Genomic DNA, 67833 nt, shown 5'->3' with positions numbered 1-67833 from the left:
TGGGGGGAAACAAAGGTGGGGGGAAAACAATTTAAGGGTGGGGAAAAAAGCAATTTAAGAGTGGGGGAAAAGCATTTTCTCACTCCTGGAGGCTCAGGGTGCCCAGGTTGCTGTGGCAGTGGGAAGGAGGAAGGACGGGCAGGGAGGGGGGCACTCACATCCAGGTGGTTGGTTATGGGCTCCCTCACCACGGAGCCCTGGCTGGGCTGGTATTTCTTCACTGGATCGTATTTAATGTGCTTCAGGAAATCGTCCAGCACCCCGGCTGCCCTCATCTTCTCCCGGATGGACAGGCCTTTCTTCAGACTGAGCCTGCACACACAGAGGCAAAACACAGCAGAGCACAGCAGGGAAGAAGAAGGTTTCAGTGTTTTTGAAGGCTCGGTTCTCTGGGCTCCTTTGAGACATGACAGGAGCTCTCCATGTCCCAGGAGCTCTGCAGATCCCCAGGAACTGCTCTCCACATCCCATGAGTTCTGCAGTTCCCCAGGAACTGCTCTCCACCTCCCAGGAGCTCTCCATGCCCCAGGAACTGATCTCCATGTCCCAGGAACTGCTCTCCATGTCCCAGGAGCTGCTCCCCAGGTTCCAGGAGCTCTCCATGCCCCGGATCTTCTCTCCACATCCCAGGATCTCTCCATGCCCCAGGATCTCTCCATGCCCTCTCAGGCTCTCTCCATGCCCTCCCAGGCTCTCTCCATGCCCAGGCTCTCTCCATGCCCAGGATCTGCTCTCCATGCCCAGGCTCTCTCCATGCCCTCCAGGCTCTCTCCATGCCCAGGCTCTCTCCATGCCCTCCAGGCTCTCTCCATGCCCAGCAGCTGCCCCGGGCCGTGCCCCCCGTGCAGACCCCGCATCCCCGGCACCTCCGCATCCCCGCTCTCCCTCCTCCTCCTCCCTCTCACCCACCTGACCGCCCCCTCCGCCAGCTGCAGACACGCCAGGACCACCGGGAGCCACTTCATGGTGCCTCGCAGCCCTGGGGAGGCGGCAGCAGCCGGGCACGGCTCCCGCTTTTATCCCGGGAGCAGCGCCCGCTCTGATCCGCCGGCCTCCGCTGGCCAGCGGCCGCTGCGGGCGGCTCAAGGGCCGCTTTGTGCCCCGGGCCGCGGGGACCCTGCGGCATCGGCGCCCCCGGGGGCCACATCAAAGGGCAGCAGGGCGATAAGGAGCGGCGCTTATCGCCAAAGGGGCACCCGACGTCACCGCGCCGGGCCCGGGCTGCGCTCGCCAAAATCCCGGGAGGTGCTCGCCAAACCTGGCCCCAGGACAAAGGGACTGGCGGCTCCGGGCAGGGGAGGGAAAGGCTTTTGTCTGCCCTCCTTCCGCCGCTGCACAGAGCGGCGTGCGGGCGGAGAGGGCACGGGCAAGGAGATGCAGCCCAGCAGGCTCCTCCTGAGGTTTCCTCCAGGATGGTCCCGGGTTCCTCCTCTGCGTTTTTCCAGGATGGTCCCGGGTTCCTCCTCTCATTCCCTCCAGGATGGTCCCCAGTTCCTTCTCTCATTCCCTCCAGGATGGTCCCCAGTTCCTTCTCTCATTCCCTCCAGGATGGTCCCCAGATTCCTTCTCTCATTCCCTCCAGGATGGTCCCCAGGTTCCTCCTCTCAATTTTTCCAGGATGGTCCCCAGTTCCTCCTCTCCATTTTTCCAGGATGGTCTCCAGATTCCTTCTCTTGTTCCCTCCAGGATGGTCCCCAGGTTCCTCCTCTCGTTTCCTCCTGGGTGATTCCCAGGTTCCTTCTTTCATTTCCTCCAAACTGGTCCTCAGGTTCCTTCTCTTGCTTTTTCCAGGATGGTCCCCAGGTTCTTTCTCTTGTTTCCTCCAGGATGGCCCCCAGGTTCCTTCTTTCATTTTCCTCCAAGGTGGTCTCCAGGTTCCTCCTCTCATTTTTCCAGGATGGTCACCAGGTTCCTTGTTTTATTCCCTCCAGGATGGTCCCCAGGTTCCTCCTCTCGTTTCCTCCTGGGTGATCCCCAGGTTCCCTCTTTCATTCCCTCCAGGATGGTCCCCAGGTTCCTCCTCTCAATTTTTCCAGGATGGTCCCCAGTTCCTCCTCTCCATTTTTCCAGGATGGTCACTAGCTTCCTTCTTTCATTCCCTCCAAGGTGGTCCCCAGATTCCTCCTCTCATTTCCTCCAGGGCGATCCTCAGGTTCCTTGTCTCATTTCCTCCAGGATGGTCCCCAGTTCCTTCTCTCATTTCCTCCAAGGTGGTCCTCAGGTTCCTCCTCTCTCCAGGTTCCTTCTCTCATTTTTCCAGGGTGATCCCCAGGTTCCTGCTCTCATTTCCTCCAAGGTGGTCTCCAGGTTTCTTCTCTTGCTTTTTCCAGGACGGTTCCTAGGTTCCTTCTCTCCATTTTTCCAGGATGGTCCCCAGGTTCCTTCTCTCATTCCCTCCAGGATGTTCCCCAGTTCCTCCTCTCCATTTTTCCAGGATGGTCCCAGTTCCTTCTTTCATTTCCTCCAGGGTGTTCCCCAGGTTCCTCCTCTCGTTTCCTCCAGGGTGTTCCCAGGTTCCTTCTCTGCTTTGCTCTGAGGTGGTCCCCAGAGCAGCCCTGCCTTCATCACCATCACCTTCACTCCAGGACATGAGCTCGTTTCCATGTCCTGCCTGCTCCTGCTTTCACTGTTTGGACAGAAATCACCCAATTTTCCCAGTCATTGGTTTATTCTGTGGAGCACACGGTTCCCTCCCCATCCCACACCCAAAGGCAGGTGCTGTAACCCCCAGGAAGGTGCCACCCACCCTCAGGGTTTAACCCACACTCCACATCCTCCCAGAAACTCAGAAAATTCTTTGTTTGCTTTTTTTTTTCCCCCGTGAAAACAAAAAGCCACAAGCGCACACTTCCCAAATTGCCAAACCAACCAAAACATTCTGAGTTAAAACCCAAATATTCTTTAGAAAATGGACCAAAATGGGTTAGGTCACCACCTAAATATTTTCTAGCAAACAAACCAAAGCTTTTTTGAAATAACCAAAATATTTTCTGGCAAAGGCGCTGTTACCCAGATACTTTCCAGACTGCTTGCACCCCAAATCCAAGCAGGAGACCTCTTGGGAAAGGCACCTGAGGGAGGTGCTCCAGCAGGAATTATGGATTTAGGGTTTCCAGCAGCAGAGATGGGGTGATCCCTCACGGAGCAGGGATGACACCTCCAGGATCTCCCTCGGGGCCAGGCTCTGGCCATTCCCTCTGCTTTGCTTTCGGTTTCTCTTCTGTGTTGGCTTGGTGGCCCAGCTCCAGCTCAGGGAATTCCACCTCTCCATGCCTTTCCCGGGATTCTGTGGCCCAGCACTCAAGGGGAGCCCCTGGAAGCTGGAGCAGGGCAGGTTCTGTGGAGACCTCACGGCCCCTTCCAGGACCTGGAGGGGCTGCACGGGGCTGGAGAGGGGCTGCTCACCAGGAACTGGAGTGAGGGACAAGGGGGAGTGGGTTCAGGCTGAAAGAGAGGAAATTTAGGCTGGATATTAGGAAGGAATTTTCCCTGTGAGGGTGGGGAGGGGCTGGTGGAATTCCCAGGGAAGCTGTGGCTGCCCCTGGATGCCTGGAATTGTCCCAGGCCAGGTTGGATGGGGCTTGGAGCAACCTGGGATAGTGGGAGGTGCCCCTGCCCATGGCAGGGGTGGAATGAGATGATTTTTAAGTCTCTTCCAACCCAAACCAGGCTGGGATTCTCTGCCCCCGGAGCAGCTGTGTTTATGAACCCACACAGGCACTCGGATCCTTCACGAGCTGCTTTTAGTGTTTTGTTTCCAAAACAGAGGTCACAGTACACAGGGACAGCTTCCTGCACATCAAAATAACGATTCCTCTTTTTCCTGTGAGCAAAAGATGGGTAAACAAACTGTAAATACATGGTTGGGCTCCAGGTTAGGCATTTAAATTCCCAAACCTGGTGAGGATCAGCCACTTCTTGATGATCAAAACCTAAAGGGGCCCTAAGGGAGCTGGAGAGGGATTTTGGACAAGGGGATGGAGAGACAGGATGAGGGAAATGGCTTCAAACTGACAGAGGGGAAGCAGCACCAGGAACTGTCTTGAAAAGGTCTCCCCATGGGTCACCAGCAGGGACAACCACCTCATTCCATTTATTCTGTTCAGTTCCACACTTCAGGGCAAACCAGGATCTCTCCTCAGCTCCAGAGCTGTCCTTCAGAGAGGCACTGCCTGAATTTCCCTGGGAATTACCCGCAGGAACAACTGCACAGCAGCCCCTGGCTCAGAGCAGCTCAGCCCCCAGAGCACCTTTGCTTCTCTGCCCCACCAGAAATGTTCCCTGGCCAAGGCACCAGCACAGGTGACAATGACAGGAGGAGCTTGAGGTGACACTGAAGCATCTGGGCCTTTCAGCTGGAAAAATCCCATTCACTCAGGGAAGGAAAACAAATTAGATCCCATCTTTAGAAGGAGCCTTTTCCATCCCCTGGCCTGTAATTGCCAACTTCAAAGCTGCCAGGGCTCTCACTAATGAATTCACCTCCAGCAACAGGAACCCAAACCTGTTCTGCTGCCTGTGAGCAGCATTTCCAGACCAGCCAAGTTTGGGGAAAGGACAGAATTCCCAGAAAATCTGAGGGCAGCCTTCCCAGGGCCTGGAATTAGGAAATGGGTTCATTAACAATCATTCATTAATGATCCTTCATTTGAGAGGGCTGAGCAGAGTCACACAGGGAGACAATGAGAAAACAGGGAGCTGGAAATGCCACACCTGGTTTGGGTTTTCTGTCAGTAAACAGCACAGCTGAGGCAAGAAAAACAAGAATTCCTCAGAAATAGCAAACAGATTAGCAGAAATAATGATCCTTTAACCTTCAGCACCTCCCCTTCCCCTCCCTGTAAGGCAGGCAGAGCTCACAGGGATTCCATTCTCCTTCCCTGAGGGAAAAGCAGGCACCTGAAATGGGTTAGAAGAGAAAAAACCCTCCCAGATGAGACAGTGGAGCTCTGGGAGAAGCTCTGTTCCTGTCAGTGGGAGGCTCTGCTCCTGTCCTGTCCCTTCCTGGGAGGGGGAAGATCTGTCTGTGCCCTCAGCAGGGAGGAAACACCAGGGGGAGAAATCGGATGGATTAACTCAGACTCAAACAAGAACCACTTTAAAAGGCCAAGGCAGTGACATTCCCTCTGCTCAGCCATGGCTGCTCACGAGACATCCCAAAATTACAATTCCAGGTGGAGGAAGGAGCCCAGCAAGGCCAGGTCTGTCCCCAGTGGGTCACACAGAGCCAGTCCCCAGCCAAGCACTGGAACCTCCAGCCCAGCTCCCACCCCCAGGGCTCAGCACCACCCAAATTCCCCTCATTTTGCTGCCTAAACCCTTTCTGAGAGCCAAAGTCTCAGCAAAACATTTCACTGGAGCAGCTCCTTCCTCAATTTTCCAGTTGCCAAAAGCTGAACCATCTGAGCTTGGGACAGGGAGGAGGAGAGCTCAGGGCGTCCCCTCAGCTCCAGGGACAGCCCCCAGAGCAGGTTTGGGAGGGTTTTTCCCACCCAGCTGTTCCAGCCGGATGCACAGAGCCCAGGATGGATCCCTGAAAGCCAAAGGCAGATTTGTGGGTGCGTCCAAGGTGAGGATTCTGCTGAGGAGTGGGAGGATATTCCATGGCTGGAGGGATCACAGGAGGGATCACAGTTTCCCATCCAAGCCAGCAGCACCTGCTGCTGTGCATCCGTGGGGAAAGCCCAGCAGAAGGTGTCAGACCCAAAGGAAAATCCATAAAATCCACCTTTACAGGGTTCCATAAGCACACAACAGATTGGGGAAACATTCCCAACCCGAATAAAACAGCCACAGGGAAAAACCGACCCCAAATCACAGAACAGAAGGGATGAGAGCACACGGATTTGATGTCTCCTTGAAGGAAGGAAGAAGAATTCCTTGAAGGAACTGGAGGAATTCCTTCCTCACTTCCCAATCCCAGCCCGGATCCTCCTCTGGAAGCGTTTCCCCACGGCCACTAGAGGAAGCTGCGACACTGCGCTGGGACAATCCCAAATGTGTCACCCGAGCTGCGGGGACCGCGGGGCAGCCCCAAACCCTCCCCTGGAAAAAAACCCCACTGGAAAAACGAACATTGCGGATTTCTCAAAGGGTCTGGTGCTCAGTGCGGGCACAGCTCTGGGGAAGTTTCCCAAAAAAGAGGGAAAATCACCGGGATGAGAACCCTGAAATCCCGCAGCTCCATCCTGGCACCACAATTCCCATTTAATGGCTCCAGCACGGAACAACTCACAACAAACCATGGGATGGGAGCGGCTCTGAATCCCCAAAGCTTCCCGGGGGTTGGGATGGAGCTGGAGCTCAGCCTGCTGAGCCAGCAGGGCCACGGGGAGGGGACACGAGGGGACACGAGGGCACACGGAGCAGGGGATGCCCCACGCTGGGATGCGCAGCTGCCTTCAGCTCCATCCTTCCTCATCCTCAAAGCCCATGGAATTCTTCTTCTTCCTGGAAGAGGGACAGCACCCTCCAGGATAAGCAGGTGAGCACATTGTCACTTGTCACCGCTCCTGTGGCAGCCCTGGGTCAGCCAGGGAGGGGACACACAGGTGGGACAGCCCTGAGCACCTGGAGCAGGTGAAAAGCAGCAGCTGGAGAGATCCCAGGCGGATTTCCCAACACAAAGCTCTCCTGGAGCCACCAAAATGGGATTTTTTTGCCAGATTTTTTAAGGAGCTCCAGGGTTGGAGTTCTGGATGCTGAGAATTTTGGATTTTCTGTGCTGACAGACCCTGACTCCCAGGGGAGCACTGCATCTGACCTGAACACAAACCATCATCTCAAGCGCCTTCAATCCCAACCTCGACGAGAGGGAGAAAAAAGAAGCCCAAAAACGGCACTGCAGGGGAATTCCCTGATTCCAGGAGCTCACAGACCCTTCCGTGCCACCCTCAGGGACACGTGGCCACGCTGGTGGCTCTGAGCAGCAGCCAAGGACAGCCCCAGCCCCGAGCTGCTGCCACCCAAGGCACAAAGAGCCCACCCCAGCACTTCCCTGGATTTAACCCCCCTGGAAAGGGCCCTCGCTGCCTCCTCCGTGGGAATGGAAAACATTTCATCCTCTTTTCTGGGAAAAAAGGGAAAGGATTTTGTATTTCCAGCAGGTAATACAAAATATTATATTAATTATTAATAATTATATTAATATTATTAATTAATACAGAGGCTCCAGAGGGAATTGTGCTGTCCCACAGGGTGACACTGACAGCTTAGAAACTTTATTTAAATACTTTATTTAAAGCTTAATGCAGTTGACTTTTATATATATATATATATAGATAGATAGATATAAACAATTTCTTCTCTCACTTCCCTAAATGAAAGCTGGATTTAGGGGGATACATTACTTGGGGTGGGGGTTGTTGTTTTGTTTTTTTTTTCCTTCAAATAAAGTCATTTGTTATACATATAAAAATAGATTACTTGGGTCTCCTTTCAGTTACAGGGGGACACAAGGGACGGACAAAAGAATGGAAGACGAGCACAAGGACTTCCAAAAAGAAAAGAAAAACCAGTGGATTGAAGCATGTGGCACACTTGGAATTTATAGTGCAACAGCAAGCCAAGAACTCCACGCTCTGCGACACAAACATGGCACCACTCAGACTTGGGACACGTGGCCTTGCTCCCAACAGGGTCACGGCTCAACAGGACACGACAGCACCAAAAACCAAAAAAAAGGCTGAACTTCCAAAACCTGGAACCCCTGGAGCTGGGGGATGGGGATCTTTCCTCTTCCACGGATGGCAACAGCGGGAAACATCGAAGGACGAGGGGGACACGAGGCCTGGCACTGCAGCCAGCTCCTGTCCCAGCAGGAACACGGACACAGCCAGCAGGGAGGTGGGCATCCAGGGCATGCCAGAGCATCCCAGAGCAACCCAGAGAATTCCAGAGCATCCCAGAGCATCCCAGAGAATTCCAGAGCATCCCAGAGAAACCCAGAGGATACCAGAGGATCCAAGAGCACCCCAGAGGATCCCAGAGAATCCCAGAGCACCCCAGAGGATCCCAGAGCACCCCAGAGGATCCCAGAGGATCCCAGAGCACCCCAGAGGATCCCAGAGCACTGCTCTCCATCGGAACAGGCACAGAGAAATCCAGGGAAAGGCTGAGCCACCGCGTGTCCCGCGGGGAGGGACGAGGGGACGTCCCGGGGCGGCTCAGCGCCACCCCGGCATCGAGACAAAAATCCACAGCAAAAGGCCACGAATGCACCCGGAATTTGAGCCCTTCCAGGTCCGTAGTTGAGAGAACAAACTGCACATTCACTCCTGACACGGAGCTGAGGCACGTGGGTGTAGCAGCGGCTTTGATGCCGCTCCAGGCTCGGCTGCCCGGCGGCTCTGCTCCCACTCCCACGTCTCCCATTCCATTTCCCACCCACCCCGTGACAGTCAGCCCCCGGTTCATACATTCTTCATTCCCAGCTGCTCTCCTCCACAGTGTTTTTCCCCCAGCTGGTGGCTCAGCAAAGCCACCGAGCTCTTTTTGGGAGCTGTCCCCCCAGGCAGGAGCGAGCCCCGGCGAGCGCGCGCTGCAGACTGGCACCAGTTTGGCAAGGAACTGGGATGCAAAGGAGCAGCTCATAAATAAATAAGTAAACAAATAAATAAACCCACAGCACTTCTCAGCGGCTGCCAAATAGAACCCTCGTTAAAAAACAAAGCAGGGTATGGCACAAGTGAAGTTTTCTAGACCAAACTTCCAATCTCCCTCATGGTTGTGGCCTTTCCCTCCTCTTCTAAAGCAGGGGAGGGAATTTAAGGGTTTAGGCAATCAGGTTTCTGTGATCACAGTGTGTGCCCATGGCTCTGTGTCCTCCTGGTTTCATTGCAGCTGCCCAATTGAAATTGGATCTGAGACAGGGACAGAAGGATAAAAAGCTTCAGGAACAAACAGTGAGCTGAGGGGGGAAAGGCCACGGCGTGAGCTCCCTCATCTCCAGGCACCACTGGAACCACAAGGCAAACCCCAGCTCTGGAGCGGCCTCAGCGCAGAGCTCTCCCGGAGATGTGAAATCCACGGGGAACGGGCTCCATTTGCACAGAGCTCCTGAAGCAGCTCGGTTTTGGGAGCACTCCCCGAGGCACTGCCCGGCTGGCTCTGCCCTGCCCACCCCAGGCTGTGCCACCTCCCTCCCGCCCAGAATTCAACCCTCAGAGTCACCGAACATCCCACAAGGCTTGAAAAACGAGCAACACAGAGAGGGGAGGACGGACAGACGGACGAGCCTCAACAGCAGCAGCTGCAGGAGCCACGCTGGGCCCCGGCAGTGACAAACAGGGAAGGGCAATGGGAGCCACACTCAGGGGGGGCAGGACACAGCGAGGGGCAGGGACCAAAGCCACGACACGGGGCTGGCACTTGGGGCCCTCACAGGGGCAGGTCAGTGCTGTTGTGCCGAGTTTTCCTCGAGGTGCCATCGTCCCTGGGCAGGGCCCGCTGCAGGCTGGACATGGCCGCCGTCTTTTTGAGGTCGATGACGGCGTAGGAGTCGGTGCGGCGGGCACCGGGGCTGGCAGGAGGTGCCACCCGCGGCTCCTGCTGTCCCTTGCAGGGCTCGGGCTCCAGCTCCACCTGGATGTAGTTGAGCTGCCGTGGAGGCTCCGGGCAGGGCCGGGGGAAGTCGAAGCTGAAGACGTTGGGCAGGCGGCTGCGCCGCGGCCTGGGCAGGAAAGCGCGGCGCGGCTCCGAGCCCGCGGAATTCTGCAGGGGCTCCTCCTCGCCGGCCTCGGAGAAGCCATTTGGGGACGGCGTGGGTGCCGTGCCAGCGTCCTCGTCCCTGTGCCGGGCCGGCTGCAGCTCCCAGAGCGGCGGCAGCGCCGGCAGGTTCTCGTAGTGCAGCAGCGCCGAGCGGCGCTGGGAGCAGCTCCCGTCCTCCCGGGACACCTTGGAGCGGCCAGCCCGGCACAGGGACGAGGTGCTGGGGGCCACCAGCCCGTTGAGGTTCTCGTAGACGCACTGTGGGGACGGACAGCCCTGCTGGCACTCGTTGTTGTTGTTGTTGGGGGGGCAGAGGTGAGGCTGGCATTCCCGGGGGTGCCGGCACAGCCGGCGGTAGCCGGAGCTGGGAGCCAGCACGAATTTCACCTCCCCTGGCTGCAGGAAGACCTGGGGGTTGCGGTCTTCCAGGGAGCAGCTGTGGTTCCTAGGGGGGAAAGGAGGGTGGGCTTCAGGCAAGGAGTGCATACAGTGCCGGCCCCTCGGCTCCGGCTCCCCGGTGTTGACGTAGGTGTGGGACTGCAAGGAGAGAAGCAGAGGGACAGTGAAAGGAGGAGACAGCACAGACCAGAGCAAAGCAGCTGAGAAACCACCAGGAGAGGGGAGTCGGACAGTGGATGATGAGGGAAAAGGATTTTGGAAGTTGGGAAGGTTTTTGGAGGTTTTGTGTAGAAGTTTGGGAGGTTTGGAGGTTTGGGAGGGAGACAACGAGAGTGCAGCTGCAGATACACCCTGTGTGTCCTCATGGATGGACTTCTGCAGGAATTTCCTCATGGAAAGGGTGGTCAGGCTTTGGAAGGGGCTGCCCAGGCAGGTTTGGAGTGCCCATCCCTGGAGGTGTCACCTGGACGTGGCACTCAGTGCTCAGGGGGGGATCGGGCATGGTTGGATTTAATCTTTTCCAGCCTCAGTGATTCAGGGGTTCTGTGTCATGCTCGATGCACGTCTCACAAGCTGTGTCCTCGAGTGGCTCACAGCTGATCCCACCATCCTCACACCTGCCCAGGCCTCCCTGGGGGTGGCTCAGACCAGCTGGGTTTCGTAGGAAAAATGCTAAAAATGCTACAACTGCAAGCAAAGAGCTGAACCTCAAAACCAGAAATAAAAAGGGTCTGAATTTAGGGGTTGTGTGACAGCTGACAGGTCACTGCCACCCAAATACCAGTGGGGTGAGGACAGAACTCAGATTTTTTTGACAGAACACCAGTTCTAGTGAAGCATCAAAGAGCAGGAGCCTCCAGGAGTAACATGAATAAAGAGAATAAAAGGAGTGACAAGGTGTGAGGATCCCCTGAGCTTTGAGTGAGGGAAACCCAGAAGTGCACCCAGCAGAGTTTAGGATGGGTTTACCTGCTCCTCAGGCCCCAGGAGGGGGTGGGTAGAGTCTTCCCCCACAGAGGAATGTCTCAGGCTGCTCACTGAGGGGTGCTGGGCTGCAGAGTAGGACAGGGATTCTCCAGGGAAGCTGTGAAATCCATTGGGAAGTCCAGTATAGCCCAGACCTGTGAGGGAATCAAGGCAGAGGAGCATTAAATTGGTATAAAATAGAATTATTAGACTTTCAGAGCGAGCTGGGCTCTTGTGGACACCCTGGAAGGTAAAACCAGCCCATCCAGTGCTGGAGCACACACACAAGGGCCAGGCCCTCCTTTAAATCTAAGGAATTCTTCATGGAGACAGGAATTGAGGCATTCCAATGCTCCAGCAGAAGCACAGCTGGCACTGCAGGAGGGATGAGCCACCGTGGGATGGCACTGCTGCCACCACCCTGACCCACAGGGCTCAGCTCCTGCTCTGACTCTGCCAGGGTTGATTTGTATTACTGCATTTTTATTTTATTTTTTCCCTAATAAAGAGCTGTTATTCCTACTCCCACATCTTCCCCTGAGAGCCCCTTAATTTCAAAATTACAATAATTAGGAGGGAGGGGGTTTACATTCTCCATTTCAAGGGAGGTTCCTGCCTTCCTTAACAGACTTTTCAAAGCAAGACCCAGCCCAGCCCATGTCCCCTGTGCTGTCCCCTTACTGCTGGGGCCCTGGGGGCTGTGGGCCAGCTCCCTCTCCGAGGGGTGGCTGTTCCTGGTGATCACCACGGGCTCCTCCACCACGTTGATGCTGTTGCACTGCATCAGGTCCTGCAGCAGGTTGAAGATTTCCTCTGCTCGGGAGCACTTGAAGGCAAAAATCCCTGCCAGGGACAGAGAGGAGGGTTGGAACAGCAAGGAAGGGATCCTGATTCAAAAATAGGTATTGCTCCCGTTTCTATATCAATTCTGATTTATTCTGCTGTTGTTTAACACCATCAAGCCACAGGAAAACAACCAAGAACCCTGGGGGTTGATGTCACCCTGATTTTTTAAGATTTTCTAAACCTTCTGATGTTTACATTCTTGTAGCAAACTTTCTCACACACTTTCTGTAAGTAACTTACTGTTTTGCATTCTTTTATAGAAGAAGAGAAATTTGATGGACTGTTGGTTTTTCCAGTGCCATTGGAGTGGAGGCACTGTCACCCTCCAATCCACTGTCACCTTTAGAAATCTATAAATGTTGGAGTCAGAAAATGAACTTCCCTTTTTACCTTGAAAACAACGTGTTCACGTTATGTTTTTTCATGTCCTGTTGTGACAGATTATTCAGGAAATAACAGCACAAAATGATGGAATAGAACGGGTTGGAAGAGACCTCCAAGATCATCCAGTTCCACTGCCACAAGCCCAGGCTGCCCTGAGCTCCACCCAGCCTGGCTTTAAACCCCCTCAGTGCTGTTCCAGCCCACCCCACGCAGGTGTGGGGGGCCAGGTGAACTGCTCACCTCTCCCATCTGACCCCCCCTGGCACCCCCTCCATCCCTTTCCAGGGGAAAATCCAGGCAGTGACTCCTCAAAGCTCCCTGTGCACGGATGGGAATGATTTTTAAAAATGTCTGGGATTGAAGAGTCTGTCCCCAAAGGAGCAGCCCAGCCCAGGAGCCAATCCCAGGCTGGCACACGCACACACCACAGCCATGGCAACAGGAACAGCCTGGCAACAAGGGCTGCTCCCAAAGATCCTCATTTTCCACCTTCTGGCCAAAAAAATAAAAACCCAGCTGGATCTGCCTTGCATCAGGTGGGGAGCAGCATCAGCAAGGAGGGCTCCTTGATATGCAGGATAAAATCCTACAAGGAAGGGAGAAAACTCAACAAAACACATCATCCCTCTCATTTCTGCCTGATAAAAACTCTGCAGGATGTGAGAGCTCTGCTCCATCCCCTCTGCCTGGACCTGAACAGAACCAAACCACGCAGAGGGCAGAACTTTTACCCCTGGATTAAATTTTCACCACTGATCCTCACCCTGCAAAAGGCAAAGCAGAAACCCAAGGACAAACTCCCTGATGGGAGAGGAAAACCCCACTGAAATAAACATTAAAGAGCAGCAGATGCCAGTGCAGATTCACACAGACCCTGAGCACTCACGGGAGTCCTTCTGGAGTTTACAAACACATTAACAGAATGAGGAAACAACTTATTCTTTTCTCCCAGGGAGATGCAGATGCCAAGGAAATGTTCAGCTCTTTTAAAAAGCAACAGTGCCAGACTGGTGAAGGAACCAAGAGGCACCACTGTAAAACTGTAATTCCTCTATTCCCAGCCTATTCCCAGTGCTGCTGTGACTTGGCAGCAGCTCCTGGGTGAGTCACTTCCCTCTCCATGCTCACAGCACCAGGGAAATGTGGGATTCCTTTTCCTCTGCCACAAAGTTCCCAAATCAGAGCTCTGAGCAGAACCAAACTGGGAGGATGGGACTGCAGAACCCAATATGGAAATGCACCAAAACTTATAAAAGTGTGAAAACTCGTGACTCTGAATCCATCTTGGGTGGAGCCATGGCCAGGCTCTTGTACTGCCCAAGGTGCATCCTTGAAGGGGTTCCTTGGGCAGGTAGGACAGGGGACAAGGTGACAGGGACAAGGGACAGGGACAGCCCTTCCCCAGCAGCTCTGGGGTCACTGTCACTACATTTTAACAAATCCCTACTTTATTCCTCTAACTCTGTCCATGCTCTGTTCTAGGCAGCCTCTCAAGGCATCAGGGGGAGAGAAATCTCAGCGCTGCTGCCCCCAGGGAGCCCACCAGGGACTGACCCTGGCTGAGCACCGTCCCTGTCCCTGCCCCTTCCCTGGGCCCTGCCCCTGTCCCTGTCCCTGTCCCTGCCCCTGCCCCAAGCGCTGTCCCTGGCACTGACCCTGCCCCTGTCCCGGTCCCTTCCCTGGGCCCTGTCCCTGCTGCCCCTGTCCCTGTCCCTGCCCCAGGGAGCCCTTCAGGCACTGTCCCTGTCCCTGCCCCTGTCCCTGCTGCCCCTGACACTGCCCCTGGCCAGGCACTGTCTCTGTCCCTACTGCCCTCGGCATTGCCCCTGTCCCTGCTGTCCCCGCACTGACCCTGGCCAGGCACTGTCCCTGTCCCTGTCCCTGTCCCTGCTGCCCCTGTCCCTGTCCCTGCTGTCCCCGCACTGTCCCTGTTCCTGTTCCTGTCCCTGTCCCTGCTGCCCCCTGTCCCTGTCCCTGCTGCCCTGTCCCTGTCCCCGCTGCCCCCTCACTGTCCCTGTCCCTGCCCCTGTCCCCGCTGTCCCCGCACTGACCCTGTCCCTGTCCCCGCTGTCCCTGTCCCTGTCCCTGTCCCCGCTGTCCCCGCACTGACCCTGGCCGGTGTGGCAGCGGCGGCCGCTCTCGAAGGAGAAGAGGTTGGAGTCGAAGCCGTAGCGCCGCAGGCACAGGTACGGCCACCGCACGGCATCGCGCTTGTGCGTGTGCAGGATCAGCTCCCGCGGCGTCAGCTCCATCACCCCCGAGCCCAGCTCGTGCCCCTCGTCGTCCACGTTGGTCACCTGCAGGGGACACGGGCAAAGCACAGCCAAGAGTTGGAAAAAGCTGAGAGATCGGCTTTTTTGAAAAATGCGCGTTACGCGAGTGGCTTTTCGCAAATATTAAAATGAATGTCGGATGTGTTGTGTTAGAAATGCTGTATTCATTTTCTTAAGGAGGGTGTTAAATATAGGTTTTAGGTTATGACATAATGTTAAAATAGAAACTATGCTATGGAAGGTACAGGCACCGAGATGGCAGCCACAGGACACCTAAATCTTTCAGAGAAAAAGAATTTATTGCTCTCTTATCCAGTTCTTCCCGCCTCGCAGACACCACCAGGATGCAGAGGAAGAAGCTGACACTGACCAGACAGAATCCTTTGTTTGAATAGAATTTAGGCATCATGTGTGATGTGTATGAATATGCAACAGGCTGTTGGTTTTAAGGGTTAATCCTCTGTTAATGAGGGGCCTTTTTCAGGCTTATTTTGCCCACAAAGAGGTACCTGGACTGTCCCTAACTCTTTGTTTTTATTGTCTCGTATTGTCCTAAATCCTAATTGTCCAAATTTTTATCACTCTAATTATATTACTATTTTTATAACCATTTTATTACTATTAAACTTTTAAAATTTTAACAACAAGTGATTGGCGTTTTTCACAAGGTCAAATCTCCACCAACACTGAGGGATCAGACCTGGGGAATAACTGATGGAGACTCCACCCATTTACAGGAGGTTGATCCTTTTCTTTATTAAGAAACTCATACTTTTCTTTATAAAGAAACTCATACTTTTGTAGACAGTTGTTGGAACCCTGGATGTTGAGAATTTTGGGATTTCTGAGAATTTTGGGCTTTCTGTGCTGAGGGGCACAGACCCACATGAGAACACTGAATTTGACCTGGGGCTGTAGAGATTTCCAAAACTGATTGATAGCACTGGGATTAAAGGTATGGAGTTGGTCAGAAGTGAGGTGGAAAATTTAGAGTTTGGGGTTTTAGAATACAGAAATAAATATGAAGCAAGATGGAGGTTTCAGGGTGCAGGCAGGTTGTTCTTCTTTACCTTCTTCTTCCTTCTTCTCCATGGGTTAGGTTTGTATTTTGTAATTGGACAGAAAAATCCACATTGTGGACTTTGAGGGATCAGTTTTTGGGTTAAAAGGGAAAATGATCTAGGTGTCATTTCTTAATTGGATAGTTTAGCCTTAAAAGACCTTGTAACAAGAGAGAGTTGGCCATTTTGTGCCTTGCTAACGAGAGACTGCAGAACTCAGGGCTGTGAGGCTGTAACTGATAAAAAACAATAAACACCAGAGTCTGAACATGAATTATCTCGAGTGCCTTCCATCCTGACCTGACAGAGGCAGAAAAAGCAAGAACAGAACCCACAGACAGTTATGGTACAGCTGGACTTAATTGGTCCTCCAATCCAAACACCATCACCACTGGTTAATTAAGAAATCACCCGGTGGTAAACAAATCTCCGTAACACACTCCACAGCTCACAGTAACAAGTGTATAAATTAAGATCAGAATTGTTTTTAATTCTTTTTTCTGATCTTCTCACAGCCTTTCCCAGAACAATGCTTGGGAAAGTTGTGTGTTTCTCTCTGTGGCCAGAGAGCTGCTGCCACACTGAGGAACTCCCTGGGCCTGACCACCCAATTTTCCATGAGGAAATTCCTGCTGATTTCCAGCCTAAACCTCCCCTTTTTGGGACACACAAGACTTTGGATCTGGTTGGCATAAGAGATTTGATAATCAGGATGCCTTGGCAAGAACAAACAGCTTTGAAGACTGCAAGAAGATGAAACCAGGCTGATTTACTGGATAAGAAAATCACATCAAGACTTCTGCAAGCGAGAGATGTTGTAAAATGCTGAAGTTTGTTTATGTGATGATTAACTCAATCATTGTAGTAAAACATTACTAGCCTTCCTAAAATAGTATATTAGCATAGGTAGTCCACAATAAATTTGGACTTTTAGTCCACAATAAATTTGGATTCTTCTGACCATCTCTCAGAGTCCCCCTGTCTGTCTCATCATCACTGATATCCCCTGGCCCAGCCTGAGGCTGTTCCCTCTCCTCCTGTCCTTGTTCTCTGGGATAAGATCCCAAATCCCCCCTGGCTGTCCCCTCCTGTCAAGGCCAGAAATTCCCCCTGAGCCTCCTTTTCTCCAGGCTCAGCCCCTTTCCCAGCTCCCTCAGGATTCTCCAGCCCTTCCTCCAGGTGCTCCAGCTGCACTCCCTTCCCTGCAGCCCCTCCATGTCTCCCTTGCAGTGAGCACCCCGAGCTGCAGGTGTCCCTGAGCAGCCCCAAGCACTGCAATTCCATGGATTCCCCCCATTTCCTGCTGCCTTTTTCCCAGCTGACAGCAGGGATCCGTGGCTGGCACGAGCTCAGCTGCTGTGGCTGAGCCCAGGCTCTGGAACACAGCCCTGAGCAATAAAAGGTTTTTCTCTCCAGTCCCCCATTTCCTTGCATTTCCCAAGCAGAGGCAATTTAGCAGCAAATACAAACACATTTTCAGCAGGAGTTTCTTAAGGAAAGGGGAGAAATAAAAACCCCAAACCAGAAGTGATGAATTTGCAAATCCTCTGGAGGGATGTTTGTGAGCAGGGGCAGGAGTCTGCTCTCCCCTCGTGCAGTCAGAGCTGTCCCAGACCCTCTGATGGGGTTGGAAAGGCAAAAATTTACCTTGAATTTGGTGGGATGGTTGTCTGGGATGCTGTCTGTGCACAGACAGCTGCAGCAGCTCCCCATGACGCCAGGCAGAGAGGCAATCCCTGGGGACAGGACACAAATGGTGGCACAATCAGATCCCAAATCCAGCTCTCCCACCCTCTCCCAGCATCTCCAGCTGTGCCCTCCCCATCCCAGTGGGCCTGGAGCTCCAACTCTTTAATTAATGTTATAAATGTTAATTAAAACCAATTCTTACCATTAGGCAGTTGTTGGATTTGTTGTGGAGGAGTGAGAAGGAATTCCCACTGCAGTCCCTCTGTCTCCCTCAGGATTTCATGGCAAGCAGTTTCACCTAAAACATGAGGGGAACACTCCCATCTTCCACCTGGCAAGGAGAACACAATTAAACAATGATAAAAGCAGAGAACATTAAAAAGCAGGGGGTGGGAAAGTGACTGAACTTCCCTTCAGACAACCCAAGGAAAGCAGGTGCATTTTGTGTTTAATTAATTACATTTATATCAACACAGAAAACTCTGCACAACAATGACAAATAAACAGCTAAAAATAAATTTTAAAAAATTAAATAAGAGATATTTTATTTCCTGGCTTTGGGATTCTACAGAGGAATGGGGTTTACCAGGGTGAAGGAAATAAAACTGAGCAGCCAGGGTGGTGAGGCAGCTGCTGCTGCTGAGGAATGTGAAGGTGCCTTCACTGCAGGGAAGGTCCTTCAGGGTCAGAGAACCAGCAGCTGCTCTGCTTTGGAGTAGGAGAAGCAAAACAAAAAAAAAAAAGGCTAGAAAACATAAAAATTCTGATATCTGACCCAGAAAACACAAAAATTCTGGTATCTGACCCAGTCAGGGTGAGGATCAGGCAGGGAGGAGGCAGTGAGGAACGCTCCTGTGGTTTGCACTCACGGTGAGAAATACTCCTGGGGTTTTGTTTAAATTGTAGTGAGAAAAGAGAAATTCTGCTATCCCTGATGGGAACGTGGGCAGGTGACAGGGGATGATGCCAGGTGTGCCCTGAGAGCAGCTCAGGGTCTCCACCTGATCCACCAGGATCCCCAGCCTGGCACCAGGGCAGGAAATGGCAATTTGGGACCCTCCTTCCACTGGAAACCTCTATCTGGGACCCTCTTTCTATTTGGGACCTCCTTCCATTGGAAACCTCTTTCCTTTGCTATTTTTTTTTCCATTGGAAACCTCTTTCTACTGGAAACCTCATTCCATTGGGACCCTGTTTCCACTGGAAATCTCTTTATTTGGGACCCTCTTTCCATTTGGAACCTCTTCCCACTGGAAACTTTTTTCCACTGGAAACCTCTATCTGGGACCCTCTTTCTATTTGGGACCTCCTTCCATTGGGAAACCTCTTTCCTTTGGAAATTTTTTTCCATTGGAAACCTCCTTCCATTGGAGGTTTTTCTGTTTCCACTGGAAATATCTTTATTTGGGACCCTCTTTCCATTTGGAACCTCTTTCCACTGGAAACTTTTTTCCACTGGAAACCTTTTTCCATTGGGACCCTCTTTCCATTTGGAACCTCCTTCCATTGGGACTCTCTTTCCATTGGAAACCTTTCCATTGGAAATCTCTTTCCCTTGGGACTCTCTTTCCCTTGGGACTCTCCATTTCCTCTCTCCCTCTGCCAGACTCTGCCTCCCCCTCCTCCCAGTGAAAGCCCAGATCACAGAGTGGCAGAGCTGCCCTGGGTCCCTTCCAGTGTGGAGGGAGGGGGAAGAGCCCCACTGGAGCTGCCCAAGGGTCCCATTCCACTCTCACATCAAAACAGCTCCATAAATCACCTCCCACTGCACCTCTGTGCCTTCCCTTTGGCCCTTGGAGAATTCCCCACCGTGCCCCAGCCCTGCCAAGTGCCCAGGAGAGGAAAGTTTCTTTCTGTGCAAGCTGAGAACAAACAAAGCCGGTGCCAGCTGCCCTCCTGCACACAGCTGCCAGCCCTAGAGCAGCACCACACCTTCCCCGTGCCACCCCACACCCTGCCCCAGCCAGCCCAGCCTGCTGCTGCCCCTGGGCTCTGCAGGGATTGATTCCCCTCTCAGGCTTTGGGCAGCCAGAGCACAGCTCTGATCTGGGCACTGGGGGCTGGCTCCTCTCCGGCTGGGCTCTCCCACTCCCACCCCAGCAATTCCCTCAGGAATAACAGCTGGGAGAAAACATTCTGCCTTTTCTTCTTTCTTCATTCCTCTCCCTCCACCCCCATCTGTGAGGGGTCAGCCTGAAGTGCTCTGGCTTACCAAGGACAGTTTTTACACTGAAAACTGAACAAATGAACTAAAAAACCACCAGGAGCTCCCTGAGCTCTCCCTCAGCAGCATTCCTTCCACACAGCCACTGAGATTCCCGACTCTCCAGGCTCCTGCTGCGCACTTCCAGCTCACCTGTCTGCCAGTCCAGAGCCCAGCCAGTCCCTAAAACCACCCCAAGAGCCCAGCACGGTCCCCACAGCAGGACTGGGTCCCTCCTAAGGCCACCAGCCCCATCCAGACTCCCAGGATCCCAACCCAAATCCTCCTCAGCCCCGCCTGGACCAGGCTCTCCCAAATTCCCAGGTAGTTCCCATCCTCCCAAACCCCCAACCTGCAGAAGCCCCTCGTGCCTTCACCCCCCTTAAACGCAGAGCTGGAGAAGTTCCCGTAATCCCAAAGGGTCAGGGGGGCACCCTGACACCCCCTGCACAGGGACAGACGGACACCTCGTGTGGAAAAGCAGCTGGTCCCACATCAACCCCTCCAGGACACAGGGGGACAGAGCCAACATGTCCTCCCGGGAGAAGGAGGGAGCAGGGGGACAGCTCTGGGGGCAGGAGGGGCGAGGAGAAGGGGATGGAGGAAAGAGGAGAGGGATGGGGGACTGAGGAGGGGCTGCAGGGAGGAAGAAGGGGATGGAGGGATGAGGAAGGGGATGGAGGGAGCAGGACGGGGATGGAGGGAGGAGGATGGGGATGGAGGGATGAGGACGGGGATGGAGGGATGAGGACAGGGATGGAGGGATGAGGACGGGGATGGAGAGATGAGGACGGGGATGGAGGGATGAGGACAGGGATGGAGGGATGAGGACGGGGATGGAGAGATGAGGACGGGGATGGAGGGATGAGGACAGGGATGGAGGGATGAGGACGGGGATGGAGAGATGAGGACGGGGATGGAGGGATGAGGACAGGGATGGAGGGATGAGGACGGGGATGGAGAGATGAGGACGGGGATGGAGGGATGAGGACAGGGATGGAGGGATGAGGACGGGGATGGAGAGATGAGGACGGGGATGGAGGGATGAGGACAGGGATGGAGGGATGAGGACGGGGATGGAGAGATGAGGACGGGGATGGAGGGATGAGGACAGGGATGGAGGGATGAGGACGGGGATGGAGAGATGAGGACGGGGATGGAGGGATGAGGACAGGGATGGAGGGATGAGGACGGGGATGGAGAGATGAGGACGGGGATGGAGGGATGAGGACAGGGATGGAGGGATGAGGACGGGGATGGAGAGATGAGGACGGGGATGGAGGGATGAGGACAGGGATGGAGGGATGAGGACGGGGATGGAGGGAGCAGGACGGGGATGGAGGGAGGAGGATGGGGATGGAGGGATGAGGACGGGCCTGCAGAGCCCGTGGGGACGAGGGCCCTGAGGAAGGGGCGAGTCCCGGGGGGTTCCGGGGAATTGGCTGCGAGGGGCAGCCGGGGCACCCGGGGAGGGCACGAGGGGAGGGGGCGGGGGCGATGCCCGGCCCCGCTCCAGGCGCTGCTCGGTACCTGAGGCGCTCCCGGCTCCGCCGTCCGGGACCTGCGGCCCGGAGCCCCCGGCCCGGCCCTTCCCGGAGCACGGAGCACGTCGGGGCCCCCGGCCCGGCCCTTCCCGGGGCCCGGAGCGTGTCGGGGCCCCCGGCCCGGCCCTTGGGGGGTCAGTGAAAGGGTTTTGGGGGTCTGGGGAGGGTTTGGAGGGTCAGTGGAGGGGTTTGGGGGGTCAGGGAAAGGGTTTTGGGGGGCTGGGGAGGGAGAGGGGCTGGGGGGGATCAGTGGAAGGGAACTTGGGGCTCTGGGTTTGGGGGTTGCTCAAGGAAGGGTCACTGGAGGGGGATTTTCAGGGTCTGGGATGGAAGGATCCTCTCAGGGGTCGGTGGAGGGGGATTTGGGGATCAGAGCCAGGGGGTTGCTCTTGGAAGGGTCACTGGAGGGGGATTTGGGGGGTCTGGAGTAGACAGAGACTCTAGAGGGGCATCGGGGGAGCTGCCAGCTCCTCATCCCAGCGCTCCCACACGGACCCACCTGGCCGTGTCCTCCCTCCGAGGGGACACCGCGGCCACACGGACCCACCTGGCCGTGTCCTGCCCTTTCTGGGGACACCGCGGCCACACGGAGCCACCTCGCTGTGTCCTGCCCTTTCTGGGGACACCGCGGCCACACGGAGCCACCGAGCCGTGTCCTGCCTCCGAGGGGACACCGCGGCCGCACGCCGGTGCCGCCGCGCCGCCCCGGGCTGTCGCCATGTCGCAGTGGCCGGTGCCACCTCGGGAGAGCCGCGGTGACCTGTCTGTCCCCTCCGTGCCCAGAGGACTTTGCCCAGGGATCCATCCGGCCTGGGGAGGGATGGGGGAGCGCGGGGGGAGCAGGGGATGAGGGGGGGCCCTGTCACCACCCGCGGGGACAAAGTCCAAACAGCTCCGAGCCAAGGTAAAGCTGCAGGGTCAGGGCTCGCAGCGAAAAACAGCAGAAAAACAGCGTGGGGACATCAAAGGGACCCTGGGCAGTGACAGCCACGGTGGCTCTCCCCTCCTCCTCCTCCTGCTGATTCTCCCCCAGCTCAGGGGATTGTGCAGAGGATCCTCAAATGGTTTGGGCTGGAAGATACTTTAAAAATCCCTTTTCTGCCATGGACAGGGACCATTTCCACTATCCCAGGCTGCTCCAAGTGGGAGGTACTCAGGTACCTGGATATACCTGGATATTTAGGTATCCAGGCTACCTAAAAACAGAGACCAAGTAAAATTAAGAAAATAAAGAGCAGTTTTATTTATTGAAGGGCCTTCAGGTGCATCTAGGATAGATGGAGCCCACCCAAAAATGGAGCACACTTTTCACACTTTTATAAGTTTGGGTCATTTGCCTATTGGGGGTTAATTTTCCAATTACAGCTTCAGGTAATGAAGTCACTGAGCCCAAGTTTGCTCCCCCCAAATAAATCACTTTTGTTTACATCTCTCTGGGCCTGAGGCAGTGAGGTGTCCTTGATTCCTTGGAGAGGAATGGTTTTGTAAAAATGGGAAATCAGCAGCTCACTCTGACTCTGGAGTTCAGAGTTTTACACTAAAGAACTGCAGAATTATAAATGTATGGAAATGATAAAAGCTAAAATCCTAAGAAGGCATAACAAACCCCATCCAACCTGGCCTCAGACGCTTCCAGGGATGGGGCAACCACTTCCATAAAGCAGCAGCACCATAACCTGTGCCCCAGCACCGCCCTGCCTGGCCTCACCCAGCAGTGCCACGGGCTTGTCACGGAGCCTGGCACCTCCAAATCACCACCCCTGTGCTCTTGGGTGCAGCCCCAGCCCTGATCCCAGCACCAACACCAGCCATCTGCACCCCTCAGGGCTCCCAAAACGAGCCACAGCTCCCGGGACCACGCAGGTGGCAGAGATCCAGCCTGGTCCCTGCAGATTTTGGGGGTTTTGGGGATGCTGTGACAATTCTCATCCCCAAAGTCACATCAGCGGGCAGGAAAATCTTACAGCATGGTAAGAAACACAAGCAGGACGCTGTGCCTCGCGTCTGGCTCTGAGAAATTTTCCCCTGAGTCCTGCCCGGGTGGAATTGCTGCAGCCGGAGCCGGTCTGGAATGGCTCGAGGAGCCTCGTCAGGTGTGCAGGGCTTGTGGAAACTGGGACATCCTGACTTGCCGCTGGCTAACTCCTTTGTGAGAGCCCAGCCAGAGTTTCTCCACCTCTAAATTGGGGTGTAATGACACTTCCCCCTCTTTCATGAAGCTTCAACTCTTTCTGATCTCGGCAGGGAAATAAATCACCGCGCGGGATCATAAAAGTCATCAAACGGCAACCTGGGGTGAACCGAGCCGCAGATGGAGGGCAGGGCGCGGGCGCTCGGAAAATGAGAGGTAGGAGCGAGCCAGATGTCATCGGCAGCTCTTTCCCCTGTAGGGTTAATGTCCTCCCCCCTCTTCCCCTCCCTGCCTGCCCTGGAATTCCAGCCATTGGCTGGCTCCCGAGGTTTAGGCTAAAAAGCCTCTAATTAGGACCCCGGCTGCCGCGGAGCCAGTGCCTGGGCAGGCAGGGGAAAAAAAAAAAAAAAAAAAAGTGTTTCCCTGCCTGAGCTTGGATGTTTTCCTTTCGCTTTGCAAAGTTTTCCCAGCCCAGGCTCCATTCCCTGGCGTCCTCCGGAGCAGGGCGGGACGGCGGCGGCCGGCGCGGGGCTGGAGCGGGCGGCCAAGCCCGGAGCGGCGGAGAGCGGGGCCCGGAGCGCCGGGAAAGGGCAGGTACGGCAAAAAGTGCGGCTGGAAGGGACTGAAGGGACTGCCGGGCTCGGCTCTCCCAGCTCCGAGGGGAGATGGAGGTGGGGGAGAGGGAGATGCAGAGGAGGGGGCAGCGGGAGGGTCCTGCTGAGAGGGGAAGGGGAAGGGAATGAGGCAGATCAGGGGGATTTTGGCTGTTTGGAGATAATATCGCTGTCCCCGCGGTCTTTGTTTTCGGGAAATGTCCCCTGAGAGCAGGAGGTGACGCCCGTTCCATCGTGGCAGGCTCTGCCAGCCCGGAGCGGGCAGGTGCTGCTTCCACCATCCCCGCTCCAGCTGGGATTGGCCGGGAACGGGATAAATCGAGAAAGGGGATGGAGCTGGGACCCCTTGGACCTGCCGGGATGAAGTCTGGTGGCCACAGGGAGGGGTGGAGGGCTTCGTTCTGGTGGTCACCAGAGAGGAGGGGTCGCGAATCTTCATCCCTGTGGTCGCGGGGAGGGGTGGAATGAGGGGTCTTCACTCCAGTGGCCGCGGGGAGAGGAGGGGTCGCGAATCTCCATCCCGGTGGCCGCAGGGAGAGGAGGGGCGGGGGTCTCGGTCCGCACCTGCGGGGGCAGGAATGGGCGAGCCAGGGTGGGTTAATGGGTTACAGCTCCCTGCCGTGCCTGCGGGACGGAGGGAAAACACAGCAGGAAAAGGCTTTGGCAGCCCTGGCGCATCCCCTGGTGAGCCAGCAGGCCACGGTCCCCTCTGGTGCCACGGTGCACCGTGGATCAGAGCAAGATGCTGAGACCCTCCCCCATCATTTGAGGGGCTGCAAAGGCGTTTTTAAAGCCACGACTCTGCTGTGCCCAGCGGTGGCACCAAGGGCTGCTCCACCTGGTGCCACCCCAGGTCCAAAAAGGCACCGTGGGCTCCTCGGTGAGACCGGCTCCAGGTCGGGCAGGACTTGCTGCTCCGGCTCTCCTTGCCAGACCTCAGCTTATCTCGCCCCAAAAGATGCATCTTTATTGCTCTGCATCTTTATTGTTCTGCATCTTTATTGCTGCACGGCTTTATTGCTGCTCCTGCAGCGCAGCTGTGTTGACGGCAGCTCAAGCACAAACAGGTTATCCCGTGGGTGAGGCCAGCGTGGAGCTGCGCCCCTGGGAGCTGCCAGTGCTGCTTTGAGGGGCTTTTTGGAGACGTTGTGTTTCCCTGGGGACTCCGCAAAAGGAAATTCGAGGCAGGGATGCGGCTCCCTGGGCGGGCTGGGAGCAGGGAGCCTGTGCTGAATTCTGAGCAGGCTGAGCTGCGAGTTAATGTGTGACCTTGGCAGCAGAGAGCTGGGAGCCCACACGGGCTCCCACAGCCAGCTGGAGACGGGGGCTGCTCCCGGCGAGCCAAATCAGATTAGTATTCCCAGGAATTTCAGCCTCTTTGTACCCAGGGAGCCGCGACGGCTTCCGATCCTTTGGAGAGCCAGAGGAGCGCGGGCAAACGCATCCGGAGGAGCTCCCACAGGCAGGACAGAGGATTTGCAGCCAAGGCAAATGCCAGCCAGTGCCACCCAGCCTGCCCGACTGGTCTGTCACACGTCCCTTCTCGGGGACTTGCTGGCAGGGAGAGGCAGCTCCCCCAAAGTGCCACCACGGTGCCACCTCCCCCCAGGCTGGGAGCATCCCTGTATCCCTTGGCAGGGAAGGGAGGCACCGGGAGTGCCCGGAGGCAGCGAGGCAGGGCAGGAAGGAAGAGGGGACAGGCCCGGGGAGCAGAGGAGCCAGACCTGTCGGGGCTGCCTGGCTCTTTAGCATGGGAGGCGCGTACCTCTGTCACCGTCTGGGGCTAATTACAGGGACTTGTTTACAGCCCAGACGGCTGCCAGCCGGCGTAATCGCATCAAACCGGGCTGGGCTGGGCTCTCCGGCACATCCCCGTGCGTTCACGGCAGCCGGGAGCCCTGCCCGAGCCGCCCTCCCCCGGTGTCACCCCACCGTGCTGGTGGCCCTGGGATGGGGTCCCTGTGCCCCTCGGGGCTGGGGCCAGGCTGGCACCGCCAGCCCCCCCGAGTCCCCAGAGCATCGCAGGGGTTTAATTAACAGCATGGTTCCAAGAGATTACACAAATGCAGCTTGGAGGATTAATGAGCAAGCACAGCCCGAGAAGAGGAGCACCTCCCACGGGAGGCAGAAACGGGGGCACCTTTCCCAAAGCAGGGCAGCAGCGGAGCTGGGGCTGAACACCAGGGTCCCCACTCGGCATGCCAGGGTCTCCCCCAACCCTGCTTCTCCTGTAGAGCCAAGGCTGCTCCCTGGCCCAGCTGTGGTCCCTCAGCAAGGCCAGGGCTCTTTTTGGGCAGCAAACACCCAGTCAAGCCAGATTATTTCATCCCTATCCCAAAGCACAGCTTTGAACAGCACCCTACAACCAGCCCTGCGCCCCCCCGGGCTGCCCCAGGGTTCCAGACCCCAAACGGCAGGAAAAAGCCAGGAGGCCTTTTGTTTTATCTCTCTGATTAGCCGATCTGCAGCGTTAATCATTGACCCGGCAGCAGGGCAGGGAAACCTGAGCTGCCCCGGCTGATCCCACCTGCTCCAGAGCTGCCCCTGGCACAGCCCAGCACCCTCGGGAAGGGCTGGAGGTGTTTGCTGGGAGCAGTGGGGACACTGGGATGTCCCTGGCAGGGGGGACACACCAGCACATCCCAGTGTGGAGCAGGGAACGGGTCCTCGTGGTGGCAGAGGTGTAGGAGGACCAAAATTTCGTGCTCTGGGGGTTCTCACCCCTCATCCCTGAGACTGTTTTATGCATGGAACGTTTTCCACAGGCGTTGATCCATCGGTGGTGGGCGGTGCAGGGGTGAATCCCTGGGCGTGTTTGATCACAGCCCCGTGATTTCCCCCTCCATCCCACCCTGGCTCCCCGTGGCAGGGCAGGAAGCGCGGGCTGAGGGCGTCAGGCTCTGGGCTGGCATCCAGGGAACCCCAGGAGCCACCACATCAGCATCTCGCCTTTGTTTTGGGAAGCCGGAGCAGGAAGGAAGCGCGGCGGTGGAAAGAGCCCGCCTGGGGAGGAGGGGACGGCTCCGGATGGGTTTCCAGTGCCTAACCCCGAGCCAGGCGTGTGCTGTGGGCTGGGACAGCCGGGCAGGAACAGCCCTGGGCAGAACAATGGCAGCCTGAGGGAAAGGAATTATTTTCCACTGAATTGGGCTCAACCTCAGACTGTTCCCACTCAGGGATGGGCCACTGGACCTGGGATTAGCCATGGCAGGGGGGGAAAGCTCCTGCTGTGGGTGTTGCTGTTTTCCAAAACCTGTTCCAGTTTGAGCTTCTTCCCTGCCTGGCTTCATCCCCATCCTATCCCATCCCCATCCCATGGATCCCATCCCACCCCATGGATCCCATCCCATCCCCTGGATCCCATCCCATCCCCTCCCATCCCATGGATCCCATCCCCTCTCATCCCATGGATCTCATCCCATCCCATCCCCTCCTATCCCATGGATCTCATCCCATCCCATTCCGCTCAAAGCCCCAGCCCTGCCAGCTGCCCTTATCCTCGGTGTGGATTTGCTGTAACCTCCAAAGGGGAGCCCCCCAAAAATCCCTTGGATTCCTGCAGTGTTCAGCCAAAAATCTCGAGGTCCTGGTGCCTTGGAGCATCATCCCAGCTGGACGTGCCCCAGTGTCCCTGCAAGGGACGAGGAGCTGCTTGTCCTGCTGCCACCGGGACACAGGATCCGTGTCCAGGGCTGGATCCCTGCTCCCTTCCCCCGTGTCTGACCCCTGTGGCTCTCTGTCCCCAGCTGATGTCCCTGCCGAGCCCTGCATGGCCCCAGCGGGACGAGCCCTCCCCCTGCGGCACCACCGGGGGTCTCCCCCCGGCCTCGTCCGACAGCGACTCCGGCTGTGCCCTGGAAGAGTACCTGGAGCCCCCCGAGGTGGGCAGCACCCTGCTCTCCCCCAGCCCCGCGTGCTTCCCACACCGCAGCGCCCCGTTTCTGGGGCTAAATGCACATTTTTAGCGCCGCAAACACGGTTTAATCCCCCGCTGAAATGGCTGTTTGTCCCCAGGTCCCGCCGTGCTTCGGGCCCCGCTCGCCCCCGCCGGGCTCTCCCTCAGAGCGGAGCCGGCTCCGCGCCAGAGCGCTCCTGCAGCAGCTGCCGCCTCAGGACTGCGATGTGAGACCCCCTCCTCTGGTGCTGCTCCCCTCCCCAGGCTCTCCTCATGTGGAGACTGCCTAAAAACACAGGCCGGACCAAATTAAGGGGATAAAAAGCAGTTTTGTTTATTTATTGAAGGGCCGTCAGGTGCATTTAGGACAGATGGAGCCCACTCAAAAATGGACCACGGGTCATGGGTTTTCACACTTTTATAAGTTTGGGCCATTTGCATATTGGGGGTTAATTTTCCAATTACAGCTTCAGGTAATGAAGTCATTGACCCCCAGTTTGCTCCCCCAACTCCCTTTGGTTTCCATCTCCCAGGCCTGAGGCGGTGCTGTTGATTCCCAGGCCTGGAGAGGAATTGTGTCTGCCCAAAACTCAGCAGCTGACACTGCATATGGAGTTTAGAGTCAAACACTAAAGACTTACAGGATTATAAATGCATGGAAAAGATAAAAACCCAAAATCCTAAGGCCTCAGAGGCCAGCCGCTGACCCCCGTGCCCCACAGGAGCGGTACTGCCCCGGCCTGGCCGAGGAGGAGCGGCGCCAGCTCCGCGCCTTCAGCGCCCGCCGCAGACAGGAGGCTCTGGGACAGGGCCTGGCGTGTCCCGTGCCGGGTCCCTGCCACGGCTGTCCCTGCAGGAAGGTGAGCTGTCCCCTCCAGCACCCGTTCCCTGGCAGGGATCCGTCCCCAAAAGCCAGCCCTGCCCCAAACCTCGTGTCCCCCTGCCTTGCAGTGCGGCCGGAGGCTCAACAAAGGGGACCCGGGGATTTCAGCGTCTCGCCTGGGGGACCAGTTCTGGCACCCGTCCTGCTTCTCCTGCCACTTCTGCCACCAGCAGCTGGTGGATCTCATCTACTTCCAGCAGGATGGGAGGATCTACTGCGGCCGGCACCACGCCGAGCTCTTCCGACCCCGCTGTGCCTCCTGCGACCAGGTGGGTACCGGGCAGGGGGAGCCTTTGACCTCCCTTTGGCTGTTAAACACTCCCGAGCTCGGCTGGGGGCTCCAAATCCATCAAAACCACTGCTGGGCTGGAGGAATATTCCCTCCTGAGACCCCCTTTGCTGTGCTGGGGGCTCCTCCTCACCGCCCAGCACAGCAAAGCACCGCGGCGTTTCCAGCGGCATGCTGAGTCTGGCACTCGTTTTCCCCATTGCAGCTGATCTTCATGGAGGAGTGCATCGAGGCCGAGGGCCGGCGCTGGCACCTGGAGCACTTCTGCTGCCTGGAGTGCGACGAGCCCCTGCGCGGGCAGCGCTACGTGATGCGCAGCGGCCGGCCCTGCTGCCGGGGCTGCTTCGAGAGCCTCTTTGCCGAGCCCTGCCAGGCGTGCGGGGACCCCATCGGTATGGCCGCCAACCCGTGGGGCTCCCAGACCCTTCCAGCATGGATTTTGGCTTTTTTTTTAATTGGTTTTTGGTGGTTTTTATTGGTTTTTGGTGGTTTATTTGGGTTTTGGGTTTTTTTTGGGGTGGTTTTTTTGGCTTTTGTGGTTTTTTTTGGTTTTGAAGAACCTTTCCCTCACCTGTGGCTGCCCCGCAGGTGCTGACAGCGAGGAGGTCACGCACCAAGGGCTGCACTGGCACGCCCGAGCCGCCTGCTTCTGCTGCAGCCTGTGCCGGGCACCGCTGCGGGGACAGCCCCTCACCTGCCGCCGCGGCCGCCTCTTCTGCTCCGACACCTGCAGCCGCGGCCAGGACGCCTCTTCCACCGCCTCCGACTCCTCCGACTCGGCTTTCGCCTCCGCTCCTTCCCCCGACTCCACGCCCCTGCCCCGAGCCGGAGCGGCCGGCAGGAGCTCGGCAGCGGGGGGCTGCAGGCAGCGCGGGGAAGGGGATGGTAGGATCCTGCTGGATGGGGTGGGAGGGGAGCAAATCCAGGGATTTTGGGGCTGGTAGGATCCTGCTGTTGTGGGGTGGGAGGGGTGCAAATCCAGGCTCTGGGTGCTTTGAGGCTGGTAGGATCCTGCTGCCACGGGGTGGGATGGGAGAGGGAGCAAATCCAGGGATTTTGGGGCTGGTAGGATCCTGCTGCCATGGAGTGGGAGGGGAGCAAATCCAGGCTCTGGGGACTTTTTTGGGAATGTCACACCGTGGGAATAGGTGATAAACTCCCCACGGTGGGAGCTGGGCATGGGTGGGTGCCACCCCGTTGTGTCCCGAGACAGCCCTTGCTGTGGGAGGGCTGTGGGAGGGCAGGCTCAGCTTCTCCTTCCTCCCTTACTCCCACTTCCCCTCTTCCAGAGGCGTTTTCGGATCAGGCCCCAGTGCACCCGGCCTTCAGGAGCCCCGAGGATCTCGGAGCAGCCACACGGGAGCAGAGCAGCGACGCTGCCAAGGAGCACCCAGGGATGCTGGCACCCCCAGTTGGCCACCCCTCGGCCCCCCAGCCTGGCCCAGAGCGGCCCAACGAGCCCAGAGCCTTGGGCCACTCGCTTTTGGGGGCCCCTGAACCCCGGAGAGCTGCAGGCAATGGAAATCCACAGTTCCAAGCGGGCACCTCCCCTCCCCGACACAGCCCCCGGGCAGAGGATGGCACGGAGGAGGACGACTCCTGGTGTCCCACCTGCTCCTCATCTTCGGACTCAGACTCGGAGGAGGAGGGTTTCTTTTTCGGGAAGCCCATCCCCAAGCCCGGGATGAATTCCCTGGGCAGGGAGCCCCCGGGGAGGGGCAGCAGGACGGCCAAGCACTGCAGCGTGTCCTAACAGCGGGTCTGGGGTCCCCGAGTGGCAGTGCCAGGTCCTGCCACGGCCCCAACACGTTCCAAGCACATCCTGGAGGTGGCCCAAGGCTGGTGGGAGAAGCTGCTGGGATCCTTGCCCCCGGCAGCTGCTGGCAGAGCAGAGCCTGAAGTTCCTGCCAGCCTCTCCTGTGATTAGGAACAGGTAAAGCAGGATGAGAGCAGGGCTGGGCCGGCCTCGGAGAGCAGCTGAGCTCCAGACAAGGGCAGCTGCCTGCATCCCCCCACTGCTGGGGACCACCTGGGATCCTTCCCTGGACTGCTCTGTGCCCCAGTGCCACCTGCTCTCCATCCCTGGTGGCACCGTGTCCTGCTGCCACCACGGGGAGGGGACTGGGGCACAGCTTTGCTGCCGCCAGTGACGAAGCTCCAATAAAGTCTGGCTGAAATCTGAACTTAGGGTCTGCCCTGTTCCTTCCCAGCCCATTGTGACACTGTCACCAGGGCTGGGAGGTCCCCAGGGGTGACCTGTGCCCTCTGCCACAGCCAGGGTTCACTGTGGGACCCCTCCCTTGCAGCCCCAGGAGAGTGGGAACAGAGCAAGGGCTGCAAAGAGGACACGGTTTATTTGTAGATTTAAACCCAAAAACACTCGCTGGGGTTTGGGGACACATCCCTGACAGTCAACAATGGAGGAGAGGGACTGCTGCCCTCCCTCCAGTAAAACCAGTAACACTTTTGCTGCCCTCAGGGGTTTGGGCAGGGCTAAAACCAAACATACCCTACTCACCCTCCTTGTCCAAGAGACACAGTGGGGCTGCCAGCATCTCCCACCTTGTCCCGCAGGCTCATCCCCCTCCTGAGCACCCCACAGCGCTGTCACAGCGCTGTCACAGCCCCCATCACCCCCAGCCCGTGGCAGGAGGGGGTGGCTGCCATCAGAGGCCGGGGGTGCCCGAGTCCAGGCTGTCGATGAACTCCTCCAGCTGCTGCAGGTGGTGCAGGCGGCACTGGCGCAGGTTGGCCCTGAGCGCCAGCCCCAGCGCCGCCTCCATCGAGGGCTCCTTCTGCAGCAGCATCGTGGCCACCACGGCGATGCTCAGGCTGAACTGCTGGTACGACTGCAGGGGAGGGCCACGGGGTCAGCGCCCCAAAACCAGCACCAAGCCACCCCTGCTTTTAGTCCACAAATCCCCAAACATCATCCGAGCCCCTGCAAACCTACAGCACCTCCCCCTGCAAGCCCCCCAAAACGCCAAATTCACACCCCCCCACCACCCAGCATGGCTCCCAAAGCTCCCCAGGTGAAATTCCCCATCCTGGAGCTGCTCCCAGACCCCCAGGTGCCCTCCAGGGCTGCCAGGTCTCACCAGCTCGATCTTTGCCTTCCTCCTGAGGACGGCGGCGGAGCGGGGATCGATGCCGGCCGGGCAGGGTGTGGGGAGCACTGAGCAGAGCTGCTGCTGGCCAGACACAGCCTGGGAGGTGGAAAAGGCAAGGAAGGCTCAGAGGAGAAAGGGACTGAGCCAAACTGGGGCTGCCAGTGCTGGTCACTAGCCTGGGACTGGTCACCCTGTGGAAGGAGCCACTGGTTTGTCACCCATCCCTCGGGCGCCAGAGCTACCCCCGCTCCCTCTCTGCCCCAACTTCTCTCCCTCGTTAGCAGTAATTAAGCTGCTCTGGAGTGTTCTCCTCGGCTTCCTCAGAGCTCCATTCCAGGGCTGTTCACGCTCCAGCACTCCCGAGCCCCGGGTTCCTTCCCTGGCTTTGTTCCCAGCCGTGTCCCGGTTATCGCACGGCAGCGCGGCCGACACGGGCTCTGCCTCCTCACAAAGCTGCCCTTTAACCCCAGATCCTGCAGGCACAGGGATCCCCCTCTGGCTGTGGCAAGCCCAGGGGGACACTGGGGTGCCTGGGGTGCCTAGGGGACACCCAGACCCCGTACCAGATTTGTCTCACCGGCCCCAGGCTGGGGCCCCGGGGAGATCTCTGGTGAAGCCTGGCTGGGCTGGGCCTCGGGTTCTGCTGCAGATTCTGGAGGAAGCTGAAGGTTTTCAGGAGGTTGAAGGCTCTGCAGAGGCTGAGGACAGAGAGTGGCTGTGCTGGGACAGGGGGACAGAGCTGGCAGAACGGCCCCGCTGGCCTCACAGGGTGGGGACACGGAGCTGCCCCACGTCCCAAACTCACCCCATCCTGGGCACCTTCTGCCTCAGTTTCTCCAGCTCCATGGGGCAGCTGCTCCCAGGAATGCGGGCTGAGCTCAGCCCCTGCCTCTCCAGAGGAGCTGGAGTCCAGGAGTTCCCTCTTGGCAGGGTCTGCTGGGCTCTGGGGATGTGAGCCATGAGCACTGCCAGCCTTGGGGACACCGGGGCTGCACGGCTCCACCTGTGTGTTATCAACAGCTGGGTGAACTTGGCTTTCACTGCAATGCTTTGTCAAATTATTATTAAAAAGGGTAATTGCTTATAAATTGTAACTGCTTTTAGACAGAAGACAAATTTGTAATCGCTTTTGTGGGCTGTGTAACTGAAAATGTGCACAAAGCAAGGCTGTGACAGGAGATAACCCCTCTTGCAAAATATATAACCAAGATAGCACAAGCAGAGAACAAAATACCATAAAAAGAGAATGCCAGCTCTAAAGTGGCATCAGGAGACCACCAGAGGAGCACCCTGGAGTGCCTGGATGGACCCTCAGACCCTGCAGCAGTGGATTCAGCACTGCTGGACCCTAATTCAATCCAGGGAGAAGCTGTGGCCAGCTTGCCCTGAGAATGTGCCAAGAAATTTGAGGAAGTCATGCAACTGCAGTGCACAAAGTGCCAGTTGAACAGTGTGTGTGCCTCTGGCTACAGCCAGGCACCCAGCACTGTTACTTCTGCTTTACTGATTAGTCCCTTATTTATCATCTCTTACTAAACTCTCCAGATTTCAGAGGAGTGGGATTAGTTCCTCACACTGTGCGGGGGCATTGTGGAGTCCACAGTGGGGGGACAAAGGGCTTGAGGAGGGGGCTGTGCCTCCCTGCAGGCTCTGCTTTAGGGTGGGAACAGAAAACATCCCCAGGGGAAGCAGTGTGCTGCTGGTGGGGAGGATTTGGGGAGCCTGGAGCTGACCCTGTGCCCCTCCCCAGCAGTCCCATACCTCAAGGCGCTCCTGGATCTCAGGATTCCTGGAGGTCTCCTCTGGAGGGGCTGGCTCTGCTCCTGGAGCACAGGGATCATGATCCTGGCTGCCCACAGGGGTCTGCCCAGCTTCCAGCTCCACCTGGGGACAGGCAACGGCATGAGGACATGTGTGGGATGGGATGGGATGGGATTGATGGGATGGGGTGGGATTTATGGGATGGATGGGATGGGATAGGATGGGATTGATGGAATGAGATGGGATGGGATTGATGGGATGGATGGGATACATGGGATGGGATGGGATCCATAGGATGGGATGGGTTAGGATGGGATGGGATTGATGGGATGGGATTGATGGGATGGGATCCATAGGATGGGATGGGATGGGATGGATAGAATAGATAGGATGGATCAGGATGGATGGGATGGGATGGGATGGGATGGGATGGGATGGGATGGGATGGGATGGGATGGACAGGGTGCTGAAACCCAGGCATGAGGACATGTGTGGGATGGGATGGGATGGGATTGATGGGATGGGGTGGGATTTATGGGATGGATGGGATGGGATAGGATGGGATTGATGGAATGAGATGGGATGGGATTGATGGGATGGGATAGGATGGGATTGATGGAATGAGATGGGATGGGATTGATGGGATGGATGGGATACATGGGATGGGATGGGATCCATAGGATGTGATGGGTTAGGATGGGATGGGATTGATGGGATGGGATCCATAGGATGGGATCCATAGGATGGGATGGGATGGGATGGATAGAATAGATAGGATGGATCAGGATGGATGGGATGGGATGGGATGGACAGGGTGCTGAAACCCACAGGAAACCATGGAGAAAAGCCTGGAAAAACTCCATGCCTGGCAAAGAGACAGCGAGGTGGAGAGGGGAAGGGCTGGATCAGAGAGCAGGGAGATGTCCCAGCAGCCAAGGAGACCCCTGAGCCAGGCAGCTCCAGAGCTGGGAGCACCCCTGGACAGGGGAATCTCCTACCAGTGGCTCTGCAGCACCAGGATCAGCAGCTGGGCTCTCCAGAGGGCTCCTGGCCGGACTGGGGGGCTCCAGGACACCCCCAGTCCCCACTGGCACATCCTGCAGGAAACCAGGACAGCGTGCAAGGCTCAGGTGAGCACACTCCTGCTGTGGGATGGGGGGGACAGGTAAAACCCCTCACCTGTGGCTGTTCCAGCCTCTCTGCAGCACCCTGGGGAGGAGCAGGGGGCCGGGGGGGCTCCGGGGGCTGCGGCTCCTTCCTGGCCTCGGGCTGGCTCCTCTTGGAAGGGGCAGGACAGGAGGGCTTGGAGTGTGGCTTGTGCCCTGCAGGGTGGGAAACAGCGGCAGAGACTCCTCAGCCTGGCCTGGGAGAGGCAGGAGAGCACCGAGGAGCCGGCACGGGGGCAGCACACACCTCGGGGGGGTCGGGGACACCACGCCCGGGGGACCAGGATCAGCTGGCGGAGGTGGCCCCGCGGTCTGGCGGCCGGGCGGTGGCTCCAGGGCGGGCGGTGCTCACGGAATGTCCCCAAATTCCTGCAGGAGCACAGCCCCAGGGCGGGGGGTTGGGTTGGGGAGGGGTCTCTGGCAATCCCAGCCTAGGCAGGGACAGCTTGCAGCGGTGCTGGTGTCACTCATTGTCACCCCACAGGGTCCCCCCAGGGTATGGCACCCACCCTGGAGGGCGGGCGGGGGGCCAGGGCGGGGGCTGCTCCTCCTCGGGGTATTCGGGCCAGGGGTCAGGCGGTGGATCCTGCAGGGACAGGCTGGCTTTAGGGAATGACCCCTCACGCTGTGACTGCTCAGGGTCCCCACACACTGTCCTTGTCACCAGGGCAGTGAGTGGCCCCTGCCCCGTTCTAGCCACTGGCTCCTGTGGCTGCCACCACGCCCAGCCCAGCACGCCTCACCTGGTACCAGCACTCTCCGAAGTCATCCTCAGGGCCTGGGATGGGCTCCCTGTCATCCCAGGGGGGTGGCTGGGGACAGTCACGGGGTGCCCACCTCCTGTCCTCCTCCTCCTCCTTCCACGGGGCGTCCGCAGGGCCAGGGAAGGGTCTGGGGGCTCTGGGACTGGGCTGCAATGGGAACAGGACAGTGAGGACACAGCCCACCGGGAATTTTGGGATTTCTCACTGCTCCCCCTCCCCACTGTGACCCTCGGCTCTTTGTGCCTCTCCTGCTTCGGGCTGCCCTGGATTTGTGGGTGAATGCCCCTTTGCAGTGGGATGCAATTAGGGTGAACCAGCTCAGATCTCACCTCGCTGTGAAAATCAGCAGCAGTGGAGGGGGGAACAGGCTGAGAGCAGCCTGACTCAAACATCCCAAAACGAAACCCCACGAGGATGTGAAACCCCGAGAGCAGCTGGCACTGCCAGGGAACAGGGGCAGATGTTTCCTGGGAGGAACCAGAGGGCAGCAATTTGCTTTTTTTAAGGACAAATGCTCCACAAAACCCCCAACATCTCTCATTCCATGCTGCAAAGGCTGAATCCCACTTCTGAACAGGGGAATTTCCAGCACAGCCCTCCCAGGAGTGAGTGTGGATTCCTTTCTGGAGCTCTTCAGGGTCACTCCTGGAGTGAGCCAAAGAGATTTGTGTGGGTCTGGGTGAGCAACATCAATCCGAGCTGTAATTGCTAATTAACTTTGAAACTATTGATTTAATTAGCAGTGCCCTGGTATAACCATTGTGATAAATGAATGTGATTCATGCTGACAATTATATTGTATATTGATATTTTAGAAAATATTTGTTAAAAAGTAATAGAGGAAAAAATATGTAATTAGTGTCACAAAACAGATGTTTTCAGTGGTTCATGAGAAAATAGGATACAGAATGTAGTTTGAGATAAGTAACATCCCAAAATGGAATAGGCCTTGGGATAATTAAGGAATCAGCCTTGAAATCACTGCCAAATTTACTTCTTACATGCTTACTGAATTGTATTCCTTTTATATAAAATTGCTGCTCAAATAAAACTGCTGCTAAGTTCTAATTTTGTGGGTTATTAAATTGGACATACAGGACCTCATTCACAGCACCATCCCCACTGCACTCATGGAGATCCTTTACTCCAATCATCCATGGAAATAAATTATCTATTTAACCTGTTTAGATGTATTTGTTTTGCCATTCTTAATCCTGGTGGGGAGGAAGCTGTGGACACAAACAGCTGGATCCTGACATTTCCAGACTCCTTTTGGGAATTTAGAAAGCCACAAACTCCTGTCTGAGCCTGGGGGACCACGAGTGGATCCAGACGTGTCCAGACCGGTTTTGGGGATGGGGTTTAGGGAACCAGGGGCTCCTTGCTGTGACTTGGGAGGGTCTCCCTGACAAACTCTGACGATCCCTGGGGACATCTCCCCCCAGCCCTGTCCCTTACCGGGTGCCTCCTGCGCCGCCATCTCCTGGGCTGGTGCTCCCAGGGTGGCCCATCCCGGCGTGGCCCATTCCAGGGTGGTCCATCACAGGGTGGTCCATCACAGGGTGGCCCATTCCAGGGTGTCTCATTCCAGGGTGGCTCATTCCAGGGTGGCCCATCCGAGGGTGGCCCATCCCAGGGTGGCCCATCCTGGGGTGGTCCATCACAGGGTGGCCCGTCCCAGGGTGGCCCATCACAGTGTGGCCCATCACAGGGTGGCCCGTCCCAGGGTGGCTCGTCCCAGGGTGGCTCGTCCCAGGTGTCCTCGGGGCCGGCAGGGGGACGGGGCCATGGCCCATCCCACCACGGGGCGGGCTGTGGAGAGATCAGAGCCGTGAGACCCCCGAGCAGCCTCGTCCCGGCAGGGATGGGGAGCCAGGAGCCCACCGGGCTGCGCTGGGGGAGCCCAGGTGATCCCGGATTCCTCCCCAAACCGTGATGTTCTCCTGCATCCTCAGCATCCCCAGGGATGGAGATGGAGGAGTGGGTACCCACGGTGACCCCGGGGCGCTGCTGGGCTCCCACCCTGCACCAGGAGAGCCCCGGGAGAGATCCAGGAGAGATCCAGGAGAGCCCAGGAGAGATTCAGAACCCCAGGAGTCCCAAGAGAGTCCCAAGAGAGTCCAGGAGAGATCCAGGACAGCCTGGGAGAGATCCAGGAGAGATCCAGGAGAGTCCCAAGAGAGTCCCAAGACAGTCCAGGAGAGATCCAGGAGAGTCCCAAGAGAGTCCAGGAGAGATCCAGGAGAGTCCCAAGAGAGTCCAGGAGAGATCCAGGACAGCCTGGGAGAGATCCAGGAGAGATCCAGGAGAGCCTGGGAGAGCTCCAGGAGAGATCCAGAACCCCAGGAGAGCTCCAGGAGCCCCCCAGCCGCACGTACCTCCCTGGGGAAGCCCCTCCTGCATCCCGGCGCGGGGAACATCCTTCCCGAGGGCCGCTCCGGCCCCCGGAGCTGCGGGATCCGCTGCGAGGGAGAGGCTGGCTCAGCACGTCCCACAGGACGTCACTGCCGGCTTGGGGACACTGCCAGCCAGGTGCCACCCGGGGTGCTGCCAGCCCCGGGGACAACCCCGGAGCCACTGGCATGGGCACCAGCGAGGACACGGCGCAGCTGGGGACACCGAGACCCGCTCGCTGTCCCCTGGGGGTGACGCGGGACTGGCAAAGCCTTGGCAGACACTTTGCCTGCCTTGCCCCTTTTGTCCCTGCCACGTGTCATAGCCAGCCCCGCGGGTCACCCCGTGATGTCCCCAAGGGATCCCGGTGTGGGGACGCGGGGACGAGCCCCCCCCCGCCAGCCTGAAACCCCATTTTTGTCCCTAAATTGCGGGGGTGTCAGCCTCAGGTCCTGCAAAGCAGCACTGGGGCGCGGAGGGGCTGGAGAGCCCTGCACCCCTAAATCCCAATCCTGAATCCCAGTACTTCCCTGCACCCCAATCCTGCTTCCCTGAATCCCAATCCTTCCCTGCACCCCAATCCTGCGTCCCTCTACCTGCGCCCGGCACCCCAAACATGTCATTTTGCACCTTTGCACCCCAATCCTGCACTCCCGCACCCCAGTGTCGCACCCCAGCCCTCCCGCCCCGCAGCCCGGTTGGTTCCACACCAACATCCGCCGGATCCGATCCCTCCGGAGCTCTCCCGGGGCTCTCCGGAGCTCCCGTCCCTCCCCCGGGAGTTTCCCTTCCTCTTCCCATTCCGCCCCCGGGAGCGGCGGGAGCGCGCAGAGCGCGGGGAGCGCCGCTTCCCTGATCCCCGGGGATCCAAATTCCTCCGGGAATCGCGGATCCGTCAGCGGGGTGGGAGCAAAGAGCCGCAAACTGCACCCCATGGGCAGCCGGGGTCACCCTGAAGGGGGGTCCCTGCACCCCCAGGGCATGGAATATCCATGGAAGAGGGGATCCCCGTGTCCCCCAGGCATGGAATATCCATGGAAGAGGGGATCCCCGTGTCCCCCAGGCATGGAATATCCATGGAAAAGGGGATCCCCGTGTCCCCCAGGCATGGAATATCCATGGAAGAGGGGATCCCCGTGTCCCCCAGGCATGGAATATCCATGGAAAAGGGGATCCCCGTGTCCCCCAGGCATGGAATATCCATGGAAAAGGGGATCCCCGTGTCCCCCAGGCATGGAATATCCATGGAAGAGGGGATGCCCGTGTCCCCCAGGCATGGAATATCCATGGAAGAGGGGATGCCCGTGTCCCCCAGGCATGGAATATCCATGGGAAAGGGGATCCCCGTGTCCCCCAGGCATGGAATATCCATGGAAAAGGGGATCCCCGTGTTCCCCAGGCATGGAATATCCATGGGAAAGGGGATCCTGGGGTCCCTCAGGACACGAACCCCCCCAGCTCCAGCACCAACCCCCCGGTCCCCGGGCTGCTCCCCCGGGATATTTCGGGGAGCGGGCCCCCCATTCCCGCGGCTGGAGCGGAGTCGAGGAGGGAGCAGGGAAGGGTGGGAGGGTTTGGAGAGCCCTGCCAGGACAGGGCTGCACGGCACCCACCTCTGCTGCCATGCCGGGTGACCCTGCTGTCACCTCCCAGCGTGTCCGTCTGTCCGTCTGTCACCTCCTGGCACCGTGTGATAAACAAGTTCACTGAATTTAAGGATCATATAATTTTTTTTTTTTTTTTTTTAACTTATGCCTTAGCATATCTATACAGAACACTGTAGGCTTTCTGCAAGCTAAGCAATTCTTGCGAGTTTAAGGATGTTATTACAGCTGCTTTTCATGACTTTCCTTTCATAAGGCACACCTTTACAATGGAATTCCCAAAGCACTATAGTAAACCAGCAACCGTATGTACCTGCACGAGAAGTTTTTAGCTATTTAACTACTGTTTTATATTGTATAATTATTTAGCTATTGATTAAATTAATGAACAAACCTATTACTACTTATGACAACCGCAGCCCCACCACGGGCCAGCGGGGACGCGGCTCGGAGGGTCTCCCAAACCCGCTGCCCCCCGAGTTCATCCCCTCCCGAGGCAGCCCGGCGCCCCCAGCCTCTCCTCCCCCTCATCCCCCGGCATTCCCGCCGGGAACGGCGCTCCAGGCACGGCCATCCCGCCCTGCCCCCGAGGATTTACCACCTTCCCCCGGCCCGGAACATCCCCGGCTGCCGCGGGGGGTTTGGCTGGGACGCGCTGATAACGAACTGGTCGGAACTGGTCGGGCCGGCCATGCGGATTCCGGCATCCTCAGGGAGCTGGGGACACACGGCCCGACCTTCCAGGAAGGTGGGAGGCGATCGGGAGGGGAGGGAGGCTCCGCTCAGCTCGCTGATCCCGAATGTTGATAAAGGAGGGGAGAAAAGGTGGTGAGTAAAAATTGGGAACAGAAACTGCTGAGAAAGCTCATGAGTACCCCATAAATACCTGTGAGCCCCAACTATCGGGGCTTAGATAGTTAAAGGGAAAACTTCCCGCTCTGTACCCAGCGCTGTATTGCTCATACTTTACCAGATTAATTAATAAATTGATTGCTGCTTGAATATTGGCCTAGTCAAGCTTCTCATTTCTAACAGTGTGGGGCCCGGGCAGCCCTCGGGATCTGGCTGCTCCCGCCGGGTGGATAACGCCTGGATCTCCAGCTGCTCCCTTAAGGAGAGTCCCTAATTGCCATAAATCAGTTTGGTGGCTGGGTGGATCAGTTAGTGGGATTTGGGGAGAAAATCCAGCAGCAGGGACAGATGAGGCTGCAGGATGGATGAAGGGATGGATGGATGATGGGTGGATGGATGGATGGATGGATGACGGATGGATGGATGGATGGATGGATGATGGATGATGGATGGATGATGGATGATGGATGGATGGATGACAGATGGATGGATGGAGGGATGATGGATGGATGACAGGTGGATGGATGGATGATGGATGGAGGGATGGATGATGGATGGAGGGATGGATGGATGATGCCAATCCCAATCCCGTTCCCGTTCCCGCTCCCGATCCTGTTCCCATTGCCGCTCCCAATCCCGATCCCGATCCCATTCCCGATCCAGTTCCAGTTCCCGTTCCCGCCCCGCGCGCCAGTGGCCACGTCACGCTGCGCCGGTGACGTCACGCGCGGGAGTGCGGCCGTCGCGCGGCGCGGGCGGGCGGCAGCAATGGCGGCGGCCGGAGCGGGAGCGGCGGGAGCGGCGGCGGCCCCGCCGCGCAGGTGTCACCTGGAGGTGGCACTCAGGGCTCAGGGTGGGGATCGGGCACAGCCTGGACTCGGATGAACTTTCCCAAAATCTTTTCCAAGCTGAGTGCTTCTGGGGTTTTGTGATTGCAGGAACCTGCTGCTGAACCTGGGGCTGTTTGCCGCCGGGGTGTGGGTGGCCCGGAACCTGACCGACATCGACCTGATGGCCCCGCAGCCCGTCCCGTAGCTCCGGTCGGTGCGGGGAGGGACCGAGGGGGCGGGATCGGGAACATCCTGAGCTGGGAGGGACCCACAGGGATCAAACCCAACTCCTGCCCTGCACAGACACCCTAAAATCCCACCTGGGCATCCCTGAGATCTTAGAATCCCATCTGGGTGTCCCTGAGATCCCAAAATCCCACCTGGGCATCCCTGAGATCCCAAAATCCCACCTGGGTGTCCCTGAGATCCCAAAATCCCAGCTGGGCGTCCCTGAGATCCCAGAATCCCACCTGGGCATCCCTGAGATCCCAAAATCCCAGCTGGGCGTCCCTGAGATTCCAGAATCCCACCTGAGCATCCCTGAGATCACAAAATCCCTCTCTGGGGAGCTCTGGCAGCCTCGGGGCCGTGCCCATTCCCTGGGGAGCCTGGGCAGTGCCAGCACCCTCTGGGGGAGGAAGCTTTCCCAAAATCCACCCTCAGTCTCCCAAATCCAGCCCTTCCCTGGCTGCTGTCCCTGCTCAGCAGTTTGGAGCTGCAGCCCCCCGAGGCTGAACAAAGCCCCCAGACTCAGCCTGCCCCTCAGGACAGAGCTGTCACCCCCTGAGGTGACACAGAGCAGGGGGAGCCCGCCCCAAACCCCACAGAACCCCCTCTTTACCCACATCTGAAAGCACAACCAGCTCCCTGACGCTGCTGACTCCTGTCCCAGGAAGGAGCTGGAGCTGCTGGGAGCAGAGCTCGCCCTCCCACCAGGACTGGAGCTGTGGAGCTGCTCTGACCCCTCTGGAGCTGCTCTGATCCCACCTGGAGCTGCTCAGATCCCCCTGGAGCTGCTCTGATCCCACCTGGAGTTGTTCAGATCCCTTTGGAGCTGCTCAGATCCCACCTGGAGCTGCTCTGACCCCCCTGGAGCTGTTCTGATCCCACCTGGAGTTGCTCTGACCCCTCTGGAGCTGCTCAGATCCCACCTGGAGCTGCTCTGATCCCACCTGGAGCTGCTCTCATCCCACCTGGAGCTGCTCTGATCCCTTTGGAGCTGTTCTGACCCCTCTGGAGCTGCTCTGGTCCCTCCTGTCCTGCCTGGAGCAGTGACAAGGACAAAAGGTTAAATGCTGAGAGGAAGAATTGATTTCCCATTCTTTCACTCATTCCTTTGGGAATTGTTTCCTTAAGGATGTGCATGGAATTTCCTCCTGTACCCCCCACCCCCAGATGTTTATTAAATTTTATGGAATAACAACACAACCCACTGGAATTTCTTTCTCTTTTTTTCTCTTTGTTTTTTTCTTTCTTTTTTTTTTTTTTTAATAAGAAACTTCAGCTTACAAAAAACAAGGTGTAAAAAGAGTAAAGATTTACAAAAACAAAAAATCATAAAAACATGATTTCTATTTCACACCCAAGAGAGACACAGGGAAGAGCCCAGCCCTGGGACCCAGCAGCTGCTGCTGCCAGGGAAATCCAGCCTGGGATGGAAATCCAGGGAAAATCCAGCCTGGGATGGAAATCCAGGGAAAATCCAGCCTGGGATGGAACTGAAACCCAGCCTGGGATGGAAATCCAGCCTGGGATGGAACTGGGAATTTTTTCTCTGACACAATCCAAGTTTTCTGCTTGCTGTGCTTACTTTGCCCAAGGACAGGAGGTTGAAATTCCCAGGAAAAAATGGGATTTGGGAGCTTTTCCCCCACAACAACAGAGGTTGGCAGCTTGTGTTTATCTGATGAGACAAAAGGAGCAAAAAGGGAGGAGGAAAAACACTTGGAGAACTTCCCTGCTTGAAAACTGAGTATTTTTTTTTTTAAAAACCAACCTCATATTTTCAATTATTAAAAAAAAAATAACCCAGATTAACAGACATCAGGTCTAATATTCAGATTAAAAGGTGAAATGTGAACAGCCAAGCCCCAAAATGACAAAAACCACACCTGAGGTGCAACTGTAGAAGTGACTGTAAATAGTCCAGCTAAGGCTCTTTTTTTCCCCCACAGAATTCCCAAAATCAGGCTGATTTCAGATACAGACTTTTTGTTTTTTGCAGCTTTTCCAGCTCCACGTGGAATTTGGGATTTCACATTCCTCCCCTTGGGTGGCACTGCAGGAACAGAGACCTCCAAAGGTGGCACCACGCCTGTGCCAAGCCCAATAAATGACATTTTTCACCCCAAAAGCAGTGACAGACCCCCCCCCGGATGTGGCATTGCCACCAGCCCGTTCCCCTGAGGAAAAGCAGCCACGTTTGTACAAAAAAAGGGGAATTTTCCCCCAATTCCAACTTCTGCTGCCACAGCTTTTGGGAATTCTTCCCAATCCAGCAGAAGCCTGGAGCTCAGGCTTTGGTTTGCCTGCCAGATGTGGCACTCAGGGACATTCCTGGGGGTTTTTTTGGGTGTAAAACACATTTTTGAGGGTTAAACTCCATTTTTTGTGTGTTAAAACACAATGATGGAGATTAAAACCCATTTTGGGGGGCTAAACACATTTTTTTGTGTGCTAAAACCCCTTTTGGGGGGTTAACCCCATTTTCTCCACAGCAGAACTCCATGAAAATCCCATTTTTGAGGGAATTTAGCTGCCAGTTGAGTTCAGGCCAGAAAAAACCCCAGAATGTGGCACAGAAATTGGAGTTCCAGGGGCAGCAGAGGGAGGAATTGAGGAGAATTTCAATGTTTTTCCAGCAGGAGCAGCTCTGGGATGCTCCAGGCCACTCAAGGGTGCTGTACCTGTTCTCCTGGAGATGGAGCAGGATTTTTAGGGATTGAGGGGTGTTGATCCAGGGGGATTCTCCTGTTTCATTCCTCTTTGATAGGGGATGAATGAACAGCATCAAACTTCATCATTTCTTTTCTTTTTGGAGCCAAAAAGACACTCAAAACCCAAGGTTCTGCCCAAATTCTGAACTGCCCAGCTCCTCCAGGAGGTCTTCCAAACATCTTGCTCTGATCCCATTCCTGCCCTGATCCCATTCCTGCCTTGTGCTCTCATCCCATTCCAGCTCTGATCTGATCCCATCCCATCCCTGATCCCTGATCCCATTCCTGCTGTGATCCCATCCCTGCCCTAATCCCTGACCCCATCCCTGCCCTGATCCCATCCCTGCTCTTTTCCCATTCCAGCCCTGATCCCATCCCTGCTCCATTCCAGCCCTAATCCCACCCCTGCCCTGATTCCATCCCAGCTGATCCCATCCCTGCCCTGATCCCATCCCTGCCCTGATCCCATCCCTGCCCTGATCCCATCCCTGATCCCATCCCATCCCTGCCCTGATCCTATCCCTGATCCCATCCCTGCCCTGATCCCATCCCATCCCTGCCATGGTCCCACATCCCTCCCCTGATCCCATCCCTGATCCCTGATCCCATCCCTGATCCCTGCCCCATCCCTGATCCCTGATCCCATCCCTGATCCCTGATCCCATCCCTGATCCCTGCCCATCCCTGCAGTTTCCCCACAGACCAGGGGATGATGAATCCCCCAAGTTCCCCGAAGCAGCTGGGAGTGTTTCCCCTCGTGGGAATGTCACTTTTGTGTCCTTGTCACTGGTTTTGGGTGGCAAACACCTGAGTTTGGAGTTGTTTTTCTGGGATTCCTGCTTTGTCCTGCAGCGTTCTCTGAGTGTAGAAGAGGATGTAGGCCTGGGTCTTGCACACCTCCTCCACGCTACATACATTCAGTTTGGAGTCATTGCAGTGCACCCAAAAACCTGGGAAAAAAGGGAAAAAAACCTCTTAGCTGAGGCAGGATCCCTCTGGATTTTGGAACTGCTCACAGGAAACATCCACAGGAGAAAAGGCACCTCTGTCTTTTTCTCTAAGCTGGAAAATGGTTTTAACATCACTTTAAATATAATTTTTATATATATAGAATTTTAATATAATTGTTTAAATATATTTGAATATAATTTTATATAAAGGTAAAATATAGTTTTTAATATAATTTAAAATATATAATTTTAATATAATTTTAACATAGAATTTTAAATATAGTTTTTAAAATATAATTTTTTGGGGTGCTTTAGAAATATCAAATCATCATTTAATCAACCCAGAAGCTCAATTATGCAGCCAAAAATTCCCAATTTGTGCAGCCAGGAAGGCAGAGCCCGTGCTGATCCAGCTGCTGGGATCTCCCAGCCCCCTGCGGATGTTGCTCATGAATAGTTCCTGTTTTTCCAGCCTCAAAACACTTTCTGTTCATCTCCTCAATCCCCAGGATCCTGAGCAAACCCAGCTGCAGCAACTCTGGCAGAATGAAGAATTCCCACCATTCCCGAGAAAAACAAAACAAAAAAAAAAAACAAAAAAAAAAAAAAAAAAAAAAAAGGAATACAACGGGGAAAAACAAACTACTGAAGGGCAAGGAGTGGATCCCAAGGAAGTGGAATTCCAAAGGAGGGAAAAGCCAGGGAATGCTGAGGAAGGGGAGAGGGTTGGGAGGGGTTTGCCTCACGCACCTCCCTCCGTGTTGTAGCAATAGGCTGTGTAGTGTCCCGAGCCAAACCCCTTGCCGTGATGCATCACCACAGCCGAGAGGTCATAGACACAGGTCTCGGTGGCAAGGGAGGGCAGAGAGTCCCTGCAGCAGTAAGGTTCCATGTTTAATACCTGCTCAAAGAGGACATGGACCCCGATCTTCTCGCGGTGATTGCGCTCAGACCACCTGCGAACACAAATCCTGCGCTCAGGGGGCTCAGTGACATCAAAACGGGGGTTTGGAAATGAAATCTTCTGTAAAAAACACCCAAACACTCAAATCTCACATTCAGGGTGCTCAGCAGAACCAAATCTGGGGGGTTTTGAACTAAAATTCACTGCAAAAACCTCCCAAACACACAAATCTCACACTCAGTGCTCAGTGACACCAAATCCGGGGGCTTTGAACTAAAATTCACTGCAAAAACCTCCCAAACACACAAATCCCACACTCAGGGGTGCTCAGTGCCACCAAATCTGGGGGTTTTGAATGAAAATTCCCTGCAGGAAGCCCCCAAACACACAAATCCTGTGCTCAGGGGTGCTCAGTGACATCAAAACGGGGGTTTGGAAATGAAATCTTCTGTAAAAAACACCCAAACACTCAAATCTCACATTCAGGGTGCTCAGCAGAACCAAATCTGGGGGGTTTTGAACTAAAATTTCCTGCAAAAACCTCCCAAACACACAAATCTCACACTCAGTGCTCAGTGACACCAAATCCGGGGGCTTTGAACTAAAATTTCCTGCAAAAACCCCCCAAACACACAAATCCCACACTCAGGGTGCTCAGTGACACCAAATCTGGGGATTTCATCCCAAAATCTGCCCCCCACACAAATTCTGCACTCAGGGTGCTCAGTGCCACCAAATCTGGGGGTTTTGAACCAAAATCTCCTGCAGGAAACCCCCAGCACACAAATCCCACAACTCAGGGTGCTCAGTATCACCAAATCCAGGGGTTTCACCCCAAAATCTCCTTTTGCTATTAATAATTTTTATTTTAGGTGGGGTGTCCCCCTGCCATTGATATTTTTTGTTCCAGGTGGGGTATTTTGGATATTTTTTGTTTCAGGTGGGGTATTTTTGAGGCAGATTTCTCCTCTGACCACCTTTAAAACCCTCAGCCCTACCCATAAACCCCCCCACACCCACCCTGACCACTTCAGAGTCTTCTCCTCATCTTTTGAGCTTTTTCTGCTTTCTGTTCCACAGGTAAACAGCCAATACTGGCACTGAATTCTCTCAATCTCCCACCTTTCACTCAGCTTACTGACTTCTCCTTCCAAGCTGCCTGCAAACTCGATTAAAACCCAAAGAAATTAAGAATTAAAGGCACAAAACATTAAATTATGGCAGAAAAAATCCCTGAAAAACGTGCAACACAAGGGGGTTTCATCAATCTGATGGCTCAGAAGTTACACAGCCGCTTTTAGCAGGAACTGAGGGTGTTTAAAGGCCCATTTTTGGTCACTTTTTCCCCAAAATCCAGGGCTCAGTGCCTCACCTGAAGCGTTTAAGGTGCAGCCGGAGGACCTGAGGTAGTCTGTAGATCAGCAACTGCTTCTTAGCTTCACTCAGAACAAGAGGTTTGGGAGAAGATTTTCGCCTTTTACCTGCCAAAAAAAAAAAAAATCCAAAAAACCCTCAAGGCAAAGATTACCAGGATCCTGTTAATTCCCCCAAGAGAAAAACCAGCACAAGGTGAAATCTTTATTTTTTTTTTTTTTCCAGCACGGGGATGGTCACAGGAATAAACATTTCAGAATTTCTGTGAGGTCCAAACTCTCCCTTCTCCTCATCACACAAACATTTGTCACCTCTGAGTGACAAATCAGAGATTTTTTTTCCTGTTGGAATAACACCAGGAATGTTGAGCCAAAGATTTCCTGGGCTGCAGGTGAATTCCAGCTCCCAAATCTTCAATATTTTTATTCTCTCTGCTGCTTTGAGCTCCTCACAGAAGCGTTTAAAAAAATGCTCCCAGCAACAGCAAAGCTGGAAAAGAGGAAGAATTCCTCCCTCCTCTTCCCAGGAAAGGCTGGAGCAGAAGGGGCCAGGTGGCTGTCAGAGATCCCAATTAGCACTGCACCTGTTAATTGGATTTGTGCAGCCCCAGCTCCTGCAGCAGCTCTGGCAGCAGTGTCCTCACTGCTCCTTGCACTTGGGGCCTTTTCCCTGACTCTTTCCAGCTGGAAAATGCTTCCTGAGCCATGCAGAATTCCTTAAAAGTCTTTCAGAATTCCTTAAAAGCCTCTTCAGAATTCCTCAGCCATGTAAATTCCTTAAAAGCCAATCAGAATTCCTTAAAAGCTATTTAAAATCCCTGAGCCATCTAGAATTCCTTAAAGGCCATTTAGAATTCCTTTAAAATCATTCAGAATTCCTTAAAAGCCATTTAAAGTCTCTTAATGATCTAGAATTCCTGAGCCACTCAGAATTCTTTAAAAGTCATTCAGAATTCCTTAAAAGCCACTTAAGAATTCCTCAGCCATTTAAATTCCATAAAAGCAATTTAGAATTCCGTAAAAACCACTCAGAATTCCTTAAAAGCCATTTAGAATTCCTTAAGTCATTCAGAATTCCTTAGAAGCCATTTAAAATCTCATAGTGATCTAGAATTCTTGAACCATTTAGAATTCCTTAAAAGCCATTCAGAATTCCTCAAAAGCCATTTAGAATTCCTTAAAAGCAGAATTCCTCAGCCATTTAGAATTCCTTAAAAGCCACTTAAAAACTCTTAGTGATCTAGAATTCCTTAAAAGCCACTCAGAATTCCTTAAAAGCCATTTAATTCTGAAGCATTAAAATCAATTTTCTTTCTTTTTCCTCCCAGAGAACCAAAGCAAACCGAGTTAAGACGAAGCTGAACTCTCCCAATTTCTGGGGCAGGATTTATTCCAGCCTCTGTTCCAATCACATCCACTCAGGGATTATTTCCCAGCGCTGTGGGAAGATTCCCCAGCCCTGCAGGAGTGTCCCTGGCAGGGGACAGTGCCAGGGGGTGGTGGCACTCACTGTTGCACTGGTCACAGGCGTAGATCCTCCCCTCCAGGGCTTCTGTCTCGGTGAATTTGGCCAACATCTCAGTGAGCAGGCACTCAGCCTGGGGCACGGGCAGGATCCCCTTCTCCAGGGAATGGTACCGCTCTGGGAATTCCAGGGAAAGGTCCCAGAAGGGCTCCACAGTGTTGGATTTGTAGTTGCACGTCCTGCAGGTGACCTGGGACAGGGACACAGGGACACACAGCTGGAGTCTGAAACGCAGGGAATTCTCACAACTTTGGGCTTTTGGGCCTTCCTCAGTTGGAAGTGGGACAAAAGGGTCATCAAATGTGACTGCTGGCCTTGCACAGGACACCCCAAATTCCCCACGTTTGCATCCGTCCATGTCTCACAGGAGGTGTCACTGCTCCAGCCTCGGGGGCAAAAAGCATGGAAACACAAAGGAAAACCACAAGGAAAAGGATTTTAGAGCTGCAATGTGAATTTGAAATGTTCTTGTAGGGTTATGGGATAGCCCCAGTTGGAAGAGGGACAAAAGGGTCATCAAATGTGACTGCTGGCCCTGCACAGGACACCCCAAATTCCCCACTTTTGCATCTACACATGTCTCAAAGGAAGTGTCACTGCTCCAGCCTTGGGAGGCAAAAAACCACAAGGAAAAGGATTTTAGAGCCGTGACACTCATTTGAAATCTCATTGCAGAGTCATTGAAAGGGTCAGGATCATCAAATCTGACTCTTGGCCCTGCACAGGACACCCCAAATTCCCCATGTTTGCATCCATCCATGTCTCAAAGGAAGTGTCACTGCTCCAACCTTGGGGGCAAAAAAATAACAAGGAAAAGGATTTTAGAGCTGTGACACTCATTTGAAATCTTCTTGTAGGGTCAGTGGTAGGGTCAGGATCATCAAATGTGACTCCTAATCTTGCACAGGACACCCCAAATTCCCCACATTTGCATCCATCCATGTCTCAGGAGGAATCACTGCTACAGTCTTGGGAGGCAAAAAAGTTTAGAATTAAACCCAGGAATTGATCTGAGACCTTGCTAGAAGCAAGAACGTGGATTTATAGTTTAAAGCAGAGACAGGTTAAGTAGAGGAAAGTTTAGAGTTTTGGAGTACAGTACTGTAGGTTTGTGTGTCATAACATGATTGGCTCAGAAAGCTTACACTGAGCATAAAGCCATAAGAGAGAAAAAAAAAAAAAGGGAAAGGCATCTTAAAAACACATTCAAAGCCTAAAAGCTCAGGACTCAACATATTCAAAGCCCAAAACCTCAGGACTGAACATATTCAAAGCCTAAAAGCTCAGGACTAGACACATCCAAAGCCTAAAAGCTCAGGGGCTCAGGACTTCTGTGCTTGTGCAGGTCTCATCCAGAAGTGGCACAACTGAAGTGAATTTGTGCTAAATGTGACGAGGATGGAAATGGTGGCAACTTATGGGATTTTTTCCTCAGGATTTGGGAATTCCTAAGAGACTCCTAAATGGGATCCTCAACGTGCAGAGCCTTTGCTCCTCGGTGTGAACAGCTCCAGGGGATCCCTGTGGAAAAGCAACTCCATACCTGGCTGAGCAACTGTCCGTGGAAAATGGTGTTGACCACCTTGAGGACCTGCTTGGTGAGCTTCCTCTGCGAGAAGGGGATGAGGATCCTGCGCCTGCTGCCCTCGGACTCCAGCTCCTGCTGCACCTTGTCCAGGAGCTCGCAGAGGAACTCCTGCGCGTCCTGCTGGTCGTAGCCGCGGAACGCCGGGATCAGGCTCCACACGGAGTGCAGCATGGCAAACGGGGACACCAGGGCCCACTTGCCAGACCACATCACCCTGAACAGGGTGTGCAGCTCGTGGCACAGGGAGATGTGCTTCGAGCTGGGCTCCTTGGGCTGGATGAGCTCCAAGCTGCGGCTGATGGAGGAGCCCCCGTTCAAGCCGGCCGGAGAGCTCTGCGTGCCGGACGAGCCCACCTTGTCAGGCTTCCCTGGCTCGTTAGCAGCAGCCCCGTTTGCCAGCTTGCCAGGCATCCTGGCTCTCCCGTTCACAGTTTTAGCTAAAAGTTCTTCAGTTTCACAGAGATCAAGAGTCAAGAAACATTCTCGGAACTTCTGGAGGTGGCTGAGCACCTGCAGGATGGAGTTCATGTAACAAGTGTTGCCCAGGTTCCTCAGCCCCGTCACCCCGGGCGTCATCAGGGGCTGCCGCCGGATGGAGTAGAACTGCTTCAATCTGCTGCTCTGCACCTGCCTTGAGGTAGGGGAAGCTGTGGCCACCTCCCTGAATTTCCTTGGGATCAAGCTCTCCCTGTGCACGTGGGACAGCAGCCTGGCACTCTTCCTCGGCGGAGTGCTGGCCAACTCCTCCAGGAGCTGCCTCTTCATCTCCTGCCGCCGCTGCCGAGCCGCCTCCTTCTTCTTCTCCAGCTCCTCCATCTGTTTTTTCTCCTTCAGTTTCAGCTGTCCCCGGGAGCTCTTGTGGAACCAGGTGCGCAGAGCCCTCGCCAGCAGGGCCTGGCGCCGGTGCCACAGCGCCGTGAGCATCTGGGACTGGCCCTGGGGGCTCCTCCTCCTCCAGGCGTCCTCGGCCAGCGCCATGGAGCGCAGCGTCCTCCCGCTCCTCTGCCCCTTGATGGCCGACAGGGAGCTCCTCAGCAGCTTCAGGTCGCCCTCGGGGTTGTCGTTGAGGACGTAATCCTGGCAGAGGTAACAGAAGACGTAGAGCTCGTGCACTTCCATGGCCAAGGGGTGCCGGGTCTCCTGGAAGTGCCTCAGGGCGTGCTCCTCGATGTAGCGCCCGCAGGCCACGTGGGAGCACTTGAGGCAGGCCCAGAGCGACTCGGTGGTGTGGCAGTCCACGCACTGCCACTTCTGGGGGTTCAGGATCGAGTGGTCCTGGGCGAGTCGTAGCCGCCCCACATGTTTGCATCGATCCATGTCTCACAGGAGGAGTCGCTGCTCCAACCTTGGGGAAAAACACAAGGGAGAGGTGTTTAGAGCTGTGACATGGATCTGAGATCTCATTGTAGGGTCATTGGAAGGGTTAGGATCATCAAATCTGGTTCCTGGCCCTACACAGGACACCCCAAATTCCCCACATGTTTGCATCGATCCATGTCTCACAGGAGGAGTCGCTGCTCCGACCTTGGGGGAAAAACACAAGGGAGAGGGTTTTAGTGCTGTGACATGGATCTGAGATCTCATTGTAGGGTCAGGATCATCAAATCTGATTCCTGGCCCTGCACAGGACATCCCAAATTCTCCCTGTTTGCATCCATCCATGTCTCACAGGAGGTGTTGCTGCTCCGACCTCGGGGGGAAAAACACAAGGGAAAGGGTTTTAGAGCTGTGACACTCATTTGAAATCTCCTTGTGGGGTCAGTAGAAGGGTTAGCACCATCAAATCTGACTCTTGGCCCTGCACAGGGCATCCCAAATTCTCCCTGTTTGCATCGATCCTTGTCTCACAGGAGGAGTCGCTGCTCCGACTTTGGGGGGAAAAGAACACAAGGGAAAAAGGGTTTTAGACACTGGATATGGAGTTTAAAGTTATACACTGAAGAATTACAGGATTATAAATGTATGAAAAGCTGAAATCCTAAGGCATGAGTTTGATAGAAGATCCCCAGTGAATTGTGGATCCTTTTCCCAGTCCCTCCAAGGCTCTGGAGCAGGAAGGAGGGGTCAGACCCAGGTTACTCACGGGGTGCACTCACACATCCTCTCCTACGCCATGGAGTTTAGAGTTATACACTGAAGAATTACAGGATTATAAATGCATGAAAAGCTAAAATCTTAAATCTTGGTTTGACAGAAGATCCCCAGTGAATTGTGGATCCTTTTCCCCGTCCCTCCAAGGCTCTGGAGCAGGAAGGAGGGGTCAGACCCAGGCCGCTCATGGAGTGCACTCACACATCCTCTCCTCCACCACTGACGAATTACAGATTATAAATGTATGAAAAGCTAAAACCCTAAGTCTTGGTGTGATAAAAGATCCCCAGTGAATTGTGGATCCTTTTCCCAGTCCCTCCAAGGCTCTGGGGACAGAAGGAGGGGTCAGAGCCAGGTTACTCACGGGGTGCAGCTCACACATCCTCTCCTCGGCCACGCCGTGTCGCGGGCGTGCAGCAGCCCCATCATCCTCCCACGGATCCCGGAGAATTTAATTACTGGGAAGTCCTCACTGCCAGGCAGCTTCAAAGCCCTGGAGAGAGAGGGGAAAATATCCTGGTGATGCACAGAAACCAAGCCTGGAACGCTGGCAGGTGCAGCATTAACTCCTCAGTGCAGAACTCATTCATCCCAGAAATAATTCTCTGGAATTACCCCCAGGATCCTGAATTCTCAGATGTTGAGACACGTCACACACAAAATTCCATTCCATTTCATTCTCTGCTTTCATTTCTTTTTATTTGAGCAGGCTGTAAAAATCTGCTGATCACATGGAGCCTCTTCATGGTTGAGGCTTTTGTAGTGGATGACCCAACATATGGCAGAGGGGAAAAATGGGAGTCAAAAAAAAAAAAACAAACAGGAGGAAAAAATGTGGCCCTCCTGTGATCACTTGGATTTTTGGCTGCTTTGATTGCCTGGTGAGAGACAGGGGGAGGAGAAGGGGGAAAGATTAAAAAAAGAAAAGCTGTGCTCAGTTAAATTTCAGTTCTAGGTGCTTTTTCAAACAATAAAAAGGAAGCAATGAGGAGTTGGCAGGTGCAAAGTGCAACAAAATAACCAAAAGGAGAGGAAAATGGGAAAAATGGGGGAAAAACAGAGGTGGAAGAGAATGGAAAAATGGATCTGAATGAAGTTAGTTACACGGGGGTCTGGCACACAGAATATGGGGTTAAAACATCATTTTATGAGGTGCAAAGTTGAACACTTGCCAAAGCTCTGAGGCAGGGATTGAGGCCTCACCTGCATGGGCGGGCAGGGAGCTGGCCAGGTGAAGGAAATGCATTTTTAGTGGCCCCAAATGACACAAATTTGCTTTAATTACCACCGTTATCAGTGCTATTGCTGTGGAGGATGGAATCTCTTAGAGGAAAAATCAAAGCTCTTCAGTTTTTTCTCCTGGACTCCACTGAAAGCTCAAGTGGCCACTTCAGCACCCAAAGAACCACGGAGGTTTTTATTTAAACCAGCTCAGAAATTCCCACATTTCCCTTGGCCTGGGCTCATTCCTCTCTCAAATCCCAAGATGTGGAAAGGATTTTGGAAATCCTCACCTAAACAAAGGATTGGTTTGGTCTCTTTTTTTCCAAGTTGGAAAAATCCCTTCCTCACCTTTTTCCCCCTCTTTCCTCTTAATTTTCCTCCTCAGGTGTGGATATAAAAATCATGGAATTTTATTCAGAATCCTCAACCTCAAGTGAGAGCAAGTGACAGAAATTCCAGCTTGCAGGAGTGCAGACACTGTGGTAACATTGACAGCCTTCATTTACATAAAAGAATACTAATTATGTTGTATCATCAACATCTGTGATTCTGCTCACTGCCATATGCGACAGTGTGGGGAATTTAACCCTTCAGCCTCCCCAGCACACCACATTTGTACTTTGGAACAAAAAACAGGCCTGAAAGACAGAATTTTTTAGGGATTCATCAAACAGCTGGTTGCTCGTGGGCTCTGTGAAGTGTGATTTTCAAAAAACGTTGAATTTCTCCTCAGTTCCAAAGGAGGAAGAGCTGCTGGGTTCTCCCAGGAAATCACTCCCACCGCAGATCCAGGGAATTACAAAAAATAAAAATCAGATTAAGGAATCCTGTGTGACAATGCAGGAGATAAATCAGCAGCTTTTTGTCAAATGCTTTGGCTTTTCCTGTGCTGGGCCAGGAGATTTCCTGCTTGGAAAAGAGAAGGGATTCCAAACACCTCAGCCAGCTGACAAAGCAGCTTTGTTACATCTAAATTCAGGAATTCTCAGCACAAAAGCACCTTTGATGCTGCATTTGATATTCCCCTTTTCTCTTTAGGTATCCACAGATAATTCCCTTACAAATCCAAGCCATAATTCCACATCTGAAAGTCAGGAAGGAATTGTGTTTATTTAACCCCAAACCACTTGAATGAGAGGTTTTTCCTCGAAAGTGAAGCTTCTCCACCCACCACACTTCAGAGTTCTTCACATTCAACATTTCTCTTGCTGACTCAGATTTTTGACTCTTTCCATGAAAAAAAAAAAAAAAAAAAAAGGATTGGAATAAATTCTCACATGTTCCAAAGGCAGCTGGAGCAGCTGCAGGTCCAGCTCTGCACCCCCCACACACCACAGAGTGAAATAAATCCCTGGAAAAGCTGGCACAGGAGTAAGGAGAGAAGTTTTCCTATTTTTCCACATGCACACAAACACTTTGTGACAATCTCCTCCTGGGAACAGAGCTGCAGCTCCCAGTGGGAATTCCAAGGCTGGGATTAAAGGGGAACAGGATTTGTGAGTCAGGAGCTGTAAACACAGGCACGAGGTGAGGGAAAAACAAACCTCAAAACAAACCTAGCTGAGATCACAGGGCTGGAGCTGCCCCAGAAATCCCAAATTGGATGGGACAAGCCATGAGCAACACCAGGATTTAAGGATGGGGAATGAACACCTTGGATTTCAAAAGCTCTGGAAAGAAACACTCAGAGCTCTGCTCTTTGTAATTATCAGGTTTAACTCTTGGGTTTGCTGCTATTTTTTTTCCCCATAAAAGCTGATTTTAAAGCATCTCTATAAATTCTTCCTTTTCTCACCTATTTAGATCTTTTCCAGAGAAGGAATGGGGAGGGAAAAGAGGGAGAAGGGAAAAAAAGGGAGAAGGAAAAAAGGGGAGAAGGGAAAAGAAAGAGGGAGAAGGAAAAAGAGGGAGAAGGGAAAAAGAGGGAGAAGGGAAAAAGAGGGAGAAGGAAAAAGAGGGAGAAGGGAAAAAAAAGGGAGAAGGAAAAAAGGGGAGAAAGGAAAAGAAAGAGGGAGAAGGGAAAAAGAGGGAGAAGGGAAAAGAAAGAGGGAGAAGGAACCACTTGGTTGCTCTACATGGAGGTGGGGAAGAAAAAGAGGAAGAAGGAATCACGTGGAGCACTGCAATCCATTAAAGATGAGTAAAACTGAAAAAAAAAACCCAGGGAATAAAAGCAAAATAGGGGTATTAGTTCAGCTAGTAACATTTTAGAGGCTATTTGAAAACTTCTCACCTTGTAAATCACTTAAACACTGGGGCAAACCCCACTTTCTTGCCTTGCATGGCTCAGAATCCTGGAAAAAACTCACAGTGAGCTCCTCTAACAGCTCCCAGAACCAAATGCAGCAGAAACAATTTGGCTGCTGCCCCTAAAAGAGAGTTACAAGAAACCACCCGAGCTCATTCTGCTCCTTTGTGCCATTGTTGCACGTTTGGAACCTGATTAAAGCCATCTGCAGGCATCTGGTGACAGCAGCTACTTTCTTTTTCTAAATAAATCTGCAAGAAGCCAAAAAAAAAAAACCAAAACCCAGTCCAGGGGCCAGGAGAGGTGCTGGGTGTTCAACCTTGGAATGCTGCTGCTTTTATTTGTCCAAAAAGTGATTCCAGGATAAATAAGAGCACAAACTGCTGGCAGTCATCTGCCAGGACAGGTGGGAAGCTCAGATTTTTTCACTCATTCCTTCATCCCTCTCCTGGGAATGGCAGAAGTGAAGCAGAGAACCATTGGGAATTGGTGTCACATTAAATAAAGCACATTTGGGGATTTTTTTAAACCATTTTTTTCAGCACTGTAGGAAAAATATTCCTTGGATATTCTTGGTTTCCATCAGAACTACATCAGGGACAGACAGAATTTGGGCAAATCATTGTGACAGGACAAAGGGGATGGCTTCAAAATGAAACAGGGAAGGTTTAGGTTGGATATTGGGAAGAAACTCTTCCCTGGGAGGGTGGGGAGGGCTGGGATGGAATTCCCAGAGAAGCTGTGGCTGCCCCTGGATCCCTGGAAGTGTCCAAGGCCAGGCTGTCCCTGCCCTGGTGAGCTTTAAGATCCCAAACATTTCTGGGATTCCGTGGGAAAGGTTTCAAAATCCTGGATGCAAAAGCCAAGCACTCCCCACCCCAACAAAGCACTTTTTATGTGGAACTCTCCAATTTCTGCAGCAAACACTCCAGAATGGAGACCTGGGGATATCAGAGAGATCTCCAAGAATTCCACAAAAATAAAAACAACTTTTTTCCCCGATTGTTTTCACCTCCCTGTTTGTGAGGCACCAATTACTGAACCACATGTGCAAATGCTAACTTGTAATGTGAGCTGCCCAAAAAATAAAAGGGGAATAAAATCCTGCTCCAACATCCCCATTCCAGCTCTGGCAGGAGCTGTCCCAGGAGGCAACCACGACAAAATCCTTCATTTATGGAATTCCAGAATCACTGGTCACAATCCTTGGACACCTCCAGGGGTGGGGACTCCAAAGCTCCCTGGGCAGCCCCTTCCATGCAGAAATTCCTCCTGCATTCTTCCTTGCTTCACAAAGATATCAGAAATGACAATTTTTCAAGGAAAAGCCCTTCAGATAATTAATATTCTGTTAGAAAATAGGAATTGCTGCTGCAAGGAGGGAGTGGCACCACCACACCCGCTCATCCCCTGTCCTTAGAGACCCTCGTGCTCCAGAATTACTCACTCAGAGCATGGAAACACCCAGGGAAAGAGGCAGAAATCTCATTTTCCTGCTCCTTTTCCAAAAATCCAGCAGGATTTCTTCCCTTTACTCCTCTCCTTCAAACCCTGCTGGGTTCAGACTTGCAAATTTAATCCCTGAGGAGCAACAGTGGCCAGAGAGATTTTCCAGAGAGATTTTTCCAATTATTCTGGAGCTTTTTTCCTGAAAACTCTCAGCTTTCTATCCCAAAATCGCTGCTTTCCCTCTCTCCAGGCTGATACAACTGGCAGCTGGCTACAGGAAAATTAACAAGGAGAAAAGAGGAAGACAAATGCTCCACCTGGATCTCACCAAATCCTGAGAATTCCCAATTTTCCATGCCAGGAGGGAGGTGAGAATTCTACAGGAGGAATTCCTGCTGGATTCAGCTGTTGGAACAGGAACTGGAGGACTCCACACCTCACCCAGCTGTGCCAAACTCCAGCTCTGGAGCTTGAGGAAAATGGGATTTTCCTGCCAGCTTTGCCAGCAAATTCAGGTTTGTGGAGTCCTGACAGTTAATTCCAACTCTACAAGTGTTAAACTCCTCCTGGGAGCTCCCAAAATCCACTCTAGGCTCGAAGCTGGAATTGTCAGGAATGAGTTTTTAAAGAAATACAGAAAAACCCCAACCAAACCCAGGAAAAAAAAGAGTGAAAAAACCCAAAGCACTCAGATTAGGAAAATCCTATTCCCTGCATTGGCAGCATTCCTGGGGGGAACAAAGAGGATTCCTGCAGGATTTGGATGTCTGGATCCTGTCAGGAAGCTGAAGTTGGCAGATTTTGGTCCATCTTTGACTTTAGAGCACAACAAATACAAAAATAAAGAATTTTCAGGTCCAGCCTCCACATCAACCAAACTGCTCCAGGGAACAAAAACCTCTTTTCCTTAAAACTCTGGAATTCTGAGCACTTCAGAAAAAGCTTTAAGGTCTTCAAGGCTGCTTTAAATACAACTTGGGCCTTTGTGCAAACTGGAATGTGCTGTTACCTCACCTGTAGTGAAAAGGGAATTAAATATTCCCATTCCTAAAGGGTGGAATGGATAAAATAACCCAATCCTGCCTTTTTTTGCTGTTCCTGGTGGAAAAAAATCACCTCCCTCTGCTTTTCCTGGTGAATTCCAAGGAGTCAGAGAAGGCACCGAACTCCTTTTGGGTTGGTTGGGAGGGAAATTTATGACTCCACCAAAAGCCTTGGCCTCTTCCAAGAGCTGGAATTCCAACTCCACACAAAGGGCTGCACATGTGTCTTCTATTCACATTCCTGAAGATGCCTGGGAATGGAGCAGGGTTTGGAAATAATCATGGAAAAGGCAAAGAGGAGGTGAAATCTTTCAGTCCACAAAGGGATGAGTTGTTGTGTGTTTGCACTGCCATGTGAGTTTAAGGTTTTTAAAATTTAAAGTATTTTAAAGATGAAATTTGAATATTCTTATTGAGCCACGCTCAGTTTCTCATTGGAGAGATGACTAAAACCTCAAGGAGCTGTATTTTTCATTTCCACCTCTTGATCTCAGCTTCAGAACTCCATTTCCAGGTGAAATATTGTCTCTACATTCCTTAGAGTCACTGAAAACAAACAAACAAGATCCACATCCTCCAGATGCCTGAAAAGGTGGGAATTTCTATTTAATGACCCAGGATGTTAAAAAGCATTGTTAAAATGCTATTTATGTCATAGTTCACAGCTTTCTAAAAGTGAATTTCTCTATTTACTCCAGCACAAAAAAACCCCTTCTTGCCTTTCTTTCCATCCAGGTTTTATTTTTGGGATGGCTTTTGGAAGGGTCAGTAAGCTGGGAAACAGGAGCTGAAGGATGATCTGGGCACTAAAACAATTCACAGCATTCCTGAACAACTCCAGTCCTCCTGGAGCACTCCAACGGGAAGGAATTCCCAGCAATTCCCTGCTGGAACCCACAGCAATTCCCTGCTGGAACCCACAGCAATTCCCTGCCTCTTCCATCTGGAAAAGCCTGAAGCAATTACAGCAAAAGCCCACAACTGGAATTATCAGCCTGGAGCAGGAAAAAGAATTAGAACAGGCTGGGAGCTGAATCTGACTGATAAAAAGTTCTAATTTCACTTTACAACCAGCTTGGCACGACCCAGGAATTCCCAAAGAATTCAGTGTTCACAGGGGTGACAAGAGCAGAGGGTGGGGTCCCAAATCCGGAGGTTTTCCACCCAAACTTCCCTCCTGGAAGAGCTCAGTTAGAGCAGGCAGGGGAGGAACGTTAGGGGCACAAAATCAGCAGCACTGACTCCAAATCTGTTGGAAATTCACTTTTTTTTGTGCCCCCCATCCCCAAACTGTCAGGATTCAGCCCATACCCAGCTTCTTTGTTTCCTTTCACACTTCCCACTGCCCAGGGATCTGTGCCCATGGAATAATAAACCAGGGACAAGTGAAACCAAATCATCCCAAGGTGACAAAGGAGAAGCCTTCCCTCAGATTCCCACTTTTTTTTATCATTCCTTTAAATCACAGCCAGCCACACAAATCCCAAATTTTCCAACTGCTGGAAGCATTTTTGCTTTTCCCACGCTCTTGAACCATTATTATCCCACTAAGCACTTCCCATTTATCAGGAAAACAACACAACCAGAGTTGAGCTTCACGGCAACAGTTCACAGATTATGGATTCAAAATACCAAAAATCAGCCTTTTCACAGGGAAAATCCTACTCCAATCCCCTCCAGCTTCCCAATAACAACAAACCCAGCATCACTCTGGACCTGATCACCTTAAAGGTCTTTTTCAGTTTCAACCATTTCATGACTGCAGAGCTGGTTATGTTCTGACCTGGAGCACCTTCAGCATTCCCAAATTCTGTCCCAAACCAGGGAATTTCAGTGAAACGAGCCCCAGAGCCCCCCGTGGCACAGGGAGGAGGGGAAGTTTGGCAGCTGCAGCACCTCGGGCTCCTGTGGCAGCAGAGGAATCCCAGCCTCTGGCAGGATCCCTTTGTGACAGACACAAAGAGGGATTACAGCACAGCGAGCACTTGCTGACTTCTGGGGGCTCCTCTGCTGCTCTTTTTGGAACAAAACTCAGCTCCACGCCGGTGAAATCCCCGCTGGATTAGGAAGGAGCCCATCCTGGGAGCAGATCTGGTCACGGCGAGGTGACAGAGCCATCTCTGAGGCCATAAAGCCCCAGCAGGCTGTGCCTGACTCTCTCCCCAGGCAGAAGGAAAAGAGCATTAAAGAGGAGAGCACAATTCCACAGGCTGGGCTCCGAGCACCTTCAGGATCCCCAGACAAAAATAACACCGGGTTTTCACAGCCCTCTCCATCGTCTGCTTTGCCAATCAATTATTTGGGGTTTTTAACACTAAAAGAGTGAGGCAGAACTGCAGAAATTTTTTTCTGTGGGTTTTACAACAGCAGACAATTTTCTGTGGGTTTTATAAATTGGTAAAAAAGAGGAAATCACAGCCATTTATCCAATTTATCCCAGAGCAGAGAGGGTTTTGGTGTTTGATTTGTCTGCCCAGCAAACCCCAAGGTGCTCAATGGGATTTCTGTACAGGATCCATAAGAATTCCCACATTCCCACATGGAGAGACTGCTGTGTGCCCAGCTCTGGAAATAGAAAATCTCTGAGCCCTCCACTTGGATCCTGGGGCTCCACCAAGGGCTTCTGTGTTTTCTTGCCAACAAAGAATTAAGGGATTTACACATCCTCTTCCCCTGCTCAGCTGCTGGGCCTGGTTTGTGCTGGGAAAAGCCAATCCCTGCTCTTCCTCAGTGTCCAAACAGAGATTTGAAGTAAATAAAACTAAACTGGTTAAAAATAAAATAAAACTCAAATTTGTCTTTTCAGCCCCAGCCTCGCCCGAGGTTTGTGCCTCTATTTTTTGGTACAAAAAGAAGAATTTCACTTGTACAAATCTACCTTTCCCTGATGGAATGATCCCTGATTTGCATATTAGGCTGAAATCCTTTTTTTATTTGTGAACTGCAGGATGTGAGTGGTGCCTTTGTCCTGCCCCCAAGCCGAGGTGGAAGCAGGACCCCGATTTGTGAACTCTCAGGTTGTTAATCTTCCTTAAGAGCTGCAGATCAAGCCAGGCCCCATCCTGCAGCATCTGTTATTTTAATAAATTATCCTCCTAAGAGGTTAAAGTTCATCCCTTCAATTTGTCCTCAGATGAAACAACAACAGGACAAGGAGAGTAAAGAGGGAGAGGTGAATTTGGGTTTGATGCCACAAAAAGCTGTTCCTAAACCCTTCCAATTTTAGGATAAACAGGATATTTCCTTCCTTATTCTGATTTATTTCCACATGACCCAAACCAGCAGGTCCAACCGTGCTGGGAAGTGCAGGAAAAGAACACAACCAATTCCAAAGGAGATTTTTTTTTCCCCTTTTGAAAGCCACTTGCTGTTTCCACTCTCCATCATGAATATTTTATTTCCTCCAAATAAACTCTGGTGAGCAGGATCTCCATGCCTGCTCTGCTGCAGGTGAATTAACTATTCTTAGTTAAATAGATTTGCTTCTAGTCTTAGTCTGATGACAGATGAACTCCTGACTGGTGGGATTATGGATTTACCTCTGGAACTAAATCACTTTTGAATCTGAGTTATAGCTATTAGTTCTTTCTAGCTCAGCTGAACAGCTTTTAGTGCCTCCTTTGTGTTTTTGAAAGAATGATTAAACATCATTAAATCCAAGCTCAGGGCTCTTTCTCACAACTCCAGGGAATAAACAGCTGATTTCAGGGGTTTTTTAAAGAATAACACAGTTTTACATGGATTTTTTTTTTTCAGCATAATTAATGCCATTCTAATAATGGCATTTTTTCAGCATAATTAATGCCATTTTCTTCTAAATCTAGAATGTTTTTGTGATCTACACCACCCCCCAAACAATTATTTCCTTTAAAATCCAAGTTATTCAGCGATTCCAGCCTTGTGAGGGGATTCCTGAGGATGCTCTTTTTTCCTTTGGCATTTCAGTCAGCAAACTCCCTCAAACTGCTGCAAAGCCACCTCCTCAGCCAGAATCTTTCTTTAAATAGTCCATTTGTCACGACTGACACGTTACACAAGACACATTTCAGAGGAACTTGGAGCTGTCACATCCCTGGATTGCAGCTCTCTGTCTCCATTTGGAAAAGCAGCTGAAATCTGAATTACAGAGCCCAGCAGAGAGACGGGAGAAGTGCGAGCGCCGTGGGGAGGAACAAGAAAAGCTCCTGGTTTTCAGCTATTTTTTATTTCCTCAGCAGAGCCAGACTTCACAGTGAATTACAGCATAATTAGCTAATTAAAGGAACTCACCTAGCCAGTGTTCTTTCAAAAATCTCAAGGTAGGTCTCAACAATTTGCTGTTTTCTGAGGGATTTCGGCTGATTTGTCACCAACTGGAGGTGTAACAGCTCACGTGCTCCTCATTATCATCTTGCAAGCTAAAAGCTCATTAAAAACAATTAGGAAAAACATATAAACTTGGCAGCTTTGTGTTCTTTTCTGCCTACTACAGTCACTCCTTAATGCTGTTGCAAAAAGGGATTTTTTTTTCCTTCCACAGCCAGCAGAACAGTGGGTTTTAATCTGAATTTTCCTCAGTGCACCAGGATATCAATTACAGCAAATAGACAAATAATCAGCTTTAGCTCACCTAAAATTCCATCCCAAAGGCACCGGCAAAGGGCAGAATCTCACCTCCAGTTTCACCTCCCCTCCCTTTCAATCTGTTTTGTTTTCATGGGGTGTTCTGGCTGCTCTGTGCTGGAATTCCATGAGCCACAAAAGCCTCACCTGATCCACCTTGGAGCTAAAACCTCCTAAAACCCCAAAGTGAAGAGCATTTGAGGGCACACAGGGAAACACCAACCAACAACCGAGATATTCTCAGCTATGAATGGGATTTTTAAATAATTTCTGTTCAACAATTTGGATTTGCTCAGCATCCTTAGGAGCAAAGGCTCATTAAGGGTTTGACACTAATGAGGGACCTCTTTCTTTCACTGGAATTCAAGGGGGGCTTTTTTCTAGACAAGAGCCTGGGGTGAAAGGTTTGGGAAAGGTGGAGAGGTTTGGGAAAGGGGAAGATTTTGGGAAGGAGTGAAAGGGTTTGGGAAAGGGTGGAGAATTTATGAATATCAGGCTGCTGAGATAAAAACATCTCCCAAGGTTTCGTTCCCCAAAGGGAAAAAAAAAAAAAAAAATTAAAACCCCAGCAACAAACCCAACCCTTGATGAAATATTCAAGCTGAAAACCACAAATGTTGTTGAACAAAGTGAGAAAAGTTCTCATTCTCACCGGAGAGGATTCCTGCAGAAAATAAAGGGTTGGAGGGGAGACCTTTGAAACAACCCCAGCTTCCCATTCCTCCTGCCCTCAACCACTGCTCCCAGTCACAGGCAAAGCTGTCAGACAACTTATTTATTATTTCTATATTTATTTATAACAATTTTAAACCAAACCCCTCGGTTTTGTTTTGCCTCAGAGCTAGGGTGAATTTCAGAAAATCTTTCACGCTTCCTCAAAGCTAAAAACACTCAGGAAGGAATCCACACTTACACAGCAGCAGCTGAATGCTGTAGGATTTTTTAGAATTTTGTATTATTTTGAAATATTTCCATTGTTAACTGTTCTAAATCAATCCAATAACATCTTCTGAGGGCTGAGAAAACACTAAATTTCACTTTATGAGTCCCAGCAGCAGCCCTGTGACATTTCAGTATAAAAACAGTTAAAGAAGGGGGGGGAAAAAGGCCAAGAAAAACAGGATCTAAAAGGCATTTTCAGTCCTTTATACTGAATAAACCACTTTTGGTGCTGAGCAAGTGCTTCTCCTCACGTGTTCAGAGGTGCTGAGACAACACAGGGCTGCTTAAAAATAATAATTAACAAGTGAGTGTGTTTAGCACCGAGGAAAACGACCTGCAGTGTGTGAAGTGGGCAGAGCTGCAGCAGCCACGAGAAATCCTCTGCCAAAAAAAGACACCCAGAACCCGAACGTGCTTTTTTCTGTCCCCACTGAGCAATTGTCAGCACTTCCTTCCCAGCCCAAACGCTCCCCCCAGCCCCAGCACACGAGGCTGGTCCCAAATTTCTCCGTCCTCACAAGGCTCGGACCACATGGAGCCGGAATTGCAGCAAGAGATTCCTTCCTAACAATCCTTGGCCACACAACAGCCAAAAAAAAAAACCAAACCCCAGTTTGGGCTTTTTTGGCTCTTTTCTAGCCCCTAACCCGTTGCATGTGTGACTATTGTCCAAGCCCTGCTCCTGAACAAGCAAAATTCTCTTTTAACAAACCCAGCTTGCACAAAACCCGGAATTATTTCACGCTGGAAAAAAAAAGAAAATCTGCCAACTTCAAAACACCCTTTTGCACTTGGAGTCAGCTCGTATTCATTGGGAGAATGATCAGGGGAGGAATAAATGCACATTTATGGTTTGCTGAAAGCTCAGAGACATCAAATGCTGCTCACACTTGGCACATCGCTCCCAGATATCTGCACCCAGCCCGTTCTCAAGGCAATTAAAAACACCAAATAAAACCCCAAACGTTCTCCTTTTTGGGTTTATAAACATCACCCAACCTCTGTGACCCTGAATAAACCACAGGAGCCCCCCAGGGCAGCTGCCCAAGGCAGAGCAGCCAAATTTTGGTGAAAATTCCACACGGGGCAGCTCCCAACACTTTACAGCAACACTCATTTAATCCAAATTTAATCCACACTGCTCGCATCCGCAGGGAGTTTTTAATTCACAATTCCACTAGTTTATCCCCTCTCATCCTCCAGCTCTTTCTCCCATCCTCATTCCCACATCCCAGCCACATTTCCTCAGCTGCAGCTCAGCTCTGAGCCCCCTCCACAACACCTTATTTTTTGCTTCCAGCCCCACAAATCATCCCTTTTAATCCACTGATTTCTGCCTTTCTTCCTCACAGGAAAGCCTGAAAACTCCAGGAAAAAACTCCCGCTGAAATCCATCCGTTTTCCCTGGAATCTCCACCTCCATCCCTGGGCTCCAGGAGCATCTTCCCCGAGGCAGCGGAGCGTGAAAGGACCAAATTTTGCCTCGTTTCACACCAGACGAGCCCAGCCACTCCAGGCATCTCTCCCTGACTAAAAACTACAGCCAAGAACTCCGCAAAGTAAAGGCAACTTCCCACTCTCCCAGCTCCAATATTTGGGGATAACGGGATGCTTTCCACGCCGTTCCACCCGGAGCTCTTTTGACACAAGGATCAGCCTCGTTCCCTACGTGTAAAGCGATTAACGGGCGATTTTTTTTCCTAAAATTAGCAGCTTTTCCAGCGCTGGATTCGGGTTTTGAAGGGCTCGGTTATCCCTGATCCGTGATTCCCGTGACTCCGTGGTAAGGGGGGGATCCCCTTGGAGGTTTAAAAAGGGGGATTTTGGAGCAGTTTTGGTGCCAAGCCCTCCCCCGGATCAAGTTCAGCTCTTCCCCCCTCTTGGGGACACAAACGCACGGCTTTTTAGGGTTGTTTTTTTTTTTCCTAAATAAACACAAACCCGCACAGAATTTCCCCGTTTTAGTGCCCTTTCCCCGCTCCAGCTCAGCACAGAGGTTTCATGGCAGTTTTTTAAGGGTTTTTTTTTTCTCCCCACCTCCCAGCAAAGCCACGACCCCCAGCACCCCCTCACGCTCCCGGGGAAGGGGGAGAGGGTCCCGGGAAGGAGGAGCTGGAGGGGGGTTTGGGGGATTTTAGGAAGAGGAGGATAAAAGGGAGTGTGGGGAGGTGGGAATGGATCCCGAGGATGAGGGGGGGAACGCGGAGAGGGGAGGATGTTCCCTCAACAAAGGCAAAGTTGCGGAGCCGCCGAGCCCGGCGCGGGGGTCCCGCCCGCACACAAAGCCCCCGTGAGGGCTGAGGGGGGAGCGCAGCGGGGTCCGCCTCAGCCCCTCCACGGAGAACGGGGGGGGTCTCTTTGAGGGGGGGAGCACCGAAGACCCCTCCTCTCCTCCTCCTCAGCCCCCATATCCCCCCACCCCTCTGTCCCTCTCTGTCCTCATGAGGGAAGACCCTGAGGGGATGGGGAAACCATGGAGGGGGTGTGGGGGCTCTGGTTTCTGAGGTGGTGAGGGGACACCGCAAAGGGTCTGTGAGGTGGTGAGAGTGATGGATGCCTTGAGATGGAGATCCTGAGGCGATGAGGGGGCACCCCGGGGAGGGCAGGGGAGTTCTGAGGTGATGAAGACCCTGAGGGGATTAGGGGGACACCTTAAAGGGTCCCTGAGGTGATGGGGGGCCAAGGAGCTTCTGAGATGATGAAGACCCTGAGGGGATGGGGAAACCATGGAGGGGCTCTGGTTTCTGAGGTGGTGAGGGGACACCGCAAAGGGTCTGTGAGGTGGTGAGAGGACACCCCAAAGGTTCCCTGAGGTGGTGAGGGGACACCCCAAAAGGTCCCCACAGCCCCCCTTGGACCCTTCCCATCACCTCAGGGACCATGAGGTGATGGAGAACCTGGAGTGGGGGCTCTGAGATAATGGGGTCACACCCCACATGGCCCCTGGGGTGACAGGGACCCCAAGGTGACGGTGGCACCCATGCCTGGCCCATTTTGTCCCTGTACCTGCACAGAAATCCACACTGGCACAGCTGCAATGAGCCTGCAACATCTAAGAATTAAAACTGGAGGGTAACGATCCTCACTCTCTTGGTGAGATTAAAAAAATGCCACAGCACAAGAACAGAACAAAAGCCCCAAAAATCCTCTGGTGGCAGTGAGACTTGGGACTGGCTCTTGCACTGAAGTACTCGTGACCCTGATAACATCACCTGTATAAATGAAGAAATATAAATAATAAAAAAAAAACCCTCTTGGGAATGAATTTTATTCCCAGTTTAGGGAATGAAACAACACTGACAAGAGATTTTGAGAGGTGCAGAAGCGGAAAAAAAAAGGATCCACGATGGAGCAGGATCCCAGTGTGGCCACCTCTACCTGTGAGAAAACCAACCTTCCACACTGGGATTTGACAGCCAAAATGAGCATTTTTTTTCACGGAAATAGAGTAATTTTGGCCATGAAGGGAGTGAAAGGAGCAGCTGAATCCCTCATTTGCAGAAAGCAGCAACAAGCTTTGCTGGGATATAAAGGACTAAATCCTCCTCATCCTCATTCTCTGGAAACCCACTGACGTCAAGGGGTTAATTAA

General features: G+C 53.4%; 5 protein-coding genes across 8 annotated transcripts in view; 1 reads left to right on the top strand and 4 right to left on the bottom strand.

Annotated features, from left to right (window-relative positions):
* The window catches only part of PGC (progastricsin), a 6589-nt gene extending 5624 nt beyond the window's left edge, over positions 1–965 (bottom strand). Inside the window, exons 1-2 of the mRNA XM_041468282.1 lie at positions 910–965; positions 159–312 (exon numbers count right to left, since the gene is read on the bottom strand). Coding sequence (XP_041324216.1) covers positions 159–312; positions 910–965 — 210 coding nt within the window. The remainder of the gene's footprint in view (positions 1–158; positions 313–909) is intronic.
* A 6924-nt stretch (positions 966–7889) lies between these two features.
* Positions 7890–21194, bottom strand: FRS3 (fibroblast growth factor receptor substrate 3). Of its 2 annotated transcripts, none has more exons than XM_041468288.1 (7): positions 21060–21194; positions 17529–17657; positions 17285–17373; positions 14414–14600; positions 11755–11916; positions 11077–11228; positions 7890–10245 (listed from the first exon to the last, which is right to left on the bottom strand). In XM_041468288.1, the coding sequence occupies exons 3-7, from the start codon at positions 17348–17350 to the stop codon at positions 9379–9381; spliced, it is 1434 nt and encodes a 477-aa protein (XP_041324222.1). In that variant the 5' UTR covers positions 17351–17373; positions 17529–17657; positions 21060–21194; the 3' UTR covers positions 7890–9378. The 2 variants fall into 2 exon arrangements, with proteins under 2 accessions (XP_041324222.1, XP_041324223.1); XM_041468289.1 differs by having other exon boundaries at positions 7890–10153.
* A 597-nt stretch (positions 21195–21791) lies between these two features.
* On the top strand, positions 21792–31050 carry PRICKLE4 (prickle planar cell polarity protein 4). The gene is made up of 9 exons (XM_041468285.1): positions 21792–21806; positions 23709–23798; positions 27565–27699; positions 27833–27940; positions 28436–28573; positions 28665–28865; positions 29091–29277; positions 29474–29770; positions 30175–31050. The coding sequence occupies exons 1-9, from the start codon at positions 21792–21794 to the stop codon at positions 30636–30638; spliced, it is 1635 nt and encodes a 544-aa protein (XP_041324219.1). The 3' UTR covers positions 30639–31050.
* A 184-nt stretch (positions 31051–31234) lies between these two features.
* On the bottom strand, positions 31235–39824 carry LOC121354012 (basic proline-rich protein-like). 2 transcript variants are annotated; one of them, XM_041468293.1, is made up of 13 exons: positions 39694–39824; positions 38065–38148; positions 37145–37498; positions 35666–35833; positions 35432–35508; positions 35170–35291; positions 34936–35078; positions 34755–34853; positions 33757–33879; positions 32801–32998; positions 32559–32693; positions 31984–32091; positions 31235–31734 (listed from the first exon to the last, which is right to left on the bottom strand). In XM_041468293.1, the coding sequence occupies exons 1-13, from the start codon at positions 39703–39705 to the stop codon at positions 31552–31554; spliced, it is 1806 nt and encodes a 601-aa protein (XP_041324227.1). In that variant the 5' UTR covers positions 39706–39824; the 3' UTR covers positions 31235–31551. The 2 variants fall into 2 exon arrangements, with proteins under 2 accessions (XP_041324227.1, XP_041324229.1); XM_041468295.1 differs by lacking the exon at positions 39694–39824 and adding an exon at positions 38791–38832.
* Positions 39825–44966: 5142 nt separating this feature from the next.
* On the bottom strand, positions 44967–63091 carry USP49 (ubiquitin specific peptidase 49). Of its 2 annotated transcripts, XM_041468291.1 has the most exons (7): positions 62967–63091; positions 53098–53226; positions 50598–51987; positions 49040–49244; positions 47529–47637; positions 46003–46208; positions 44967–45252 (listed from the first exon to the last, which is right to left on the bottom strand). In XM_041468291.1, exons 3-7 carry the CDS (start codon positions 51957–51959, stop codon positions 45086–45088), a joined length of 2049 nt encoding a protein of 682 aa, XP_041324225.1. In that variant the 5' UTR covers positions 51960–51987; positions 53098–53226; positions 62967–63091; the 3' UTR covers positions 44967–45085. The 2 variants fall into 2 exon arrangements, with proteins under 2 accessions (XP_041324225.1, XP_041324226.1); XM_041468292.1 differs by lacking the exon at positions 62967–63091 and having other exon boundaries at positions 45078–45252; positions 46154–46208; positions 53098–55604.
* Between the last annotated feature and the right edge of the window lie 4742 nt (positions 63092–67833).

Source organism: Pyrgilauda ruficollis, unplaced genomic scaffold (genome assembly GCF_017590135.1).
Source record: "Pyrgilauda ruficollis isolate IOZ18807 unplaced genomic scaffold, ASM1759013v1 scaffold216, whole genome shotgun sequence".
NCBI lineage: Eukaryota > Metazoa > Chordata > Aves > Passeriformes > Passeridae > Pyrgilauda > Pyrgilauda ruficollis.
Note: the sequence above shows the minus strand (reverse complement) of the source record. Positions and strands in the feature narration are given on the sequence as shown.

Coding starts and splice junctions, on each gene's coding strand:
- FRS3 (XM_041468288.1), bottom strand. CDS start 17,350: ATGGGGAGCTGCTGCAGCTGTCTGTGCACAGACAGCATCCCAGACAAC. Junction 14,601..17,284: donor ACCATCCCACCAAATTCAAG/GTAAATTTTTGC, acceptor TGTCCCCTGCAG/GTGACCAACGTGGACGACGA. Junction 11,917..14,413: donor CCGCTGCCACACCGGCCAGG/GTCAGTGCGGGG, acceptor TGTCCCTGGCAG/GGATTTTTGCCTTCAAGTGC.
- PRICKLE4 (XM_041468285.1), top strand. Junction 27,700..27,832: donor AGTACCTGGAGCCCCCCGAG/GTGGGCAGCACC, acceptor GTTTGTCCCCAG/GTCCCGCCGTGCTTCGGGCC. Junction 28,866..29,090: donor GCTGTGCCTCCTGCGACCAG/GTGGGTACCGGG, acceptor TCCCCATTGCAG/CTGATCTTCATGGAGGAGTG.
- LOC121354012 (XM_041468293.1), bottom strand. Junction 32,694..32,800: donor CAGAAGGTGCCCAGGATGGG/GTGAGTTTGGGA, acceptor CTCTGTCCTCAG/CCTCTGCAGAGCCTTCAACC. Junction 32,092..32,558: donor GGGCCGGTGAGACAAATCTG/GTACGGGGTCTG, acceptor TCCACCTCCCAG/GCTGTGTCTGGCCAGCAGCA.
- USP49 (XM_041468291.1), bottom strand. CDS start 51,959: ATGGATCGATGCAAACATGTGGGGCGGCTACGACTCGCCCAGGACCAC. Junction 49,245..50,597: donor ACGGACAGTTGCTCAGCCAG/GTATGGAGTTGC, acceptor TCCCTGTCCCAG/GTCACCTGCAGGACGTGCAA. Junction 45,253..46,002: donor TTGCTACAACACGGAGGGAG/GTGCGTGAGGCA, acceptor CTTTTTTCCCAG/GTTTTTGGGTGCACTGCAAT.